This window comes from Hibiscus syriacus, unplaced genomic scaffold (genome assembly GCF_006381635.1).
Source record: "Hibiscus syriacus cultivar Baekdansim isolate YM2019G1 unplaced genomic scaffold, ASM638163v2 tig00112184_pilon, whole genome shotgun sequence".
Classification (NCBI taxonomy): Eukaryota; Viridiplantae; Streptophyta; class Magnoliopsida; order Malvales; family Malvaceae; genus Hibiscus; species Hibiscus syriacus.
Window position 1 is genome coordinate 4,492 of NW_024063265.1, and position 72,089 is coordinate 76,580.

Below are 72,089 nucleotides of genomic sequence, written 5' to 3' on the forward strand. Positions count from 1 at the left end.
CCTCCATATGGTCATTATTATCAAAGGTAAATCTTTCTTTGTTGACCTCATCCCTTTTTCCTCCCTTACCCTTCATTCTTTAATGCCCAAACTTCGGAGTTTCCTTTGGTCCCCTTTTATTTGCAGACTCATTTTTTCCTAAGCAGTAGTTTAGACAAAAGTTAATTTAATAATAAGATAGTGCAGACACATTCTTTGGCAAACACCTAAAGGTTGATTAATCCTTTTTATTCTTGTGGGTATCATGCTCTCTATAATTAAAACGGTTTGGCCATGTATAAGATTTTCTTTCGTTACTGATAAATGTCTTTCTGAAGGTGTAGTTTGAAAGGAAGTGAAATTAGGTTAGGTACCTTTCCTTTCTAGTTTTATTTTGTATAGGCCAGTCAAAGGAAAGTGTGTAAATATGTATAAACGGTGTTTCGAATTTTAGTCAAGGATTCTTAGTATATAAGCTTTGTATTTGGTTGCTTTCATTTTCATATAATGAATGATGATGGGTTTAGCTTTTGATGCACATCTTCTCTCATAATTAAACCTTTGATAGGTTTCTTATATGTGTTGAAACATGTTAGATTTTGCGTCTACTTATGAATAATGGGATTGGGTAGGTAGGGTCTTTGGCTCGGATTAATTTATAAAATGATAAACAATAGTTATGCCTAGAAGTTCAACAACCAAGCCCGTCTAGCTCAGTCGGTAGAGCGCAAGGCTCTTAACCTTGTGGTCGTGGGTTCGAGCCCCACGGTGGGCGTTCTTATTTTTTATCCTTTGTATAAAAGGCCTTGGTTTAATTCTTTTGTTCTTACTTTGACACCTAATCTTTCTGAATGATAAGCGGGCATTTGGTTGACTTTGTTAACCAGGTGGAATGAAAATAATCATCCATACGACAGGAACCAGATTATTATTTGGATAGTTTGTTTCCATGTTTTCTTAATTTTGTAGCCTTTATCAACAAATAGATCAACATTTGTCTTATGGTTGTTACCCTTTTCGTGCTCTGCATAGATATTTTTCATCACCGTACATACCCACAATTTCAAGTATCGTATGAACATAAACCTTAGAGCTTGTCTGACACAGTGATGGACTGAGCGGCTGTCGTACTGTTGAAAATTTCAAATTCATATATTTTAAATATTTTCGTTTTATTTTTTATTGATAATCTGTTTTCGGCCGCTAAAATTTTATAAGTTCGCCTAGTAACATAAAATTTTATGTTTGTAAAATCATTTAACTACAGCAGCTGATGAAATTGATATGGTGTTAGCTTTTAACGGCTTGTTTGCACAGAGTTGTACCAGTAGTAAACGTGATATAGGTTGATCAAATTGCACTTCTTGGATTTGTTCATTTGAATTTGAGATGAGTTAATTACAATAGATCTTCCCTTTAAAGCAGCTTTTATCGATTTTCATCGGTTCTCTATGCTTGCATGTAATTTCTGTCTTTTCTTCTGTGGTTAGGTTGCAGAAGTTAACACCATGGTGTCAGAAGTTAGAAATTTAAGCACAAACGAGCTTGCTTTACTCTATCGATGCAAACAAGTATTGCCAACAATTGCAGCCATGCGGGTAAATTTCTATTCTGGTGTGTTTTATTGGGGGTACATAAAACTCGTTTCAAAACTTATGGGTTATGTAATTACCAGGTGAAGGAATGTAGCCTTAGAACGCTCATTTTACAACTAAACCAGTTATCTCCCACCTTTGACAACAAAATTGTCTGATTTAAATTCAATACCAACCCAAATTATGATTCCAAAGGTAAGAAGAAAGGTTTCCATAGTTGATTGAATTTCACAAGCATGAAGATATGATATTATGGACTTTGTATTGAAACGTTAAAATGTAGTTTGAAAGGAACTATCCTTGGGTTAGGTACCTTCGGTTCTTATTTTGCATAGGCCAGTCAAAGAAAAGTGTGTACATATATATATATATATAAATGATGTTGGACAATGATTCTTGGTATATAAGCCTTTGTATTTGGTTGCTTTCATTTTTCATAAAATGAATGATGCACATCTCTCATAATTAAACCTTGGATATAGTAATGGTAACAGATGTAACAAACTTGATTGAATGAAGATTCCCAATTAGCTGGAAACCATGAAATAATATTTGAACTAAAACAAAATTAATTGAACGATAGCAATTGAGAGAGTTGGGGAATTCTTCAAATGCTATATACAGGGTAAAGAATATTGGTTCAACAAATCAAAAAGAGGGAATGAGTAGTGTAATTTCCTCGAAAAAATTTCCAGTATTTGTTTAGTTGACTTCCATTTTGTGTGGAATCCGTATCACGAGACGTGGCTTCTTCAAAGGGTGTGGGCTTTCCACTTCATCATCACCGTCGGAAGCAAAGAAGTTGGTCCTCGAGAATTCCGGCAGAGGCGGCAGGTTCAGGTCGAAGCCCCTCTGGCTGGTACTACTGCTGGAGCCTAGTTTCTTAGATGTGGTCCCGCTGTTAGCTTTGCCACCTTCATAGTGGAGTCGCTTATGGCCACCCAAGGCCTGCCCCGTAGGGAAGCTTCTGTGGCAGATGGAACACTGGTGGGATCTACCGCTGGATGTGGAAGAGGTGGTCGTTGACGTTGAGCGGTCATAGTTGGCGGCCATAAGATCACGGTGGCCGGCTTTGTGGCCACCCAAAGCCTGGTAGGAGGAAAGGCCTTGTTGCAAACACTGCAGTTGAAGCCAAGTTTTTCTTGGGGGGGTTGTACGGTGGAGTTGTCTGAAGCGCCGCGTGCGAGCATGAGGAGGCAGAGTGCGAGGTATTCGTCTTCCTGGTCAAAACGAGGTCGCTTAGAACGCTTACCCTTGGTGAAAGAGTGGAGGCAATGAACATGAGATTGAAAGGGAAGTGAAGTTGGAGAGTTAAGAGCTTGTAAAGCCATGGAAATTGGAAGAGTGAAGATGAAAAGGAAGATGAGCTGGAAATGAAGAATTGTGAGTTGAGGAGCGAGGGGGTATTTTAAACGAGTAGTTGAAGGAAAGTGGTTGAGTGAGTGAGTGAGATTGGAAGTAGCGCGTTGGTTTTCCTTCTTCTCAAATACGGTGGCTTCCAAGTCAACTACAAAAGCCGTCAAAATTCAAACGCGGTGGCAAATTGAGTTTGACCACTCCCCACAAACATACGCGACTAAGAAAAAGGAAACTCTCACTTCACTCGCTTCAACTTATCAAAATCTGTTAATAAGCTCTCCATCAAATTCCATCAAAATCGGTTAATATTTATAAAAATTGTATATTATTAATAATTAAAAAATATTACCTTCACCCAAGAATATTAAAAAGTATATGTATCCAATTATTTGTTTTACATTTTATCACATATTTGGGTTTAAACCTTACTTTGACCTTCACTCAAATTATAAAATTAAAAACCATGAATTATATTATTATTTTATAAATCATGGCACATGTCTTAAATTAGTATGAGATGATACAAGATAATTTATATTCAAAAACTCGGGACTTAAATTCAGGACTTCAAGGAATAAAGACAATTCTTTAACTAATAAGATCTCTTGGTTCGTGCGATAATAATTTTAATATTAAAATTTATATATTCTATCAATTTAATCATAATTCAATACAATTCAATAAATTTAAACCCAAAAATCTGCCAAAAATAACGGGTCCAATATCTAACCTGAAAATTCATATATTTTCACTATAAATATCCGATAATTTTAAATTAGATCGGCGGGTCATTCGAATCAGATATTTTTTAACACTCCTATTTCTACCCATTTGGTATCAACTTTGGCTTCCGTATAATTTTGAGGCTTAAAGGCTTGAGAAATAGAAAAAATATATAATTAAACAACATTAGGTAAATAGGAGTAAAAAATGGCCTTAGAAATAGGATTCTGATCTGAAAGAGAAGCGGATTGACAGGAAAGAACATAATGATTCAATTAATGTGAAGGCTTAGATACCCTAGATGAAGATCGAAGTGAAATATATGGGTTATTTGAAACTGGCTGCTGAACAATATGATCAGAATCGTGATCAGGGTGATGATACACTAGGCAGAGGAGGAGAAAGTTATACTGAAGCATTAGAAGAATTATGGGTGGGAGCCAATTGAGAATAGGGCTGTAAAAAGATGACCCCACCTGTAAACTGACTGAAACTGACTCGAGTTAAAACTGCTTTTAACCTACGTTGTAGCGATTCGAAACCGACTCGAGTCGGAATTGGTGTTTACCTGAATCTGAGTTGGACCTGGAAATTGTAGATCTGAACCCGACCTGAGAACGACCTGAACTCAAATTGAACCGAAAAAATAATATCCGAACCCGACCTGTATCCGACTAATATAAACCCGAACCCGATGTTGACCTGGTAAATTACTGATATTACCCGACCTGTTTTCAACATGACCTATGATGAACCTGGCTTGTTTTTAACATTACCTGTAAATAGGGCTGTAAACGAGATGAGACAGATCGCGAGCTATTCGAGATCGACTCGGTCAATGCTCGATAAATACTCGGATCAAATAGACTCGACTCGAATTCTTAACGAGCTGAAACGAGCTACTTGATACTCGACTCGAAAAGCTCGTGAGCAGCTCGAAAATATGATTAATAAAATATTGGCATTGAACAATTATGTAGTTTTAATTTGACCCAACAATCAACAATGGCAATTGAAAATATATTAATGCAAATCAAAAATCAATAATGATTGAAAATTGAAACGTGTCACATGGAAAGTGAAGATTAGTTCCCGCCCTTAAATTTTTTTTTGAAAATAAGTTCCCGCCTTTAAAGATTAATTCACACCCTTAATATAAATTATATATTATAATTAATATTTATATAATTAATATTAATATAAATATAGTCTATAAAATTAATATTAATATAACTATATTTTATAAATTATATAGTTAGTTTATAAACTATATACTATATTAATATAAATTACAGTTAAGATAATTAACATTAATATAAACTATAGTTTATAAATTATATAATATAGATTATAAAGTATAAACTATATAGTACACTAATATAAACTATTGTTTATAAACTATAGGTTACATATATAGTTTATATAACATATAAATAGATTGTATATACATACTATAGGTTATATATATATATATATATATAGTTATATATATATACATAGTTTATATATATATGTACTATAAGTTACATATATAGTTTACATGTATACATATACTATATGTTACATATATTAACTATTGTTTATAGACTATAGATTAATGTTACATATAATTTATATAAACTATTGTTTATATAAACTATATATGAATTATCAAATGTGTCTATATATATAGTTTAGGGTTTAAGGTTTAAGATTTATGGTTTAATATTTAGGGTTTATGGTTTCTATAAACTATATAATTTATTACTTTATATAGTTTATATATATATATCATATATAGTTTATATATACTATACATATTTTTTATATACATGTAGTATAAGTTACATATATAATTTAGGGTTTAGGGTTTAGTGTTTTAGGAATTATGGATTGATTTTGAGTTTTAAGGTTTAGGGTTTCTATAAAATATATATTTTATTACTTTATATAGTTTATGCATAATATTTCTATAAACTATATATATAATATAATATAGATTACTTATATTAGTTATACATACATATATATACTATATTAATATAAATTATATTTTATAAACTATATATTTTATATAGTTTAATATATATATATATATATATATACTATATTAATATAAATTATAGTTTATAAACTATATACTTTTATAGCTTATACATATATAGTTTATATAAACAAAATTTATGTATATATAGCTTATAATAATTATATAGTTTATAATATAAATATATTATATATAAACTTATATTATATTATATATATATATATATATATATATATAATATATTATAATGAGAAAATAACCTCAGTAACAAAAAATGCCTTATAATATACGATTTTAACCAACTTTTTTTGGATTTGCCAAAATGACCAACTAAATCGCAATGCGATCGATAATTCGTAATGCGATCTCCGGTATCGCAAATCAGTTTCCAGATTCGCAACGCGAACTTCGACTATCGCATTGCGATTTACATATTCGCATTGCGATATTCCAAGTTCGCGTTGCGATAGTCGAAGTTCGCGTTGCGATTTTCCAAATTCGTTGCGATAGTCCAAGTTCGCGTTGCGATTTATCACAAATTCGTTGCGATAGTCCAAGTTCGCATTGCATTTATTCCAAATTCGTTGCGATAGTCCAAAATCACAACGACTGGTGGTATTGCATTTGTTTCTTAAGAATTTCTCTAAAAGATAGTATTCGCGCGTACGTGTCGAAGACATGTATTACCACGACCACGACCATGAGACGAGGACGGCAGCGGCGCGCGAGAGTCCCCTTTGTTCTCTATCACTCAACAAGGAAGTGGGAAAGCCAAGCCTTAAATACCATTCCCAATAGTGTTTCCAATACTATGTGGAATTGAGCATTACCAACACTTGTTTCCAATACTATGTGATTATCAGGAAACAATTAACAATCATGCACCTTAAAACAACTGAATCAGCAACCAATTGTATTAGTATTATACGATTAAATATGTCATAATTAAAAGTCAATCTACAATCAATCGCGATTATTGCAATTTTAAGCAAAACATTCAAAAAAATTGCATTACTCGCGAGAATAAAAAAAATTGTTATCGTGCAATTACAATCAATTGAAAATAAATTAGAATTGCATGAAAACTAAACGAACCACAAATACTTTTCATACAAACTAAAATCATTAACTATAATTCACAAATAATATCACTATTTAAGGCTCAATCTCACATAGTATTGGGAACAAGTGTTGGTAATGCTCAATCCCACATAGTATTGGAAACACTATTGGGAATGGTATTTAAGGCTTAGCTTTCCCACTTCCTTGTTGAGTGATAGAGAACAAGGGGGACTCTCGCGTGTCGCCGCCGCTGCCGTCCGTCTCGTCTTATCTCGGGTCGGGGTCGTGGTCGTGGTAATACGTGTCTTCGACACGTCCGCGCGAATACTATCTTTTTAGAGAAAATTCTTAAGAAACAAATGCAATACAATCAGTCGTTGCGATTTTGGACTATCGCAACGAATTTGGAATAAATCGCAATGCGAACTTCGACTATCGCAATGAACTTGGAATAAATCGCAATGCGAACTTCGACTATCGCAACGAACTTGGAATAAATCGCAACGCGAACTTCGACTATCGCAACGAACTTGGACTATCGCAACGCGAACTTCGACTATCGCAACGAATTTGGAATAAATCGCAACGCAAACTTCGACTATCGCAACGAACTTGGAATAAATCGCAACGCGAACTTGGACTATCGCAACGAATTTGGAATAAATCGCAACGCGAACTTCGACTATCGCAACGAACTTGGACTATCGCAACGCGAACTTGGACTATCGCAACGAATTTGGAATAAATCGCAACGCGAACTTGGACTATCGCAACGAACTTGGACTATCGCATTGCGAACTTGGACTATCGCAATGAACTTGCACTATCGCATTGCGAACTTGGATTATCGCAACGAATTTGGAATAAATCGCAACGTGAACTTCGACTGTCGCAACGAACTTGGACTATCGCATTGCGATAGTCGATGTTTGCGTTGCGAATCTGGAAACTGATTTGCGATACGGAGATCGCGTTGCGAATTATCGATCGCATTTCGATTTAGTTGGTCATTTTGGCAAATCCAAAAAAAGTTGGTTAAAATCGTATATTATAAGGCATTTTTGGTCACTGAGGTTATTTTCTCTATTATAATTTTCTTCAATTTTTTTAAATGAATGCAATTTACTATATTTTTCATTATTTCTTCACATTTTGCATTTATTTCGATTTCATCCTTTTGTGTTTTTTAATTTACTTCAATTTTAATTCTTTTACTTTTATGTATATTCAATTTAGTCCTTAAATTTATATTTGCATTTTCATTTGGCCCATTGTTAGTTGTTATTTATATTTTTGTAAATGGCCAATAACTTTTTAAATGAGTATAATTTAGTCCTTTTTATATTAATTTAAACCTCATATTTTAAATTTATTTCGATTTAGTCCCTTACTTATGTGTGTTTAATTTATATTTTAAAATTTTATTTGTAATTTATATTTCTTCGATTTTGTCCTTCAATTTATATTTTTTACAAAATTGATCCAAGAATATTTTTTTTGTAATTTACTCAAAATCATATACAATTACAACTTGCAATTCAACAATCACGAAAGATGACAAAATAATTAATCCAAAAATAAAACAACCCGATTTGAATGAGATCCGACTGAAGTCCACCTGAACTTGAATTAACCTGGTCTTTATCTGCTTCGGACCTAAACTGTTTTGATATGAACTGACATCAATCCGAATTGAAAATGATCTGACATGAACCCGATCTGGATCTAGTGTCAAATTAATAAGAAAATGACCCGGATTGATTTGACATTTACCTGACCTGATCCAAGTCAAACCATCAAATTGACCTGACTTGACATGTACCCGATTTTACCCGATCTGCCAAGATCCGACTGAAACATGTCCGATTACCTGATTTTACGGCCTTAATTGAGAATCAAAGGTGAACAACAGTATAAAGATCATAAGTGGAGAGAGCACCCAAAATATATGAATATGGAACAAAAGTTTGAGAAGGAAAATCTGAATCATGGGTGAAAATGTTTATCATTTAATGAAAAATATTTTTAATTTATTTAATTTCTTTTTTTCCCGCTAAAGTAAAAAAATCAAAGCACTATCTCGTCCTAAGATAATCTAGTGTGCTGCTCCTGTAATATCGTCTCTACCATGGTTGGAGGTTGCTGAAATTCCTGGGCTCCCCTTGGGATCGTTCTTGCATGTTTGGCCAGGGCATCTGCCACCTTATTCTTCTCTCTTAAAACGTGTTCAAATATTACTTTCCAGTCCCGCTTTACCATGTCCTTTATCAGCAAGCATAAGGTGAGTTTAATTTTATTTCTTTTAATATTTATTATCTTTTACAAACCTTACTTTTGAAGTTTGTTTAAAATCATGTGAAATGTTTCTAAAAATATAAAATAGAAATCTTTATATTAAATTTTGTAAGTATCGTAAATAACTTATTAAAAAAATTATATGACTTAAAGAATCATTGTTATTTTTAAAAGTCATGAGTTTAACTACCAACGACTACAAAATGATTGGGCGTTCATTGTTAAATGATTAAGAGTATTTAAAATAGGTATTGCTTCAATATCACCTAGCTTAATAAAAAACTATATTAATTTATAACATTTAATTATTCAATTTAACAATCAACGATAGAACCCATTTCAATTTGTTTTTCTAATTGGACCGGTTTTGAGAGTATAATTGGATCTAGAAGATTATTATCCCATAGATCTAGTTCCCACTTCAACGGGGTGCATAAAACCTAGGCGAAATTGGCCCATTAGGGCAACCGGCTAAATTATTTAGCCCATTAAGGCACCCAAATATTTAATTTGGGATCTATAGCAAATGAACAGTCCTCATAGAACTTGTCACTTGTCACGCCGGATATAATTTTTTAATGGGCCGTGTTAAGTGGGCCTCACCCCGGAATTAAACAAATATTTCTTGAGCCAATTAAAAATATTTTTTAAATTTTTTAAATTTTTTAAATGAAATTAAAAAATAATTATATTTTATTTCAATGGAACTCGTCACAACGGATTAACAAGTTTCAACGGTTATAATTTTTAAATATTTGACAGTATATGTACTAACTTAGAGTATCAATACCATTTTAACATTCTGTTTTGCTAGTATCGGTACTGCCTCAGCAATATCGATATTAATTCATTATTTTGGGTTTCAGTATCGATATCATATATGGCATCGATATCATTTTAGCATTCTGTTTTGTACTGCCTCAGTAGTATTAGTACTACTTCATTATTTTGGGTTTCAGTATCGATATCATATATGGTATCATTACCATTATTGTCCCATCGTGCATAAAACTTGGTCCCACCCACATTAGCCTTCAAGCTGCGAAAATATATGTATGCACATTTTAGACTTAACTAAGAATAAATATTTATAATATCTAAATATATATTTTAAAAAAAATTAAAATAGATGTAATATTTTATTTGTTGGAGATATTCTTTCTTGATTGGCGACTAGGAAGACGTATAACATCTTTAATAGATTATCAACCCACATTTATATATGAAATTAATTAAAGTTGTATATTATAAATATATTCATGTAAGATGAACTTGTCTAGAAGTCATGTACGATGGCCATTAGATTATCTCATTATCCTATTATAAATAAGTGATTTTAAAAAGTTTAAGAAAAAGAGAGAACAACACAACAAATGTAAAAGATAGTATTTCTTTGAGTGACACTGTAAGAGATTTGAAAGAGAGAGAATCAACATTATTGTGAAAGTTTGTTAAGAAAATTTATAAAACATCTATATAGGATGAGATATTTTGTATTCCTATTTAATAATAAAAGACAATTTTACACTAAACTAGTGTCCCGTGATTTTTTTTAATTTGAATTTTTAGCATCACCAAAATTTCTTGAGTTTTTTCTTATTGCCAATATGTTTATTTTTCTTCGGTGCTCGTTTTTTTACTGTCACAAAGAGGGAATGGAGTTTTTCGCTGCAATTATGTTATTTTTCCAACACATTTCTAGATCGTCGGTGAAGAAAGTTATTTAATAAATATGTGCGACATATGACATCCGTTCTCTTCTTTTATTTTATTTTTGATTTTGATTTGTTTAGAGAAAAAAAATACAAAAAACGTATTTAAAATTTATTTTATTTTTGTATAACTAGACAATCCCAATGCTAGAACATTTTTATTTCGAGAACTCTTCTATTCATGACACAACAATTTTGATGTCTTTTCATTTATTTACAAAATAAAAAATCTTAAGTCCTAAAAAATTATCTAAAAACACTTTGATTGCGAACATACGTCAATATAGAAGTGAAATCACGATTTCAACTTTAAAAAATTAGTCTCAACATACTTCAATCGTGCTTGTAATATCAAACTGGGTAAAAGATTTACAGGATTTGAACTACTCCTCAATAAAAGATAATGATTAATTTAACAGACGACCTGAACATGATTATATAATAAAACGTTAAACCATGTTAATCGAAAATATTTAAATACCTAAAAAACAGACATAATTTATATACTGGAAACTGCTACGGGCAACCATCATTGGTGGATTGTGTTACAAGGTATCAACCAAACCCAACAAAACTGGAAATTGTTTATAAATCACCGACCCCATCCTCTGCCACTTCATAATTTTAGTTATTGGTTTCCTTTTACATTTTCCATAATAGCGAAACCAGAATTAAAAAAAAAAGAGAGAGATCATAACTAAATTATAATTTTTTAACTATTAATTACTTAATAAATATTATTTACTTTAACCCTTGAAGTGATGCTCGAGACTGCACGATTCCCATCTCCTACTTATCATCATCTATGCTTATTTTGGCAGATACCAATTCTCCCCAAAGAGATTAAACTCTAATCATATGCTGCCTTGCCCAATGATTCATATTCATACCACTTATTTGCTTTTGCTTGCCGAGCAAATTGATACATCAAACCAATGCTTACCTTTCTCAATAATCTTTAAATAAATGCCTTCCTGATTAGCTATCATCGCTGGTGTTAACAATACTAATAAGTTATTTATACGATATGAAATCGGATTTAAATTTATTAAATAATATTTTTGTGTGAGATACATGATTTATGCTTTAGTCATTTGATCTATTTTATATTTATATGTTTTGTAATATTCCATTTTAACTAACTTATAGATACATTTGTTAACAAAAGAAGGTGGAAGTGTAAGGATAGGAATTATTGAAAAATTATGATTCAACTGAGTTAAATATCGAGTTTAACCTAAAAAAAATTTTTAAAAAAAAATATTTGAGGAAAGGGGAAGCAAAGCAGGGGAAATTGGGCGCTAAGGGTGGTTTTATGATTAGATTAACAACAACCATTTCTTTAGCTTTGTCAACTACTGCTTTCCCACTTGTTTAAGTAGTTGCAAGTTGGTGAGCTTTTCATGCGCCTAAATGCACCATCTTTACAATTCTGTTAACTGATAAAGTAATCAACAATAGTAGAATGTGATGGAAAGATGGGTTCGGTGATAATTCTGTTAGGTTTTAGGATGTTGATATCGTTTGTAATGGAGAAGCGTGCATTATCCCTCTATTTTTTTTATTAAATGTGTATTTATAATGTCATGATAAGTGTTAGTCAGTAGTTGTCGTATTATTGGTATTGATTAGACGTTATAGAGAGTGATAGCTTAGACTAGGATATCACATGTGTCAACATGTGACTGTTGGTGATGTTATGAAGGTATGTTCGCAAGGATAATATGTGATTGATACGTGATTACTTGCAGGATGCTCTCCACTTATCTGAGAGTTCGCATAGACCTTATGTAGATGCTCGTTTTTGTCCGGGGCTAGATCGGAGCAAACCCGAAGAAGAGCAATTGAAGGCCCAACTCAAGCCCACGTGAATACTCCCTGAAAAACTAAAAGCAGTTATCGGGAGTTAACAAAAGATGGATTTTAGTTTTCTTAATAAATCAGAAAGAAACTATAAAGGAGGTGGGGGTCAGTTTTTAATAAGCAATTAACCACCAGAAATAGGGGGATCACGAAACAAAGCAAATACAAAGCGAAAATTTCAGAATCATTTTTTCAATATACCATTTTCGTGCTCTGTTATAAACGAAATAGAAATTAAAGCATGAAAAACACATCATCCTCAGCCATTCGAAACCAAGATTGAAAAAGGAAGATTTTAATCGTTGTTACATGAGTTCGAGGGATCCGTTATATGAGATCTGTCGTCTGGTGTTAAAAACGACATCCAATCACTTAAGGAGATCATAAGCTGCAAAAGGATTTCAGAAGAGATTAAAGGTTCGAAACCCTTCTTTTTTTCTTTTTTTTTTGGAAACCATAATAGTAGAGAGAGATCTATTTACCTGGTTTGTTTGGGTCTTCGCCGGAGATAGAAGGAGATGAGAGTAGAATTTAGCGTCAGGAGGAGAGCAATCTTAGTTTAGTTTCAAGAGGCTTAGGGTCTGTTTTTTTGGTTTACTAGATGGTCAGTTTAGGTCATTGAGTCGTGGGGTATGGTGTCTGGAGGGCTCCAGCAGCTGGCGTTGAATGGTGAAGGAGGGGGTCTCGATCGAACCAGAGAAGAGAGTAGAAGAGAAATGACTGAGGGGAGAGGGTTGGCTTAATGCAAATGAAATTAGGGTTTATTTTGGCCTTAAAAATTAAATATATGGGATGTTCAAAACGGTTGCGTTTCGTAAGTTAAGGAATTCATCGATTGATCTTTTAGGTTTCAAAAGCTCATATTCTAGTCCCTAAATTAATTTCTGAATTTGTTGTTTATAGCTCTTAAGTTGATGCGTGTTCCATTATAGTCCTAGATTTGGTTAATTTTAATTTTTACTTATTTATACATCGAACATGCAATTTCGGAAACTTTGTATTTTAACCCTATATATGCGTATGATTTATTCTCACCTGCGAGGCTCATAATGTTATTTTGTTACATTTTAATCCTCTATTTTTTTAATGGACAAATTACAATCTTGATGCTTGGAATATTATTTCTTTTGTGTCATGACTTAATGTTTGTACAGTTTGTTACTTTAGCATCAGATTTACATTCCCATTTTAATTTGGTCACATGTCTTTAAGTTCTTTTAATTTTTTTTTTTATCATTTTTACAATAGTATGTTGTTTACGTTATTTAGGTTTTAACCTTAAATTAGTTTTCTTTACGTTTTAGTTCATGCTTAAGTTTTTATGCTTATGTATGTATAGTTATTTAGGGTTCATTTCGATTGTATGCTTCATATGGTTGAATGATGATGATATGTATGCATGTACACATAGGTTGTTCATTAATTAGATAATCATTTTTTATATATATTAATTTTTATATAATTAATTTTGGCATGACATCCACTTTTTGCACAATTTGTATGATATCCTCACGTGCATAACTCGACCTATTACATAATCGGACTAAGGGTAATACCCTTTTAATTTAAAATTATCTTAAGTGGCATGTCTTAACTGATTAGAGGGCTGTTATGACCATTTTAAGTTAAAAGTATATCCCGAAAGTGAAACCAAAAATTGATTCGTCACCTAAAATTTGGGAACGAAAGAAAAGGAAATGTTCGTTTATTTAAATTTATCGAGAAAAGGTTGTTATAGCTTTTAAGATCTGGTCTCGATATTTGTAAATAATCGAACATTCTTTATCTTTCTAAAATGACTTGGTAATTTTAATTTAATTCATTTGAGTGCTTTTGAATGTTTTTAAATTTACATATTTCTTTTATGGGATCAAAAATCAAATTAAATTAGAATTTGTAAAGTTCATTGCAAAGACATTAATTAATCAACTATGTACCGTTTTAGGGCGTTGTGGGGTGCTAATCCTTCCATGCACGTAACCGACTCCCGAACTCAGATTTTGGTAACGTATACCTTAATTTGTTGTTTTAATTAAAATTAATTTTTATTTAAAATAACAAACATTTTTGGGTGCCCAATCACACCCTAATCAAAGATTGGTAGCGACTCTTTGAACCGTATTTTTTCAATCGTAAAGGAAATCCAAAATTTTTTCGAAACGAAAGGTTTTTAAATCGCATTTGTTTTTAAATTAAATCAATTGAAAGAGGTAAATTAAAAAATAATGTGGTTTTCAAAATCTCACCTTTAAAGAAAAATCGTTTCGACAACTTGGCGACTCCAGTAGGGATTATTGGACTTTTTTAGAGAGTCAGGTCGATAGTCAATTAATTAATTGTCTTTGCAATTGAAAATTATAAATTCGTTTTAATTTGGTTTTTGATCCCTTGTTTGGTTTTTAATAAGTTTTTGTTTGTACTTTGATTTTTTTGATTTAATTCGATTAACAATTAAATAATTATACTAATTTGTTTGTTAATGATTTCAGACTGATTGTGTGAATTTAGGGAAGTTGAGTGTTTTTATTGTGTGCTTTTTCGCTTTTCCTCACACACTGCACGGCTGAATTGTCATATCATGAGCTAAAACCCCGCTCCGTCCTATTTAAGTATGAGTGAGAGACTATGCCCTCGTGTGGTTTTCACCTCCGCATGGGATAGTGGATCGCTCCTGGAGCTCACGCCTTATGGTCCTCGTGATGGTAATCACCTCCGCATGGACATAAGGAGGTGTGTTCCCTCAAAATTGAACTCGATCCCCTAAAGCCTATGATGGGCCAGGATTAAGGGTTCGACAGCCCAAGGGGGCACCGACAAGGACAATTCGAGAATCTATTACTTTAGAATCGAACCCGGCATATAGTGAACATAGAGCCTGAACTTAGGTTGAACCAAACCCGAACCTTAAGAATCCCGTGAGGATAGTACACAAGGAAAAGTTTTTTTTGAGTAATTTATTTTTCGTTTTTTGAATAAATGCTTGCGAACTAGATATCATGTGGTTAGGTTTTTTTTCCGAACAAGCATGCGAACTAGATATCATGCAGTTAGGTTATTTTTCGAACAAGCATGCAAATTAGATATCATGCGGATAGGATTTCTTTTTGTGAATAACAAAGCATGGGGGTATATATCATGTTGGGTAGGATCTGATAAAGCATGATTGGGTAGCCAGCATGTGGGTACAATTCTTTAACAAATTATTATCCAGAATTAATTGCTTTATGATTACTAACTGATTTTTTGTTATCTTTGCTTTATTTCTTTTCTGTTTTGCATTGTAATGTCCATTACATGGTGTTGATTTGGGATCGATGTCCATATAGAAGGCCAGTAATATAGACGAATAGTTCAGAGAGAGGTTGAGGATAATGCAGATGTTTTAAGGTGGTTGGAACAGTCCCAACTGACCAACGGGGATAGTGTGATGCCTGGATATGTGTCGGAGTTATTTGGTTACACTCACATCAACGTACGTCAGAATGATCTGAGTGAACTAAAAGAGGTATGGGGAAGATTGGAAGCAGCCGATAAGGAGATGTTTTATTAATTGTATGGTGATATTCCTTATCTTCTGGATGTTCCTATTGACCGAAATCTGTTTAGAGCATTGGCATAGTTCTGGAATCCGGCTTATAGCTGTTTCACATTTGGTAGGGTGGATCTGACACCAACAATAGAGGAGTATCAAGCTTTGGTCCGTTGTTCGAGGTCCCAGATGGATAGAGTATATACCAAGCTGCTAGGCACTCCTTCATTTAAGAAGAAATTACTATTGATGACCGGAATGAGTGAAGATTAGGTAGTCAGAAACGTTAAGAAGAAGGGAGACAGTGAGTGCATCTCTTGGGCTGCTTTGAAAGAAGTAATTGCTCATCACCTTGATAACAGAAAGAAGCTTGACATGTTTGCTTTAGGGATTTATGGGCTCGTTATTTTTCCAAAGGTGCTAGGATATATAGAAGTATCAGTCGTTGACCTGGTTGAAAGATTAGACAAGCACGTAGATCCTGTTCCAGTCATTCTAGCTAAGACGTTCTAGTCTTTGAGTTCTTATAGGCGCGAGGGAGAATGACGCTTTATAGGATGTGCGCCTTTGCTGCTAGTGTGGATTCTGAGTCATTTCAAACATGTTGAAAGAGCACCAGGACGAGTGTTTCTAGAGGGGTTTTCACATTTGAAGGATTTTCTTTCTAAAGAATGGCCTGGGGGCTTCACCGAAGAAAAATGGATGGTCATTTTCAAGGATATCAGAGATGGTGATATTTTATGGCAAGCTTCGTAGAATGTCTCTTCGGCTATACTTTACCGATGTGAAGAGAGAGATTGGGTTCTTTTACCAGGTATATGGGGTTCTGTTGGGTATGTACCGCTACTAGTTTCCAGACAGTATGGGTCAAGGCAGTTCATTCCAGCCACATGAGACTTGGTAGGGTCGGATTTTGCATTCAAAGGATATCAGTATAAGGGTTAAGTTAAAGGGGTCGCTGAGGCCTGGAAGCAAACTCGTCGTGTGAAGTTGTTCACTTATGATCTCGAGTTATCTCAAGAGTACGAGGAGTGGAGAAGCGGTCGAGTAAATGATAACATCCCGATAGTGAATCCTGAAAATATTCAGCCGGTGGAAGAACAGTTGAGAGTGGTGCCATCTCTATTAGAGTTATCTAAGTGCGATTTCGAAGCAGAACGGAGACAATTGATAATGACTTTGCAGAAGGTGGAAGATGAAGTGTATCAAAAGGGATTGGAGATCGACATTCAGAAGAGTATAGTAGATCAAATTGAAAAAGTGGAGAAGCAACTTCAGCTAGACTTTGACAATCTTCGGTCAACTTATCAGCTAATGGTAAAAGCTCAGACAGGTTCTAGCTCGAGTAAGTCTGTCGAATTGAGGCAAGAGGTGGCGAGCCTCAAAAGAGTAGCCAGAGAGAGTCAATAAGAGCTCAAGCAAAGCAGACACCAAGTTAATATTTTATCAAAGGAAAAGGATTCTTTAGAGCAATAGTTACAAGAGAGTCAAGCCCATAACGAGAAGTTGAAGGAGAAGATTTCAAGTTTAGAGACTGTATTACGACAATACCAAAACAGGGAAGGTAGCTCGAGCCGTGGGGAAGTTAAGAGTCTGAAAAAACAAGTGAGTGAGCTTGAAGCCATGGTTCAAGATTTTCAGAGGCAAGCAAGTGAGCTATCGATAGTTCCTTATGAGGGGGATATACAGTGGCGTTTTCGATGGGAGCAAGCTCAAGCGAGAGTTAAGCAAAGAGAGGACCTTATTGCTTGTTATTTAGGACACACGCGGAAAATAGCTCAATATTTGGTCATTCTATCTGAGGAAGTTGCTGATGTGACTGAAGAACTGGATTCCGAGGTTGAAGAAAACCAGAAGATCGTGGAGTTGCTAGCACATGTACAACAAATAGGAGAGATGGTGCAAATTTATTTGTGATATGTTTCAACTTTGTAATTGAACGTCGTTCTAATATAAAGAATTGTTCTAAGGAGTCGTTCTAGGATCAACAACCTGTATTTTGCATATGCATTTTTTAATACATTTAATTTTTTGCATCGCATTTTATTCATTCATAATCATATATTTCATATTCATTAATAAATATCAGTGATAACAAAATGACTCTGTGACAGAGTAATACTGGAAAATCCCAAGCATACCTACAGAACCAGGAAGAAAGTTATGGAGGACAAACCTGCCCAAATTGAGAAGGCTCAATTGGAGTTACAAGATAATATCAAGAAAATGCAAGAAGACATGCTAAATGCGCAAAAAGAAATGTTTGCCAAGTTTGCGAGTATGTTGGAAGGAAGAAATCCAGAACATGGGAAAAGCCCTGTGCCAGGAGTTGTAATTGAGGACCCACTTTATCCTCCAGGGTTCACCCCAGAACAATCTCAGAACGTTCAAGTGACCCTTGTTCATGTCGGGAAGGTGCACATTAATCCAGTCGGTGCTTCTGCTAACGTACAGCCTGGATCTAGTTCGTATCAGGAAGAACATCAATATCATCAAGTTCCGGACCTTGATGAAGAAGCTAAGAAGGACCAAAACAATCCGCTGTAAGAGAAATTGAAATAGTTAGAAAGAGAAGTCAGAGCCATGAAGGAAGATACCAGTGTCTATGGATTCGACGCGAAGGAATTAAGTCTAGTTCCGGATTTTGTTTTGCCTCCAAAGTTCAAGGTTCCTGATTTTGAGAAGTTTGATGGTACCAGGTGTCCCTCTGCGCATATCACGATGTTCTGTAGGAAGATGATTGGATACATAGGAGACGATCAATTATTGATACATTGTTTTCAGGAAAGCTTAACTGGTTCGGCAATCCGGTGGTATAACCAGCTGAGTAGAGCTAATATTAAATCCTGGAAAGACTTGGCTAAGTCCTTTCTTGAGCAATACAAACATGTGAAAGATGTTAGGCCCAACAGGATGATGTTGCAAGGAATGTAAAAGAAGTCTAACGAGAGTTTTAGACAATATGCTCAAAGATTGAGAGATGTAACGATGCAAGTCCATCCACCATTGGAAGAGGAGGAAATAAATAAGCTTTTTGTTAATACCTTAAGGGCTCCTTTTTTCTCGCATCTTATCGGTAATCCTTATCGAAGTTTTGCTGATGTAGTTACGGCGGGAGAAATGATTGAAATGGTGGTTAAGAGTGGAAATCTCGATGGAGGAGAGTCTAGTAAGAGGCCACCAAAGAGGAAAAAGGAAAACGAAGTCAGTAATGTGAGGCAGTACGATTCTAATAACATCACTATTTCCCGTCCTCAAGGAGCAGGGTCATCAACACAAAATGACAATAGACAAGGGGCAAGGGACCAGAGGAAAGAGAGGCCTCAATTTGATCCAATTCCAATGACTTATAAGGAATTGTTTCAGATTTTGTATGACCGGCATGTAGTTTCACCGTATCACGCGACACCAATGCAACCTTCTTTTCCCAAATGGTATGATGCTAGTGCTCAGTGTGAGTACCATGCGGGGAATCCCGGGCATTCCATTGAGAATTGTACTGCGTTTATGAAGGTTGTCCAAGCTTTGAGAACGAGGAATGTCATCAACTTTGGTGACAGTGAACAGCCGAATATAGCTCAAAATACGTTGCCAAGCCATGTAGGGGCAGGAGTTAACGCGATTACTGAAGAGAGATAAAAGAAAATTGTAAGGAAGGTTAGTGATGTGGTATCACCCATGAGTTGGGTGTGGTGCAAGATGATTAAGGTAGGATTGTTGAAGCCCAGTTTGATGGGTGAACAGTTTAATAGTGGAGAGGTATGCCAGTATCATAATAGTGAATGACACAATATTCAACAATGTCCTGACTTCCTATCTTTGGTACAAGACATGATGGACAGTAAAGAAATTGAGTTCTTTAAAGAGATTGCTGAAGAAGAGGAAGAGGAAGTTTGCGCTTCAGAAGGATCATCTAAAGGGGTTTACAATACTAGTTGTCCCATAATCATTACTCCCAAGAATCGATTGCCTGAAAAGGTAGCTCCGAAAGTGGTTATTTCACCTCCATCTCCATTCCCATATCGGGATAATAAACAAGTGCCTTGGAGATATGATTGCCAGATGGGAGATGTAACAAAAGAGAATGAGGAAGTAGATAAGGTCTGACACTTTACCAGAAGGGGTAGGTGTTATTCTCTTCTCTTAATCCACCTAAAGAGTCTGAGAAGAAGGTTGCGGTTGATAAGGGGAAAAATGTTGATATTAAGATAAAAGAATATGAGTTTGTTATCAATGAACCAGTAACCGAGAGTGAAGCAATAGAATTTTTGAAGTTTCTAAAGCACAGTGAGTACAGTGTTGTGGAACAGTTACACAAGTTACCTGCCCGTATTTCTGTTTTATCATTACTTTTGAGTTCAGAGGCCCTTAGGAATGCTTTGTTAATGGTTTTGAACCAGACTTTTGTTCTGAAAGAGTTTCCCATTGAAAAGTTGGACCGGTTAGTTTCCAATATACAAGCTGATAATTTTTTATCTTTTTCTGAGGATGAGATCCCTTCTGGGATGATTGGTAGTCAGAAGGCTTTGCATATCACAGTTAAGTGTAAAGGGCATGTGTTGTCCCGGGTTTTGGTTGATAATGGCTCGGCTTTGAATGTAATGCCCTTAGTGACTCTGAAGAAACTTCCATTAGATAGTACACTTATGAGAACCTGCCAAAGTGTGGTTCGAGCTTTCGATGGGACTAAAAGAGAAGTGTTGGGCAAGATTGATGTTCCTTTAACTATTGGTCCAACAACTTATGAAGTTGAATTTCTCGTAATGGACATTATGCCTACGTACAACTATTTTTTAGGAAGGCCTTGGATTCATCAGGTCGGTGCAGTTCCGTCCACATTGCACCAGAGACTGAAATTTGTGATTGATGGAAGGTTGGTATGTATTCATGCTGAAGAGGACATTATTGCTTCTGTTTATACTACTGCTCCGTATATTGAAGTGGATGAGCAAGCGGTCGAGTGTTCTTTCAGATCGTTGGAGTTTGTCAATGCTACATTTATAGCTGAAGGCAGGAAGATACCAAAGCCTAGATTTTCAAATTGTACCAAAATGGGACTCAAGATGACCCTTGGAAGAGGACAAAAAGTTGGGAAAGGGTTAGGAAGTCAGTTACAAGGACTGGTGAATCCAATATGCCCTGTCACTAAAAGAGATCAGTTTGGTTTGGGGTATCAGCCAACTTCGAGGGATAAGCTGAGGGGAATTAAGAAAGGTCAGGAAATGAGAAAGGCCAGATTGGCTGGTGAAGACCTTAGTTGGGAACCCATGACCTTCCCGCTGTTGAGTAGTATTTTCATAACTGGGGGGCATATGTTTCAAGGGAACTCAAGGAATAATGAAGTGATGGTTGAGAATGCCTTGGGAGATTTAGGCATTAATGTTATAACTGATGGTGAGTTTGAGGAAATGAGAGCTATGGGCATTTATCCTGCACCGTCGGGCTTCGTATTGAACAATTGGATCGCGGAAGAACTGCATGTAGTTTACAAATCTTTTACAGAGTAATGCACTGGAACTTTCTCCCTGTTGTTCATACCCTGGGGCAATAGGTGATTTTATGTAAAGGGTTAAGCTGTTTGTTTTTTCTTGCTTTCAATAAAAGATGCATTCTGTTAGTTCCAAATGGCAAACATTCTCCCATGCATTTTTTCATTCATTCTTTGTTGTATATATGTATGTATGTTTTATTTCTATTTATTTATATGGGAAAAGATCCTCTCATATGTATATATGTATATATATTTTCTCTTTTATTATTTTTTCAGGAGCTCAGATATCAATAATATGAATGCTAATGACTCTGACCCGGATATTGATTTCGAGAAGCCCATATGTCAAGGGGAGATAGAATATTGTGATGATGATGAGGGATGTGAACTACCTTCTGAATTGCTGAAAATGGTGGAGAATGAAGATAAGCATATTATGTCTCATAAAGAGTCTACTGAGATTTTGAATTTAGGGACAGATGAGGATAAGAGAGAAGTAAAGATTGGTACCACTCTGTCAGTTGGAGGTCGACATGATTTGATAGAATTGCTTCAAGAATACAAAGATGTGTTTGCTTGGTCATACGAAGATATGCCGGGTTTAGATACAGAATTGGTTGTTCATAAACTACCAATAAAGCCTGAGTGTAAGTCGGTACAACAAAAATTGAGAAGAATGAGACCCGAGATGTTGCTCAAAATTAAAGAATAAGTGAAGAAACAATTTGATGCCGGGTTTCTTAAGGTGGCTAAATATCCTGAATGGGTGGCAAATATTGTCCCAGTACCGAAGAAGGATGGGAAAGTTCGAATGTGTGTCGACTACAGAGATCTCAACCGAGCTAGTCCAAAAGATAATTTTCCTTTGCCACATATAGACACTCTAGTGGATAATACTGCTGGAAATTCTTTGTTCTCTTTTATGGATGGTTTCTCTGGCTACAATCAAATCAAGATGAACCCTGAAGATATGGAAAAAATGACGTTGTTACCATGTGGGGAACGTTTTGTTATAAAGTAATGACGTTTGGATTGAAGAATGCAGGGGCAAAATATCAAAGGGCCATGGTGACATTATTTCAAGACATGATGCATAAAGAAATAGAAGTTTATGTCGATGATATGATTGTCAAAGCTAAGACAGAGGAAGAACATATTGGGAATTTGAGAAAACTCTTTAAAAGACTAAGAAGATGCTAGCTAAAACTCAACCCAAATAAATGTACTTTTGTGGTGACATCTGGGAAGCTGTTGGGTTTCGTAGTAAGCCAAAAAGGAATTGAAGTAGACCCATATAAAGTAAAAGCTATTCAAGACTTGCCAGCCCCACGAACACAAAAAGAAGTCAGAGGATTTTTTGGGAGATTGAATTATATAGCTCGATTTATTTCACAGCTGACAGAAAAGTGTGATCCCATATTCCGCCTTCTTCGCAAGAATAACTCATGGGAATGGAGTGAGGATTGTCAAAGAGCTTTTGAAGAAGTGAAAAGATATTTGTCGAGCACTCCAATCTTAGCGCCACCCATCTCAGGTAAACCATTGATTATGTATTTGTCGGTTTATGAAAATTCAATGGGGTGTGTGCTGGGGCAACGTGACCAATCTGAGAAGAAAGAAATGGCTATCTATTATCTCAACAAGAAGTTCACTGAATGTGAGACTAGATACTCACCCATTGAAAAGTTGTGTTGCACTTTAGTATGGGCTACCCGAAGGCTTAGGCAATATATGTTGTATCATACTACTTGGCTTATATCGAAGCTTGATCCCTTGAAATATCTAATGGGTGTGCCTGCATTATCTGGAAGATTAGCTCGTTGGCAGATCCTATTGTCCAAATTTGACATCCATTATGTAAACCAGACAACCATTAAAGGAAGTGCTATAGCGGAATTCATTGCAAGCAGGGCTTCGGAAGAATATGAGCCGTTGATCTTTGATTTCCCAGATGATGATTTAATGTCTATTTCAGTAGAACAAGCAGAGGCATCCATTAATAAATATTGGAAGTTGAACTTCGATGGTGCTTCAAATGCCATGGGACATGGAATCGGGGCAATTTTGGTCTCACTAGAGGGAGAACATTATCCTTTCACCAGTCGGCTTAATTTTGAGTGTACAAACAGTATGGTCGAGTATGAAGCTTGTGTTCTGGGTCTTAGAGCTGCTGTTAAACGCAAAGTAAAAATGCTCAAGGTGTGTGGAGATTCAGCTTTGGTAATTTACCAACTCAGGGGAGAATGGGAGACAAAATATCCTAAGCTTATAGAATACCGTAAGTTGGTTATGGAACTTGTTGAAGAATTTGAAGAATTAACTTTCAATTATCTCCCCAGATAAGAGAATCAAATGGCAGATGTCTTGGCCACACTGACAGCAGCATTTAAGATGAACGAGCATTCAAATATGATGCCCATTGAAATGAAAGCTTATGAGTATCTAACCCATTATTTTAATATTGAAGAGGAAGAAGATGGAAACCCATGGTATTATGATATCTTGCAATAAATAAGGTATCAGAGTTATCCAGAACATGCCACTGAGAATGATAAGAGAACCATTAGAAGAATGGTATCCGGGTATGTACTTGATGGTGAGATCCTGTATAAAAAAAGTCTAGATCAGGTCCTGTTAAGGTGTGTGGACACGAAAGAAGCCAAATTGATTCTTGAAGAAGTGCATGAGGGAATATGTGGTACCTATGCTAATAGGCATGCTATGGCTAGGCAGATTATGAGATTTGGGTATTATTGGTCAACTATGGAAACATACTGTATCAATTATGCCCGAAAATGTCACAAATGTCAGATTTATGGAGATAAGATACATACTCCTCCTCCTCCGTTGCATGTAATGACAGCGCCGTGGCCATTCTCAATGTGGGGCATGGATGTTATTAGACAAATTTTGCCCAAAGCTTCAAATGGTCATCGCTTCATCCTGGTAGCCATAGATTACTTCACCAAGTGGGTAGAAGCACCTTCTTGTGCAAATGTTACCCAGTCGACAATATGCAAATTCTTAAAGAAATAAATTATTTGTAGATATAGTTTGCCAGAGAGGATTATCTATTATAATGCGTTGAATTTAAACAATAAGATGATGGACTCAGTCTGTAAGCAGTTCAAAATAAAGCATCATAATTCCACCACTTATCGCCCAAAGATGAATGGAGCAGTAGAGGCGGCTAATAAGAACATCAAAAGGCTCATAGAGAAGATGACTGAGACCTATAAAGATTAGCATGAGAAGTTACCATTTTCTCTGTTTGCTTATCGAACTTCAGTACGAACTTCAACTGGGGCAACTCCATTTTCTTTGATTTATGGGATGGAAGCTGTCTTTGTAATACCCCAAAAAATTTAGACAATGACCAAAATGAAAATTTTGAAAGTTTGATGGTCAAAGTATAAAACTTGGGGAAAAGTTTAGGGAATTAAGTGATAAATTTCTTAAAATGATTTTTATTCCATAAATATATGGTTTACTCTTGAGATTGGAGTTTTATGGAAATCATATTGTTGGATTGGGAATTTAGTAAAGAAAGAGTTAAAGCCGGTAAGGAATCGGTAAATTTCGATCGAATTGGAATGTTACAAAAATTTGAAGGATGTTATAAAATGGTTGGAAATATTATTGTAATATTTTAGATCAGAGAAAGTTGGTTTGGAAATGTGCAATTTTTCAGGTTTAACCGAAACAGTGGAATTTAGTGACTAAAACACAAATTTTAAAAATTCAAGGGGAATTTCGGAATTAAAAGTCTACATAATTCATCTTTGACTTTGAAAGATGATAAGGATGCGGTGTATAGGTTTTATGGTAAATATGGAATTTCATTAATGGTAAAAATGGAATTTCCTATTGATTTGAATAAAATATTTCAGTATGCCATGTGTTGGATTATTTTATATTAGACTATCAATAATAGAAGAGTATTTTCATCTTCTTCCTCATCCAAGCTTTCCGTGGGTTTCTCCTAGGTAAGAGAAAATTTTCAACTCCATTTTTCAAGCAATTTACTTATGATTTTGTGTAAGTTGTATATAGAAAATGGTTGTATACGAAAAACTCTATCTTTTGGTACCAATATGTCATGGTAATCTTGTTGGTGTTCAAAGATCCTAAATTTAAGGGTTTGTGTTCATAAAAAGGGATCATGAAATTGATGATGTATTTTGATGTTTGTGAAGTAGTTGATTCATATTCAAGCATAAAAGATGATTAGAACATGTTTAATCTTTCTAGAACTTGTTCTTTAAATTTTGGTCATGGATTGTTTGAGTGAGAAAAATTATGGAAAAATTTGATATGGCTTGGAAATGTTGAAGGAAGTATTCTGCAAGCCTTAGAAAAATTGGGGATCATTTCGTAAGTTTTGAAAAGTTTGGGATAAATTCGTAAATTTTGGAAAATTGATGAAGAACCTAGGGATGAAGTTAAAAGAAACAGTTAGATTTTGGATTTGGCAGTAGGTTCGAAAATTCATCAGAAAATATATAAAAATAATTTGGAGGTTATTTTTATATATTATGTTCATATATGGATCTAATTTTGTTTAAAATAAACGGGGATCAATTTCAAGTTGTATACAAATATGTATGAATTTTTAACTGAGTAAAGGTCAGAAAAGTCGGACAGCAGAATTCTGTACAAAACAGATTCTGATGGTGAACTTTAAAAATTCACCATAAATTGTACAGAATGAATTAGAAGGATTTCTTTATATGGATAGATTCTTATTCGAGTCTCGTTTTTAACGGAAGAAACGGAATTGAATTCCGGTGTCTATATCAATACAGAATAATGATTCTTTAAGGGTAGTGCAAGTTGTCTGAATTCTGGAAATTTATGGGTTGCTGTGTAAGTGTTGTATAATTGATGTACCATGCTGGAAATTGTTGTTTGAGAATTGAAAAGAGTGTTAGATGTGAAATTGATTATTTTGGGAAGATTGAAATGATTGGTGATTTAAGTACAACAATTGCATAGTTGGGGTACTTAAATGTATTTATGCTTTTGTAAAAGCATTTGAATGGAAATAATTTCAATGTTGGAATTATTGGTATTAAGAATTTAAGTGGTAAAATGGTGAATACCATTTTGAGTAAATTGGAAAAGTTGGTTCCAATGTTATAAGAAATTTTTATGAGTTGAATATTTTGTTAGATGATGAATTTCAAATATAGTATGGAGATATGGTGGAATGCATTTATGTTAGTAAAATACTAACATATGGATTATTATGAATTGATGATTTATACAGATTGTGATTGATTTGTAATCGAAGCAAATCAAATATGAAAGGGCTTATGGTGGACAATAGTGAGGCTTATATATTTTGAAAGATATAAAGTGTCAAGGTGAGTGCAATACATGCATGAAATTATACATGGATGTTTTATACATCATAAGGAAGACTTGCGATAAGTCGACCTTGTTTATATCGGCATGATTTTATATCATTTTTATAAATTGACATTGATATGTCAGAGTATGAAACTAAAATGCATTGATCATGAAAAATGTGATATTTTACCATGAATGTTTTTGGGTATGAACTGCCCAATGTTAAATATTGATGATATACTTTGCCATGGATGGATCGAATAAAATAGACTATATGCCCAAAGTAAGTCATTGAGGGACAGGGTATAGTTGGCATGCCATAGAGTATAGCAGCTGCAGGTTTATATTAGCACTATAGTGTGTAAGGACACTAAGTGCAGGTTTATGTCCGGATTAGCACTATAGTGTAAGCTTAGTGTAGGTGGTGGGCACGACCTTATGTGTATTGTCCGGATTAGCACTATGGCGTAAGCTTAGTGCAGGTTTAGCACTACGGTGCAGGTATTTTACTCGTATACCCAGAGTCCTCAGGGTGTTATATTGGGCTATTGTCTACGGTTTATTGACTATGGATTATGTTTTATTGGTTAATAATGGTAACCATACAAATAAGCTTATGAGCTTACGGAATAATGGCAAGTATATTGAAAAAAATAAGCTTACGAGCTTATGGAATTTTAAATGGTAAGTATTTTGGTAAAAATAAGCTTATGAGCTTATGGGATAAAAGGTAAGAAATTTATATTATATTGATCATGGTAAAATATTGAAGATGCTATTAGCATGGTTTTATGGCATTGGATTTGAAATCTAAATTCATGCATGAATTGTATTGCACTATATATTGTTTTAATTGCCTCACTAAGTTTATACTTAGCGTGTGATGATTTTCACGCGTAGGTAAAAAGCAAAGAATAAGAATAAAGAGTTCAGAACAACATCAAGCATCGAGAGGTATATTTCAATATCAGTAAGACATCCTACGATGGATTTTGATTTAGATAGTGGCATGTAATTTGATAATGTTAAATTTATTTTGTTGAATAAATTTTGGAAATTGTTATAGTGATGAAAGGTTAATTTTTATGAGATTTATATATGAAATTTTCGAAAGTTACTGTAGCATGAACTGTAACCCCATTTTAAATCATTTTTTCCAGATTGTAAAAGGGGTACCGATTCCCCTGCTATAGGGAATCGATTCCCCCACTGTTCACTGTTCACTATTCGGGTACTATTCACTATTCATAATTAAAAATATTTTGAATTAAATTGGTTACAACGAAACGTAATTTTTATGATATGAAAATTTTATAATATCATTTACTATTTTAAGAAAATAAATTTTAAATCGCTTTCGAATCGTAAAATGGTTTTAGAAAATACGGGTGACATCCGTAATCTGTATAGGTATAATTATACGGGTTATGGGTGTTACATTTATTGGCATCAGAGCTACAGGTTTAGCCGATTCTAGGACTAAACCGAGGTTGTTTTGAGTTAAAAAGTGTATACATGCCACTAGGATGTCAAAAGTTACTGATAATTGTATATATACTATGATGATGCTTATTAAGAGTAAAGTTACTCTTTAATAATGTATGATGATTCTGACTATGTTCAGATATGGAAATTAAAGACAAAGGTAATAAAGTCGAAATGGTTGAAAAGAATGTCGAGATTGAAATTGACAAAAAAAAGGGAACATATATGACTTATATAAAACACCTTAGAAGAGTGGATGTTATAAAGGATTTTTCTCCATTTGGTGGAAGAAATGCTTCAGTTTCAACGAAGTTTTTAAATGAAAGAATCGATTAAAAAGTTTGAATGACTTACAAGAAAAGTCGAATCGGATGAGGATCCAGAGGAGATTTCTGAATCTAGTGATGATTCTGAGGTTCTCCAGGTAAGCTTAAATAAGTGAGAAATATTTAAGCTAGGCAATAAATTGTTAAAAGCATTGTTGATTTGAGCAAGAGGAAATACATAAGCGGTAATATGATTTCCGCTAAACGTTTAAAGAAAGTTCAATTATTAGTAAATCAAATGGTTATGAGTTGGTTTGAAAATGGATATCAAGTCCATAAAATTGGATAGAGTTACATTGTGAAGGTAAATATGTGAAAATGGATTGTTCAACTTTCCATGCTACAATGAATTATTGTTTAGATTGAGATGGATTCTCAAGAACTTTAAAAGTGTCAAGTTCGTAATGATAAGAGAAGGAGTAAATTTGTTTACTAGTGTGATTTTAGCATTAACTGCTATGAAGTTATAGCTACAAATTTATCAAGTTTCCTTATTGAATGATGTGAACATTGAAATTTTCATTGAGATGGAAAATGTTTCAATTGTTCGAGAATAATTTTTATGGATCTGGATAGGTTATACAAGTTTCCTTAAGACAAAATAAGGAATTCAAAAGTAGAGATATTCAATTCTACTTGATATCGAGTGATATTATTGTGGAAGACTTATGGGTCATGGTCATGGTCATGGTCATGGTCATGGTCATGGTCATGGTCATGGTCATGATACAAGTGTTAGTCGGACAAATAGTAAATGTTCGATAAAGATTCATGAGCTTATGTTATTGATGAATCTGATGGGATTATCATTAACGAGTTTTAGATCATTTTGATCATGAGTTGGTTGTCTCTGCAATAAGATTGGGTTATTGGTCGCAAAAAGCGATTAATTTAGAAAAATGCAAAGAAATTAAAAACTTTAATGATTGATTAAAAAGTGAAATCATCAATAAGTGATATCAGCAATGGTTACGATTAAGATGATATAAAAAGGATGCATAGCTTTTCTAGCTAAGGTAATAGATACTCAAGTATCTGAAGTAAGATTATATGCTATTTCCATAACTTGGGGATTTCCATAAGTCTTTTTAGATTTATTATTATGGGTTACCTCCAGATTGAGAGGTGGAATTCAATATTAAGGGTTATTAAGGCATTGATATTGTATCTATGGATTCATATCGAATGATTGCGATTGAGTTAAAAGAATAAATAAACAAATACAAGAGCTGATAAATGGAGGATGCATTAGACTGAATATTTTATACCTTGGGTAAACAGGTATTGGTTATAAAAAAATGGATATATGCAATTATGCATAGATTATTGAAAAGATTATTGATAGTTAAACAAAGTAACTATCAGAAACAAATATCCTATTTTGATGATTGATGACTTGTTTTATCAGCTTAAAAGGAAACCTCCAAAGAAGGTTCAAAGGTTTGAAGTTTTTGGGATTTTTTGGTTATTATCGAAGGTTTGTGAAAAACTTTTTGATGGTTGCTTCTCCTTTGATCAAGCTTTGGAGAAAGGGTGTTTCATTTGCTTGGACTAAGAAATGTCAAGAGAGTTTTAAAGCTTTAAAGAATATTTTATCGGAAGCACCAGTGTTGGTACAAACGGAATCGAACAAAGAGTATGTGGTGTATAGTGATGCATCTCATAATGGTTTAGGTTGTGTACTTATGCAAGAAGGTACGGTGATAGCCTATGCTTCTTAATAATTAAAGGCACATGAGAGCAATTATCCTACTCATGATCTTGAGTTAGCACCGGTTGTTTTTGCTCTAAAGATTTGGCGTCATTACTTGTATGGTGAGAGATGCCACATCTACATGGATCATAAGATTTTGAAATATTGGTTGACTCAAAAAGAGCTCAATTTGAGACAACGAATCTGGATATAATTTTTAAAGGTCTATGCTTTGATCATTGATTTTCATCCAGGTAAAGTAAATGTTGTAGCAGATGCACTTAAATAGAAAACTTTTGCAGCTTTGCGAGCTATGGATGTGCGGCTAGGGTTGAAAGAAAAGGGCGCACTATAAAAAAATCGATGTTTTAGATCGAATGATAGAGCTACAAAAGAAAGATGTCAGTTATGAAAAGAACATTACTGAGTTTGTTGCTACATGTTTGACATGTCAACAAATAAAAGCTGAGCATAAAGTGCTTTCATAATTGTTGCAACTGATTCCTATTCCAGAGTGGAAATAGTAAAGAGTCACTATGGATTTTGTTACAGGGTTATCTCTGACATAAAAAAAGGGATTCCATTTGGGTGATAGTGACCGGTTAATTAAATCGGCACATTTTATTTCGATGCAAATGGACTATGCATTGGATAATTATACAGTGTTATATATTAAAGAGATAGTTCATCTACATGGAATATTAATGTCAATTATATCATATAGGGATCCAAGGTTCACTGTAAGATTTTGGAAATATTTGCATAAAGCTTTGGGTACTTGATTGAATTTCAGTACGAATTTCATCCACAGACGGATGGTAAATTAAAAGAAAAAAGAAAAAAAAGTTCTATTCAGATATTAAAAGATATGCTGAGAGCATATGTGATTGATTCCAAGGAATCATGGGAAAGGAAAAGTATTTAATTTTAGTAGAAATTTTCTACAATGACAATTATCAATTGAGTAACAAGATGGCTCCGTATGAAACTTTATATGGGAGAAAATACCGAACACCAATGGGTTCAAGTTAAAAGATCGAAATCTTGTTCGCTCAGATTTATTGAATTAAGTTGAAGATAAAGTAAAGATAATCTCAAGATGATATTTAATCGGCAAAAGTCTTATGCAGGCTTGAAGCGAAAATAAATTGAATTTCATGAATGTGATAACGTTTTTCTTAAGGTATCGCCTTGGAAAAAAATTGCGTTTTGGGAGCAAAAGAAAAATTAAGTCTAAGATTCATTGGATCTTATGGGATATAAAAAAAATCAGATTTCAAGAAGTTGGCAAGACCGAAGAGGTTTTCGCATAAGGCAAGGGAACGTCTTACCAGTTAGTACAACCTTAAATTAAGGTTATAAATTCTCAAGGGAAAAAGGAAGTTATGGTTTTCATAGAAAGTTTTAAAATTCGAGGACGAATTTTCTTAAGGAGAGGAGAATTGTAATACCCCAGAAAATTTAGACAATGACCAAAATGAAAATTTTGAAAGTTTGATGGTCAAAGTATAAAACTTGGGGAAAAGTTTAGGGAATTAAGTGATAAATTTCTTAAAACGATTTTTATTCCATAAATATATGGTTTACTCTTGAGATTGGAGTTTTATGGAAATCATATTGTTGGATTGGGAATTTAGTAAAGAAAGAGTTAAAGCCGGTAAGGAATCGGTAAATTCCGATCGAATTGGAATGTTACAAAAATTTGAAGGATGTTATAAAATGGTTGGAAATATTATTGTAATATTTTAGATCAGAGAAAGTTGGTTTGGAAATATGCAGTTTTTTAGGTTTAACCGAAACAGTGGAATTTAGTGACTAAAACGCAAATTTTGAAAATTCAAGGGGAATTTCGGAATTAAAAGTCAACATAATTCATCTTTGACTTTGAAAGATGATAAGGATGAGGTGTATAGGTTTTATGGTAAATATGGAATTTCATTAATGATAAAAATGGAATTTCCTATTGATTTGAATAAAATATTTCATTATGCCAAGTGTTGGATTATTTTATATTAGAATATCAATAATAGAGGAGTATTTTCATCTTCTTCCTCATCCAAGCTTGCCGTGGGTTTCTCCTAGGTAAGAGAAAATTTTCAACTCCATTTTCAAGCAATTTACTTATGATTTTGTGTAAGTTGTATATAGAAAATGGTTGTATACGAAAAACTCTATCTTTTGGTACCAATATGTCATGGTAATCTTGTTGGTGTTCAAAGATCCTAAATTTAAGGGTTTGTGTTCATAAAAAGGAATCATGAAATTGATGATGGATTTTGATGTTTGAGAAGTAGTTGATTCATATTCAAGCATAAAAGATGATTAGAACATGTTTAATCTTTCTAGAACTTGTTCTTTAAATTTTGGTCATGGATTGTTTGAGTGAGAAAAATTATGGAAAAATTTGATATGGCTTGGAAATGTTGAAGGAAGTATTCTGCAAGCCTTAGAAAAATTGGGGATCATTTTGTAAGTTTTTAAAAGTTTGGGATAAATTCGTAAATTTTGGAAAATTGATGAAGAACCTAGGGATGAAGTTAAAAGAAACAGTTAGATTTTGGATTTGACAGTAGGTTCGAAAATTCATCAGAAAATATATAAAAATAATTTGGAGGTTATTTTTATATATTATGTTCATATATGGATCTAATTTTGTTTAAAATAAACGGGGATCAATTTCAAGTTGTATACAAATATGTATGAATTTTTAACTGAGTAAAGGTCAGAAAAGTCGGACAGCAGAATTCTGTACAAAACAGATTCTGTTGGTGAACTTTGAAAATTCACCATAAATTGTACAGAATGAATTAGAAGGATTTCTTTATATGGATAGATTCTTATTCGAGTCTAGTTTTTAACGGAAGAAACGGAATTGAATTCCAGTGTCTGTATCAATACAGAATAATGATTCTTTAAGGGTAGTGCAAGTTGTCTGAATTCTGGAAATTTATGGGTTGTTGTGTAAGTGTTGTATAATTGATGTAACATGCTGGAAATTGTTGTTTGAGAATTGAAAAGAGTGTTAGATATGAAATTGATTATTTTGGGAAGATTGAAATGATTGGTGATTTAAGTACAACAATTGCATAGTTGGGGTACTTAAATGTATTTATGCTTTTGTAAAAGCATTTGAATGGAAATAATTTCAATGTTGGAATTATTGGTATTAAGAATTTAAGTGGTAAAATGGTGAATACCATTTTGAGTAAATTGGAAAAGTTGGTTCCAATGTTATAAGAAATTTTTATGAGTTGAATATTTTGTTAGATGATGAATTTCAAATATAGTATGGAGATATAGTGGAATGCATTTATGTTAGTAAAATACTAACATATGGATTATTATGAATTGATGATTTATACAGATTGTGATTGATTTGTAATCGAAGCAAATCAAATATGAAAGGGCTTATGGTGGACAATAGTGAGGCTTATATATTTTGAAAGATATAAAGTGTCAAGGTGAGTGCAATACATGCATGAAATTATACATGGATGTTTTATACATCATAAGGAAGACTTGCGATAAGTCGACCTTGTTTATATCGGCATGATTTTATATCATTTTTACAAATTGACATTGATATGTCAGAGTATGAAACTAAAATGCATTGATCATGAAAAATGTGATATTTTACCATGAATGTTTTCAGGTATGAACTGTCCAATGTTAAATATTGATGATATACTTTGCCATGGATGGATCGAATAAAATAGACTATATGCCCAAAGTAAGTCATTGAGGGACAGGGTATAGTTGGCATGCCATAGAGTATAGCAGCTGCAAGTTTATATTAGCACTATAGTGTGTAAGGACACTAAGTGCAGGTTTATGTCTGGATTAGCACTATAGCGTAAGCTTAGTGTAGGTGGTGGGCACGACCTTATGTGTATTGTCCGGATTAGCACTATGGCGTAAGCTTAGTGCAGGTTTAGCACTACGGTGCAGGTATTTTACTCGTATACCCAGGGTCCTCAAGGTGTTATATTGGGCTATTGTCTACGGTTTATTGACTATGGATTATGTTTTATTGGTTAATAATGATAACCATGCAAATAAGCTTATGAGCTTACGGAATAATGGCAAGTATATTGAAAAAAATAAGCTTACGAGCTTATGGAATTTTAAATGGTAAGTATTTTGGTAAAAATAAGCTTATGAGCTTATGGGATAAAAGGTAAGAAATTTATATTATATTGATCATGGTAAAATATTGAAGATGCTATTAGCATGGTTTTATGGCATTGGATTTGAAATCTAAATTCATGCATGAATTGTATTGCACTATATATTGTTTTAATTGCCTCACTAAGTTTATACTTAGCATGTGATGATTTTCACGCGTAGGTAAAAAGCAAAGAATAAGAATAAAGAGTTCAGAACAACATCAAGCATCGAGAGGTATATTTCAATATCAGTAAGACATCCTACGATGGATTTTGATTTAGATAGTGGCATGTAATTTGATAATGTTAAATTTATTTTGTTGAATAAATTTTGGAAATTGTTATAGTGATGAAAGGTTAATTTTTATGAGATTTATATATGAAATTTTCGAAAGTTATTGTAGCATGAATAGTAACCTCGTTTTAAATCATTTTTCCAGATTGTAAAAGGGGTACCGATTCCCCTGCTACAGGGAATCGATTCCCCCACTGTTCACTGTTCACTATTCGGGTATTATTCACTATGCATAATTAAAAATATTTTGAATTAAATTGGTTACAACGAAACGTAATTTTTATGATATGATAATTTTATAATATCATTTACTATTTTAAGAAAATAAATTTTAAATCGCTTTCGAATCGTAAAATGGTTTTAGAAAATACGGGTGACATCCGTAATCTGTATAGGTATAATTATACGGGTTATGGGTGTTACAGTCTTACCTATTGAGGTGGAGATTCCCTCACTTCGGATTTTGTCAGAGGTGAAGCTCAATGAGGCAGAATGGGTACATACTAGGTATGACCAATTGAATCTGATTGAGGAAAAGAGATTGAAAGTTATTTGTCATGGTCAGATGTACCAAAAACATATGATACGGGCACATGGTAAGAAAGTTCGCCTTCGAGAATTCCATGAGGGAGATTTGGTGTTTAAAAGGATTTTACCTGTTCAAAAGGATTTCCGAGGAAATGGACGCCCAATTGGGAAGGACTTTATGTTGTCAAGAAAGCGTTTTCTGGGGGAGCTCTAGTCTTAACCGAAATGGACGGATCGAAATTACCCTATCCAGTAAATTCTGACGCTGTTAAGAGATATTTCGCTTGAAGAAAATTGATGAAAAAATGAAAATGGAAAAAGAAAAAAAGAGAAAATAAAAAATGATGAAGAAAATGAAAAAGAGAAAAAGAGAAAAAGGGAAAGGAAAAAAAAGAAAAAGAAAAAGAAAAATGGGAAAATGGAAGAAAAAATGAAAAAGAAAAACAAAAAGAGAAAAATGAAAAATGAAAAATGAAAATAAAAGGGGGGTTCAAGATGAAAACCCGAAAAGGGCGTCTTGGAACCAAATGAGGTCTCAAGTTGAAAACCCGCAAAGGGCGACTTGAGTTTTGTTTAAATTCAGAATTCATGCTTGGTGGAGGTTCTGAATTGATTTTGGAAGTGGAAAGAGCTCCTGATATGGATAGTAACAATGACAGATGGTGATCAGGGTTGAGACTAAAGATTAATGAGTCTCGATTGAAACAATCAAGAGAGAAATTGAATGCACATGAGATTCAATACCGGTTTAAGGCATCCAATGATGGAGATTTGGGAGTTTAGAAGTAGCTTCACACTCTTAAGCATCATCACAATTTTGGAGATCCTTTCGACAGAAGCTACACTCGAGTCATTCTAATGGCGTTCCAGTTCAAAAGCATTTGCATTATTGATATTTGAAGATGCCTATTCTTTTGTTCTTTTACTTTTATTTTCAGTTAAAAGTTTGTCATGTAGTTACCTAAAAATTCTCTGCATTATATAAATAAAGAGATGTCTTTTCTTGTTAATTTCTCTTTTACAAGCATCTTATTTTGAAAAGTTAAAACATATAGCTTAACTTGAAGTACATGAGATCATTTTGTATTATTGTGCAAAAGGTTTTGGAAAATGCAGGTATTCTGAAGCTGATGATGGTTTTAACATGTAAGCTTGTGTGGTTACGAGAAACTAAAACCTTGGAATTCATAGAAAATTTCAGCCATTAAAAGATGACCCAAAGAGATTTTCGTTTAGCAAGAAGTTGTTCATGGGTACTGGCGGATTTCAAGAAGGAAATGAGCCAAGGTCTTGTTAAACCGAAAGATATAGAATTGAGATTGTTAACTAGGGTGAACTGGTCAAATGTTCTGTGCCCATGATGAAACTGAGTTCCATTGAGATCAAAAGGAGATAGAGTTCCTTCGAAGAAGAAAAGACATTAAATTGCATAACTGCATACATTTTAGGCATGAATAGGATCATGGCATTCATAATTGCATGATGACTTAAGCATTTACAGGTTTCCTAAAGATAGTTGAAGATTGAAGATATTGAAGCATTGAGATGAAGATAACTAGTTTTGAGATCTTGAAAAGAATGATGTTTAGACGAAAACTAAGCCAAAGTAGATTCACGTATTCAATGGTTTCCAGACAAGTTTTTGCGATGGAGATGGATTTTCAGAAATTTTATCAAATTCTAAATTTTTTAGTATAATATTTTCAAACATACATTAATGATTGGTAATGTTTAATTTCCAGGTTGGACCTTCGAAACAATTCAAACTTAAGCCTTCACGGAAGAGTAGTGAAGCAAATCATCTATAAGCCTTCACGGAAGAGTAGTGAAGCAAACTCGTTTGTTGAAAATTGAGTCCTATACTCTCTGAAGGAATAGAGAACGGACCTGTTTTATGAAGATTGTTCGAGTTCTATACTCTCTGAAGAAATAGAGAGCGGACCCGTTTGTTGAAGATTGTTCGAGTTCTATACTCTCTGAAGGAATGGAGAGCGGACCCGTTTTATGAAGATTGTTCGAGTTCTATACTCTCTGAAGGAATAGAGAGCGAACCCATTTTATGAAGATTGTTCGAGTTCTGTACTCCCTTAACAGATAGGGAACGAACCCGTTTATTGAAAATTGTTCGAGTCATATACTCCTTGAATGAATAGGGAGCAGATACATTTGCCGAAGATTGTTCAAGTCTTATACTCCTTAAAAGAATATGGAGCAGACCCGTTATTTGAAGATTTTTCAAGTCTCGCTTATCATGAAGTAGCAGAGAAGCGGATTAATCTTTTGAAGTTCTAATGGTCGGACAAACTTGATCATCTATTGATCTTTGCTCTATTCTCGTTCTACGACAATGAGAAAAGAGGGGCAGCTATAGATGCTCGTTTTTGTCCGGGGCTAGATCGGAGCAAACCCAAAGCAGAGCAATTGAAGGCCCAACTCAAGCCCACGTGAATACTCCCTGGAAAACTAAAAGCAGTTATCGGGAGTTAACAAAAGATGGATTTAGTTTTCTTAATATATCAGAAAGAAACTGTAAAGGAGGTGGGGGTCAGTTTTTAATAAGCAATTAACCACCAGAAACAGGGGGATCACGAAACAAAGCAAATACAAAGCGAAAATTTCAGAAGCATTTTTTCAATATACCATTTTCGTGCTCTGTTATAAACGAAATAGAAATTAAAGCATGAAAAACACATCATCCTCAGCCATTTGAAACCAAGATTGAAAAAGGAAGATTTTAATCGTTGTTACCTAAGTTCGAGGGATCCGTTATATGAGATCTGTCGTCTGGTGTTAAAACGGCATCCAATCACTTAAGGAGATCACAAGCTGCAAAAGGATTTCAGAAGAGATTAAAGGTTCGAAACCCTTCTTTTTTTTCTTTTTTTTGGGAACCATAATAGTAGAGAGAGATCTATTTACCTGGTTTGTTTGGGTCTTTGCCGGAGATAGAAGGAGATGAGAGTAGAATTTAGCGTTAGGAGGGGAGCAATCTTAGTTTAGTTTCGAGAGGCTTAGGGTCTGTTTTTTTTTTGTTTACTAGATGGTTAGTTTAGGTCATTGAGTTGTGGGGTATGGTGTCCGGAGGGCTCCAGCAGGTGGCGTTGAATGGTGAAGGAGGGGGTCTCGATCGAACCAGAGAAGAGAGTAGAAGAGAAACGGCTGAGGGGAGAGGGTTGGCTTAATGCAAATGAAATTAGGGTTTATTTTGGCCTTAAAAATTAAATATATGGGATGTTCAAAACGGCGACGTTTCGTAAGTTAAGGAATTAATCGATTGATCCTTTAGGTTTCAAAAGCTCATATTTTGGTCCCTAAATTAATTTCTAAATTTGTTGTTTATAGCTCTTAAGTTGATGCGTGTTCCGTTATAGTCCTAGATTTGGTTAATTTTAATTTTTACTTATTTATACATCGAACATGCAATTTCGGAAACTTTGTATTTTAACCCTATGTATGCGTATGATTTATTCTCACCTACGAGGCTCATAATGTTATTTTGTTACATTTTAATCCTCTGTTTTTTTAATGGACAAATTACAATCTTGGTGCTTGGAATATTATTTCTTTTGTGTCATGACTCAATGTTTGTACAGTTTGTTACTTTAGCATCAGATTTACATTCCCATTTTAATTTGGTCACATGTCTTTAAGTTCTTTTACTTTTTTTTTTATCATTTTTACAATAGTATGTTGTTTACGTTATTACGTTATTTAGGTTTTAACCTTAAATTAGTTTTCTTTACGTTTTAGTTCATGCTTAAGTTTTTATGCCTATGTATGTATAGTTATTTAGGGTTCGTTTCGAATGTATGCTTAATATGGTTGAATGATGATGATATGTATGCATGTACACTTAGGTTGTTCATTAATTAGATAATCATTATATATATATATATATATAATTTTTGTATAATTAATTTTGGCATGACATCCACTTTTTGCACAATTTGTATGATACCCTCACGTGCATAACTCGACCTATTACGTAATCGGACTAAGGGTAATACCCTTTTAATTTAAAATTGTCTTAAGTGGCCTGTCTTAACTGATTAGAGGGCCGTTATGACCATTTTAAGTTAAAAGTGTATCCCGAAAGTGAAACCAAAAATTGATTCGTCACCTAAAATTTGGGAACGAAAGAAAATGAAATGTTCGTTTATTTAAATTTATCAAGAAAAGGTTGTTGTAGCTTTTAAGATCTGGTCTCGATATTTGTAAATAATCGAATATTCTTTATCTTTCTAAAACGACTTGGTAATTTTAATTTAATTCATTTGAGTGCTTTTGAATGTTTTTAAATTTACATCTTTGTTTTATGGGATCAAAAAATCAAATTAAATTAGAATTTGTAAAGTTCATTGCAAAGACATTAATTAATCGACTATGTATCGTTTTAGGGCGTTGTGGGGGTGCTAATCCTTCCCTGCACGTAACCGACTCTCGAACTCGGATTTTGGTAACACAGACCTTAATTTGTTGTTTTAATTAAAATTAATTTTTATTTAAAATAACAAACATTTTTGGGTGCCCAATCACACCCTAATCAAAGATTGGTGACGACTCTTTGAACCGTATTTTTTCGATCGTAAAGGAAATCCAAAATTTTTTCGAAACGAAAGGTTTTTAAATCGCATTTGTTTTTTAATTAAATCAATTGAAAGAGGTAAATTAAAAAATAATGTGATTTTCAAAATCTCACCTTTAAGGAAAAATCGTTTCGACACCTTACATTCGCATCTTTAAAGTTTCGAACGTAATATGTTCGCATATCTTCTCGCAGAACTGGAATTTTGATAAGCTCATATCAAATTTAATATTTCTAAATTTTTCGTATAAGTTTTATTATCTATATTTAAAGGTTGAGTTATCTTAAAAATTTGAAGAATGATATTAGATTTGATTTTTTTTTTGATATAATGATTTAAAAATAATTTAAACAAAAAATTAGACTCGTTTAATATATAAATTGGACTCAAATACTAACATTCAAGACTGACTCAACTCAATTTCTAAATTTATCTATTTTTACTAAAAGTGATTACAAAGTATTATATATATTAAATAGTTTTAACCATATGATAATGAACATTCAATCACCCTTGAAGTCGCTCGTGCTCGAACATGTAACATCTAAGAACAACAAAAATTCCTTTAACCACTGAAGTAAATTGGTTCGTACTGATTTCTAAATTTAAAATATGTTGAATTATCATCATATATTATAACTAACATGTATATCCAAATGCGCTCGAAATAATTATGTCTAATATTTTTATTTTACAATTGGGTTCAAAATATTTTCTCAAGCTATAAATTAATAGCTTGAGATGCTATAATATTTAATATAATATATAATTAATCATAATTTATATTTATTAATCTTATAAATTAATATAAAATCATATTTATTAACATCAGTATAAATTTAGGTTTTTATATAGTCAAAAGTTTAATTATTTAAATTATTTATATTTTGTGATTTTATATTTGATTAATTAATTATAACATGTAGTTAAAGTATATTACTTTTTATTTGCAATAATTTAATTCAAGTCAGTTTGGGCTTGAGTAAGCATGAAGTGTTAATCTAATATGTAAGTTTGATTTGATTTATAGACATTAATTTATCTAGATATATATATCTTAACAATGTCATTTTTAAGATCTAAGTTAGAACTCTTATTAAAATACAATTTATAAGATTAAGATTTAGTAAGAAAAGGTTATTTGAAGTAAAAGCGTGGGAAACGAAAAGGAATAATATAGGTTTGTATCAGTAGATTAATGATTGGCCATTAATGTTATGTTCATGTGTAATTATGGGAAATTGTAGTTAATGAGAGATTATTATTTGATATTTGAACGAGAGAAGAAGAAGATTATCATAAGAAAAAAAGGTTGGTCGGTTACGGTCAATTCATCTCCTTGTTTAATTGCGATTGGAGTATTTATAGTGATTTTTAGTACGTGTTAACCTTAATTTATAGGATCATCATGACTTTTTATAGTTCAACAGATTAAGTAGATCTGATAATTAGATTTTAATTTTTTTTTCTAACGCATCACGTGGTGTTATCGAGTGACTTACTTATTAGAGGTCTTATCCATACTTTATAACTAATCATAAATTTATATTTAAGGAATACAAACTAATCAAACGTCCCGACGAATGGAGAAATTTTCTTCGAACATATAACACATATTATCATTCAAGGAAAGCCATGTTTATGAACAAAATTTAGGGTTAATATGTCTAATAATTATTTAAAGTTAAAATAGTAAACTGTTTGGTGGGGGATTGAGGTGGAGTTGGAAGAACTCAAAGAAGGTCTTCTTGTTTGCACCCCAAAGTATGCCTTTACCCATTGAGTAAAAACAACTTTAATTTTTTTTGTTTTTAAATATACTTAACAAGCTTGCTTTATGAGATCTACCAGATTAATTATTCGGAATGCCTCGATCGCACTTCCGTCAGCCTTTTTCTTTTCTTTTTCTAAATTTTGTTTATTTATTTATTCGCATCACTAGTTAACTATCTAACTACTGATTTAGAAATTCTTATATTTAATACATTACTTTTACTAAATTCAACATTACTTCCGTCTACTGATTTTTCAACTAATGATGATTTTACTAGTTAACTATCGTAAGGTTAACGTCACTCGTAAGGTTAACATTACTTCCATATAATCATATCCTAAAATCAGAGGCATTAGGACTAATGGAACCACGGTCCCTCTAAAATTTAAAAAATATAAATTAGACTCTTAAAATTTTAAAAAATTCAATTTCTCTCTCATAATATTTTTAAAAATTCAGATTAAATTTAAAATTTTTGAATATTTTTAATTAAACTCTCCAATATTTTTTAAAAATTCCCATCAAATCTCTCAAAACCTCAAAAATTTTAGTTTGGCCCCAAACTTTATTTTTGTAAAAAATGTAAACTTAACTCTTTAATTTTTTTTAAAATTTTAATGTAATCTTTAAATCTTTTGAAAGTTTAAATCCCTAAATTTTATGACCAAGTTCCACGATTAAAATAAAAACAACAAAAGTAGCTTACACGTGTAAGGAGTTCTCCAATTCACTTGCACAACACACCTTGTCCCTCCTCCACGCGAATAAAACCCCGTCTCCCCCCTCACACTTTAAAATCACTAATTAAAATCTCCATACTCCTTATGCTATCCTAAGCCAAACATTTCTCGTTTTTCCGCTCCCTCTTTGGACGCCAACGCTACTTTTCCCGCCCTTCCTTTTTCTTTTTCTCTCTGCAAATTCCAACTTTATAAAGAAAAAAAATATTTTCAATTCCAATGTTTTTAAAACATAAATCCTAAACTGTCTGAGTTCTGATTTTTCATTTTAAAAAAAAAATAAATATATAATTGGAAGTAAATTTTTGGAGGAATTGGGAGGAGAGTGAGATTAAAGAATCAGACTGTGGAATTGAATTTTCTGAGAAGCCGGCAATGGTTGCTGCTGCCGTTTCCGCAGCGGTAAAACCCAAACAGCTCGGAGGAGGGCTTCCGCTAAACCAAAACGCGCCGCGGCCTCCGCTGTTGACCTCCGACCCCGACAATGCCATCACTCCTTGTCGTAAAAAATCCGGAAAGTTCACCTCTCGTTATATGTCAACGTCCTCATCAAATTCTTCCTCGCCTCCCACCAAAATCTGTCCTCTGACGTTATTTTCGACGAGGACTTCTCATTCGAAGGCCATGACCACGACAAAACGCACGACTCCATTGGCTAGCAAGCGGTCGCAAGCAGTGGAGAGGAGACATGCGGTGACGCCGCTGCCTAGTAATTCTTTGGATTTGAAAACTAGTAACGGTGACAACAGTAACAAATGTGATTTATCCGTTTCGTCTCATGGTGAGCCGTTTTCCTATAAGTGTAGGAAAGCTAAACCAGCTCCATCACCAAGCGCGGCAACGAAAGGGACGCCGGAGAGGTGGAAGACAACGGTAGCAACGACTCCACGGAAAGGAACAGAGCAAGCGGAGCGGTGGCCGGCAAAGTTAAGGCTATCAAATTCGGTTACTAGTGGAAGCGTTGATTGCACCGACGAGAGGAAGAGTTTTAACCGTTCTGTTAACGGCAATGTAGTTAGGGCACTGCAGCTCTCCATGACTGATAATAGAGAAATAACAGCCGTTACTCCCGTTAAATCTAAGCCTCAATATGATCTCGCGGCTTCTGATACCGGAAGTGTTTCTTCTGGTAGTACTCCAGGAGCTCCAGAAAGTTCTTCCGTAGACGGTGATGTTAAGCGTGGGCCTCGGGGAATAATGGTTTCGGCTCGGTCCTGGCAAGATACTGCTAATCGTTTATGCCGGTCCGATCCTGGTTATCCGGTTCCTAAGAAAAATACAGCACGTTCTAAGCAAATTGTACGAGACAAGTACGGAACTGACAGTCCTTTGTCGTCTCCAAAAGGTGTATCGAACAGCAGAGGCCAGTTATGGTCAATTCATTGGCCAGTTCGGCCTGCATCACCGAGTAAGCTTGGGTTGGGTGATAATTTGGTAAATAGGCCATCGATTTTGAGCTTAGTTGGTGATGCTATTAAGATTGGAGAGAACAAAGTTTCGGATGCTCATTTATTGAGGTTACTCCATAACCATTTGTTGCAGTGGCGTTTTGTTAATGCTAGAGCAGATGCGACTCTGTCTTCCAAAAGGTCTAACACAGAGGTATTGACTTCGAATTTCTCTCTTGTTGTATTCAACTAAGTAGCTCGCTTTGTCCTATTGCTACCTTGTTGTTTGTATGCTTCAAGTTTGCATGCTGTACTGTTTCAACATTCATAGGTATTCCCTCTTAGTGTAATTTGGCAGCACAACTCGTAGCTGTTAATGTTGCATTCCATCACCTTTTGAGGATTATGGTTAAGATTTACTTTTATTATTATATAGTATCATGGTTTCATGTTATGTTAAATTGTGAGAAAGTTGCCTGGCTTGTCACAATTTATCTTGCCCATACTGCCTGGAATTTGAAAATTTTCATTAAAAAACTCTAGAACCTGGCCAACAAAACTGAGTTGAATTATGTGCTGTGGGAAAAAAAGTGTTTTCTTGTTAGAACTGAAACTATTCAGGCCACTTCTGCTAGAGCGCTTGGCATTCTGGCTTTTTGGTTATAATTACTTTTGTGGTGTAGAAATTCTGTAGCGTGCAAGCAGCAGGGTTGTTTTGTGGCTTAAAACGAGTTTGATCGTGTTAAAATATGATGAAGAATCCTTTGTCATCATGTTCGTATAACAGAAAAGTCATCAATAATACATGTACATCTATCTCTTTTTAACCATCTCTTGTTTCTCGGTTTACTAACAATTCAAGTTTTTCGATTATCTTCCTTGATTTTTTTTTTTGAAAATGATTATCTTCCTTGAAATTAGTAAAAATGAGGATGAATTCTTTAAACATGTTCCTATTACAGAAAAGCCTCCATAATGCTTGGACTACTACCTCAAAACTGCTAGAATCTGTTAGAGCCAAAAGAAATGAATTACAATTGCTGAGGCAAAATTTGAAGCTGATTTCCATCCTCAAGGGGCAAGTAAGAACGATAGCTCCCTACTAGATGTGTTTACTGTTGGCTTGATTTTTTTCTTTGTTTGTTTTAAGATTTCTGATTATTTTGTTGATCTTAACTCAATTGTTACTAGTTTTTCATTGTCTGCCATATCTTATTTGGATTGCATGTTTCAGTTCAAGAAATTGTGTGCTTTTTTATTTATAGCATATTATTTTCATTGATAAGTGCAGATGATCTTTTTGGATGAATGGGCTGTCCTGGACCATGATTATTGCAGTTATTTGTCTGGGGCTATCGAAGCTCTGACGGCAAGCACACTCCGCCTTCCAGTAGTTTGTGGGGCAAGAGTAAGTTCCTTATTCTGAAATTTGATCATTTCCTTTAAGCTTTAGCATCTCCGCTGTCAATGCTTTACTTTATGTGGGTCTTAAAAAGAAGGGGGAGAAAAACTTGCTTGTCGTCTTATTTGTACAGGCTGATATCCCAAAATTGAAGGAAGCAATATTTTCAGCAGTTAATGTAATGCAGGCAATAGCATCCTCCATATGGTCATTATTATCAAAGGTAAATCTTTCTTTTGTTGACCTCATCCCTTTTTCCTCCCCTTACCCTTCATTCTTTAATGCCCAAACTTCGGAGTTTCCTTTGGTCCCCTTTTATTTGCAGACTCATTTTTTCCTAAGCAGTAGTTTAGACAAAAGTTAATTTAATAATAAGATAGTGCAGACACATTCTTTGGCAAACACCTAAAGGTTGATTAATCCTTTTTATTCTTGTGGGTATCATGCTCTCTATAATTAAAACGGTTTGGCCATGTATAAGATTTTCTTTCGTTACTGATAAATGTCTTTCTGAAGGTGTAGTTTGAAAGGAAGTGAAATTAGGTTAGGTACCTTTCCTTTCTAGTTTTATTTTGTATAGGCCAGTCAAAGGAAAGTGTGTAAATATGTATAAACGGTGTTTCGAATTTTAGTCAAGGATTCTTAGTATATAAGCTTTGTATTTGGTTGCTTTCATTTTCATATAATGAATGATGATGGGTTTAGCTTTTGATGCACATCTTCTCTCATAATTAAACCTTTGATAGGTTTCTTATATGTGTTGAAACATGTTAGATTTTGCGTCTACTTATGAATAATGGGGATTGGGTAGGTAGGGTCTTTGGCTCGGATTAATTTATAAAATGATAAACAATAGTTATGCCTAGAAGTTCAACAACCAAGCCCGTCTAGCTCAGTCGGTAGAGCGCAAGGCTCTTAACCTTGTGGTCGTGGGTTCGAGCCCCACGGTGGGCGTTCTTATTTTTTTATCCTTTGTATAAAAGGCCTTGGTTTAATTCTTTTGTTCTTACTTTGACACCTAATCTTTCTGAATGATAAGCGGGCATTTGGTTGACTTTGTTAACCAGGTGGAATGAAAATAATCATCCATACGACAGGAACCAGATTATTATTTGGATAGTTTGTTTCCATGTTTTCTTAATTTTGTAGCCTTTATCAACAAATAGATCAACATTTGTCTTATGGTTGTTACCCTTTTCGTGCTCTGCATAGAATATTTTTCATCACCGTACATACCCACAATTTCAAGTATCGTATGAACATAAACCTTAGAGCTTGTCTGACACAGTGATGGACTGAGCGGCTGTCGTACTGTTGAAAATTTCAAATTCATATATATTTTAAATATTTTCGTTTTATTTTTTATTGATAATCTGTTTTCGGCCGCTAAAATTTTATAAGTTCGCCTAGTAACATAAAATTTTATGTTTGTAAAATCATTTAACTACAGCAGCTGATGAAATTGATATGGTGTTAGCTTTTAACGGCTTGTTTGCACAGAGTTGTACCAGTAGTAAACGTGATATAGGTTGATCAAATTGCACTTCTTGGATTTGTTCATTTGAATTTGAGATGAGTTAATTACAATAGATCTTCCCTTTAAAGCAGCTTTTATCGATTTTCATCGGTTCTCTATGCTTGCATGTAATTTCTGTCTTTTCTTCTGTGGTTAGGTTGCAGAAGTTAACACCATGGTGTCAGAAGTTAGAAATTTAAGCACAAACGAGCTTGCTTTACTCTATCGATGCAAACAAGTATTGCCAACAATTGCAGCCATGCGGGTAAATTTCTATTCTGGTGTGTTTTATTGGGGGTACATAAAACTCGTTTCAAAACTTATGGGTTATGTAATTACCAGGTGAAGGAATGTAGCCTTAGAACGCTCATTTTACAACTAAACCAGTTATCTCCCACCTTTGACAACAAAATTGTCTGATTTAAATTCAATACCAACCCAAATTATGATTCCAAAGGTAAGAAGAAAGGTTTCCATAGTTGATTGAATTTCACAAGCATGAAGATATGATATTATGGACTTTGTATTGAAACGTTAAAATGTAGTTTGAAAGGAACTATCCTTGGGTTAGGTACCTTCGGTTCTTATTTTGCATAGGCCAGTCAAAGAAAAGTGTGTACATATATATATATATATATATAAATGATGTTGGACAATGATTCTTGGTATATATAAGCCTTTGTATTTGGTTGCTTTCATTTTTCATAAAATGAATGATGCACATCTCTCATAATTAAACCTTGGATATAGTAATGGTAACAGATGTAACAAACTTGATTGAATGAAGATTCCCAATTAGCTGGAAACCATGAAATAATATTTGAACTAAAACAAAATTAATTGAACGATAGCAATTGAGAGAGTTGGGGAATTCTTCAAATGCTATATACAGGGTAAAGAATATTGGTTCAACAAATCAAAAAGAGGGAATGAGTAGTGTAATTTCCTCGAAAAAATTTCCAGTATTTGTTTAGTTGACTTCCATTTTGTGTGGAATCCGTATCACGAGACGTGGCTTCTTCAAAGGGTGTGGGCTTTCCACTTCATCATCACCGTCGGAAGCAAAGAAGTTGGTCCTCGAGAATTCCGGCAGAGGCGGCAGGTTCAGGTCGAAGCCCCTCTGGCTGGTACTACTGCTGGAGCCTAGTTTCTTAGATGTGGTCCCGCTGTTAGCTTTGCCACCTTCATAGTGGAGTCGCTTATGGCCACCCAAGGCCTGCCCCGTAGGGAAGCTTCTGTGGCAGATGGAACACTGGTGGGATCTACCGCTGGATGTGGAAGAGGTGGTCGTTGACGTTGAGCGGTCATAGTTGGCGGCCATAAGATCACGGTGGCCGGCTTTGTGGCCACCCAAAGCCTGGTAGGAGGGAAAGGCCTTGTTGCAAACACTGCAGTTGAAGCCAAGTTTTTCTTGGGGGGGTTGTACGGTGGAGTTGTCTGAAGCGCCGCGTGCGAGCATGAGGAGGCAGAGTGCGAGGTATTCGTCTTCCTGGTCAAAACGAGGTCGCTTAGAACGCTTACCCTTGGTGAAAGAGTGGAGGCAATGAACATGAGATTGAAAGGGAAGTGAAGTTGGAGAGTTAAGAGCTTGTAAAGCCATGGAAATTGGAAGAGTGAAGATGAAAAGGAAGATGAGCTGGAAATGAAGAATTGTGAGTTGAGGAGCGAGGGGGTATTTTAAACGAGTAGTTGAAGGAAAGTGGTTGAGTGAGTGAGTGAGATTGGAAGTAGCGCGTTGGTTTTCCTTCTTCTCAAATACGGTGGCTTCCAAGTCAACTACAAAAGCCGTCAAAATTCAAACGCGGTGGCAAATTGAGTTTGACCACTCCCCACAAACATACGCGACTAAGAAAAAGGAAACTCTCACTTCACTCGCTTCAACTTATCAAAATCTGTTAATAAGCTCTCCATCAAATTCCATCAAAATCGGTTAATATTTATAAAAATTGTATATTATTAATAATTAAAAAATATTACCTTCACCCAAGAATATTAAAAAGTATATGTATCCAATTATTTGTTTTACATTTTATCACATATTTGGGTTTAAACCTTACTTTGACCTTCACTCAAATTATAAAATTAAAAACCATGAATTATATTATTATTTTATAAATCATGGCACATGTCTTAAATTAGTATGAGATGATACAAGATAATTTATATTCAAAAACTCGGGACTTAAATTCAGGACTTCAAGGAATAAAGACAATTCTTTAACTAATAAGATCTCTTGGTTCGTGCGATAATAATTTTAATATTAAAATTTATATATTCTATCAATTTAATCATAATTCAATACAATTCAATAAATTTAAACCCAAAAATCTGCCAAAAATAACGGGTCCAATATCTAACCTGAAAATTCATATATTTTCACTATAAATATCCGATAATTTTAAATTAGATCGGCGGGTCATTCGAATCAGATATTTTTTAACACTCCTATTTCTACCCATTTGGTATCAACTTTGGCTTCCGTATAATTTTGAGGCTTAAAGGCTTGAGAAATAGAAAAAATATATAATTAAACAACATTAGGTAAATAGGAGTAAAAAATGGCCTTAGAAATAGGATTCTGATCTGAAAGAGAAGCGGATTGACAGGAAAGAACATAATGATTCAATTAATGTGAAGGCTTAGATACCCTAGATGAAGATCGAAGTGAAATATATGATGGGTTATTTGAAACTGGCTGCTGAACAATATGATCAGAATCGTGATCAGGGTGATGATACACTAGGCAGAGGAGGAGAAAGTTATACTGAAGCATTAGAAGAATTATGGGTGGGAGCCAATTGAGAATAGGGCTGTAAAAAGATGACCCCACCTGTAAAACTGACTGAAACTGACTCGAGTTAAAACTGCTTTTAACCTACGTTGTAGCGATTCGAAACCGACTCGAGTCGGAATTGGTGTTTACCTGAATCTGAGTTGGACCTGGAAATTGTAGATCTGAACCCGACCTGAGAACGACCTGAACTCAAATTGAACCGAAAAAATAATATCCGAACCCGACCTGTATCCGACTAATATAAACCCGAACCCGATGTTGACCTGGTAAATTACTGATATTACCCGACCTGTTTTCAACATGACCTATGATGAACCTGGCTTGTTTTTAACATTACCTGTAAATAGGGCTGTAAACGAGATGAGACAGATCGCGAGCTATTCGAGATCGACTCGGTCAATGCTCGATAAATACTCGGATCAAATAGACTCGACTCGAATTCTTAACGAGCTGAAACGAGCTACTTGATACTCGACTCGAAAAGCTCGTGAGCAGCTCGAAAATATGATTAATAAAAATATTGGCATTGAACAATTATGTAGTTTTAATTTGACCCAACAATCAACAATGGCAATTGAAAATATATTAATGCAAATCAAAAATCAATAATGATTGAAAATTGAAACATGTCACATGGAAAGTGAAGATTAGTTCCCGCCCTTAAATTTTTTTTTGAAAATAAGTTCCCGCCTTTAAAGATTAATTCACACCCTTAATATAAATTATATATTATAATTAATATTTATATAATTAATATTAATATAAAATATAGTCTATAAAATTAATATTAATATAAACTATATTTTATAAATTATATAGTTAGTTTATAAACTATATACTATATTAATATAAATTACAGTTAAGATAATTAACATTAATATAAACTATAGTTTATAAATTATATAATATAGATTATAAAGTATAAACTATATAGTACACTAATATAAACTATTGTTTATAAACTATAGGTTACATATATAGTTTATATAACATATAAATAGATTGTATATATACATATACTATAGGTTATATATATATATATATATATAGTTTATATATACTATACATAGTTTATATATATATGTACTATAAGTTACATATATAGTTTACATGTATACATATACTATATGTTACATATATTAACTATTGTTTATAGACTATAGATTAATGTTACATATATAATTTATATAAACTATTGTTTATATAAACTATATATGAATTATCAAATGTGTCTATATATATATAGTTTAGGGTTTAAGGTTTAAGATTTATGGTTTAATATTTAGGGTTTATGGTTTCTATAAACTATATAATTTATTACTTTATATAGTTTATATATATATATACATATATAGTTTATATATACTATACATATTTTTTATATACATGTAGTATAAGTTACATATATAATTTAGGGTTTAGGGTTTAGTGTTTTAGGAATTATGGATTGATTTTGAGTTTTAAGGTTTAGGGTTTCTATAAAATATATATTTTATTACTTTATATAGTTTATGCATAATATTTCTATAAACTATATATATATAATATAATATAGATTACTTATATTAGTTATACATACATATATATACTATATTAATATAAATTATATTTTATAAACTATATATTTTATATAGTTTAATATATATATATATATATATATATATTAATATAAATTATAGTTTATAAACTATATACTTTTATAGCTTATACATATATAGTTTATATAAACAAAATTTATGTATATATATAGCTTATAATAATTATATAGTTTATAATATAAATATAATTTATATATAAACTTATATTATATATATATATATATATATATATATATATATATATATTATAATGAGAAAATAACCTCAGTAACAAAAAATGCCTTATAATATACGATTTTAACCAACTTTTTTTGGATTTGCCAAAATGACCAACTAAATCGCAATGCGATCGATAATTCGTAATGCGATCTCCGGTATCGCAAATCAGTTTCCAGATTCGCAACGCGAACTTCGACTATCGCATTGCGATTTACATATTCGCATTGCGATATTCCAAGTTCGCGTTGCGATAGTCGAAGTTCGCGTTGCGATTTTCCAAATTCGTTGCGATAGTCCAAGTTCGCGTTGCGATTTATCACAAATTCGTTGCGATAGTCCAAGTTCGCATTGCAATTTATTCCAAATTCGTTGCGATAGTCCAAAATCACAACGACTGGTGGTATTGCATTTGTTTCTTAAGAATTTTCTCTAAAAAGATAGTATTCGCGCGTACGTGTCGAAGACATGTATTACCACGACCACGACCATGAGACGAGACGGACGGCAGCGGCGCGCGAGAGTCCCCTTTGTTCTCTATCACTCAACAAGGAAGTGGGAAAGCCAAGCCTTAAATACCATTCCCAATAGTGTTTCCAATACTATGTGGAATTGAGCATTACCAACACTTGTTTCCAATACTATGTGATTATTCAGGAAACAATTAACAATCATGCACCTTAAAACAACTGAATCAGCAACCAATTGTATTAGTATTATACGATTAAATATGTCATAATTAAAAGTCAATCTACAATCAATCGCGATTATTGCAATTTTAAGCAAAACATTCAAAAAAATTGCATTACTCGCGAGAATAAAAAAAATTGTTATCGTGCAATTACAATCAATTGAAAATAAATTAGAATTGCATGAAAACTAAACGAACCACAAATACTTTTCATACAAATACTAAAATCATTAACTATAATTCACAAATAATATCACTATTTAAGGCTCAATCTCACATAGTATTGGGAACAAGTGTTGGTAATGCTCAATCCCACATAGTATTGGAAACACTATTGGGAATGGTATTTAAGGCTTAGCTTTCCCACTTCCTTGTTGAGTGATAGAGAACAAGGGGGACTCTCGCGTGTCGCCGCCGCTGCCGTCCGTCTCGTCTTATCTCGGGTCGGGGTCGTGGTCGTGGTAATACGTGTCTTCGACACGTCCGCGCGAATACTATCTTTTTAGAGAAAATTCTTAAGAAACAAATGCAATACAATCAGTCGTTGCGATTTTGGACTATCGCAACGAATTTGGAATAAATCGCAATGCGAACTTCGACTATCGCAATGAACTTGGAATAAATCGCAATGCGAACTTCGACTATCGCAACGAACTTGGAATAAATCGCAACGCGAACTTCGACTATCGCAACGAACTTGGACTATCGCAACGCGAACTTCGACTATCGCAACGAATTTGGAATAAATCGCAACGCAAACTTCGACTATCGCAACGAACTTGGAATAAATCGCAACGCGAACTTGGACTATCGCAACGAATTTGGAATAAATCGCAACGCGAACTTCGACTATCGCAACGAACTTGGACTATCGCAACGCGAACTTGGACTATCGCAACGAATTTGGAATAAATCGCAACGCGAACTTGGACTATCGCAACGAACTTGGACTATCGCATTGCGAACTTGGACTATCGCAATGAACTTGCACTATCGCATTGCGAACTTGGATTATCGCAACGAATTTGGAATAAATCGCAACGTGAACTTCGACTGTCGCAACGAACTTGGACTATCGCATTGCGATAGTCGATGTTTGCGTTGCGAATCTGGAAACTGATTTGCGATACCGGAGATCGCGTTGCGAATTATCGATCGCATTTCGATTTAGTTGGTCATTTTGGCAAATCCAAAAAAAGTTGGTTAAAATCGTATATTATAAGGCATTTTTGGTCACTGAGGTTATTTTCTCTATTATAATTTTCTTCAATTTTTTTAAATGAATGCAATTTACTATATTTTTCATTATTTCTTCACATTTTGCATTTATTTCGATTTCATCCTTTTGTGTTTTTTAATTTACTTCAATTTTAATTCTTTTACTTTTATGTATATTCAATTTAGTCCTTAAATTTATATTTGCATTTTCATTTGGCCCATTGTTAGTTGTTATTTATATTTTTGTAAATGGCCAATAACTTTTTAAATGAGTATAATTTAGTCCTTTTTTATATTAATTTAAACCTCATATTTTAAATTTATTTCGATTTAGTCCCTTACTTATGTGTGTTGTTTAATTTATATTTTAAAATTTTATTTGTAATTTATATTTCTTCGATTTTGTCCTTCAATTTATATTTTTTACAAAATTGATCCAAGAATATTTTTTTTGTAATTTACTCAAAATCATATACAATTACAACTTGCAATTCAACAATCACGAAAGATGACAAAATAATTAATCCAAAAATAAAAACAACCCGATTTGAATGAGATCCGACTGAAGTCCACCTGAACTTGAATTAACCTGGTCTTTATCTGCTTCGGACCTAAACTGTTTTGATATGAACTGACATCAATCCGAATTGAAAATGATCTGACATGAACCCGATCTGGATCTAGTGTCAAATTAATAAGAAAATGACCCGGATTGATTTGACATTTACCTGACCTGATCCAAGTCAAACCATCAAATTGACCTGACTTGACATGTACCCGATTTTACCCGATCTGCCAAGATCCGACTGAAACATGTCCGATTACCTGATTTTACGGCCTTAATTGAGAATCAAAGGTGAACAACAGTATAAAGATCATAAGTGGAGAGAGCACCCAAAATATATGAATATGGAACAAAAGTTTGAGAAGGAAAATCTGAATCATGGGTGAAAATGTTTATCATTTAATGAAAAATATTTTTAATTTATTTAATTTCTTTTTTTCCCGCTAAAGTAAAAAAATCAAAGCACTATCTCGTCCTAAGATAATCTAGTGTGCTGCTCCTGTAATATCGTCTCTACCATGGTTGGAGGTTGCTGAAATTCCTGGGCTCCCCTTGGGATCGTTCTTGCATGTTGGCCAGGGCATCTGCCACCTTATTCTTCTCTCTTAAAACGTGTTCAAATATTACTTTCCAGTCCCGCTTTACCATGTCCTTTATCAGCAAGCATAAGGTGAGTTTAATTTTATTTCTTTTAATATTTTATTATCTTTTACAAACCTTACTTTTGAAGTTTGTTTAAAATCATGTGAAATGTTTCTAAAAATATAAAATAGAAATCTTTATATTAAATTTTGTAAGTATCGTAAATAACTTATTAAAAAAATTATATGACTTAAAGAATCATTGTTATTTTTAAAAGTCATGAGTTTAACTACCAACGACTACAAAATGATTGGGCGTTCATTGTTAAATGATTAAGAGTATTTAAAATAGGTATTGCTTCAATATCACCTAGCTTAATAAAAAACTATATTAATTTTATAACATTTAATTATTCAATTTAACAATCAACGATAGAACCCATTTCAATTTGTTTTTCTAATTGGACCGGTTTTGAGAGTATAATTGGATCTAGAAGATTATTATCCCATAGATCTAGTTCCCACTTCAACGGGGTGCATAAAACCTAGGCGAAATTGGCCCATTAGGGCAACCGGCTAAATTATTTAGCCCATTAAGGCACCCAAATATTTAATTTGGGATCTATAGCAAATGAACAGTCCTCATAGAACTTGTCACTTGTCACGCCGGATATAATTTTTTAATGGGCCGTGTTAAGTGGGCCTCACACCCGGAATTAAACAAATATTTCTTGAGCCAATTAAAAATATTTTTTTAAATTTTTTTAAATTTTTTTAAATGAAATTAAAAAAATAATTATATTTTATTTCAATGGAACTCGTCACAACGGATTAACAAGTTTCAACGGTTATAATTTTTAAATATTTGACAGTATATGTACTAACTTAGAGTATCAATACCATTTTAACATTCTGTTTTGCTAGTATCGGTACTGCCTCAGCAATATCGATATTAATTCATTATTTTGGGTTTCAGTATCGATATCATATATGGCATCGATATCATTTTAGCATTCTGTTTTGTACTGCCTCAGTAGTATTAGTACTACTTCATTATTTTGGGTTTCAGTATCGATATCATATATGGTATCATTACCATTATTGTCCCATCGTGCATAAAACTTGGTCCCACCCACATTAGCCTTCAAGCTGCGAAAATATTATGTATGCACATTTTAGACTTAACTAAGAATAAATATTTATAATATCTAAATATATATTTTAAAAAAAATTAAAATAGATGTAATATTTTATTTGTTGGAGATATTCTTTCTTGATTGGCGACTAGGAAGACGTATAACATCTTTAATAGATTATCAACCCACATTTATATATGAAATTAATTAAAGTTGTATATTATAAATATATTCATGTAAGATGAACTTGTCTAGAAGTCATGTACGATGGCCATTAGATTATCTCATTATCCTATTATAAATAAGTGATTTTAAAAAGTTTAAGAAAAAAGAGAGAACAACACAACAAATGTAAAAGATAGTATTTCTTTGAGTGACACTGTAAGAGATTTGAAAGAGAGAGAATCAACATTATTGTGAAAGTTTGTTAAGAAAATTTATAAAACATCTATATAGGATGAGATATTTTGTATTCCTATTTAATAATAAAAGACAATTTTACACTAAACTAGTGTCCCGTGATTTTTTTTAATTTGAATTTTTAGCATCACCAAAATTTCTTGAGTTTTTTCTTATTGCCAATATGTTTATTTTTCTTCGGTGCTCGTTTTTTTACTGTCACAAAGAGGGAATGGAGTTTTTCGCTGCAATTATGTTATTTTTCCAACACATTTCTAGATCGTCGGTGAAGAAAGTTATTTAATAAATATGTGCGACATATGACATCCGTTCTCTTCTTTTATTTTATTTTTGATTTTGATTTGTTTAGAGAAAAAAAAATACAAAAAACGTATTTAAAATTTATTTTATTTTTGTATAACTAGACAATCCCAATGCTAGAACATTTTTATTTCGAGAACTCTTCTATTCATGACACAACAATTTTGATGTCTTTTCATTTATTTACAAAATAAAAAATCTTAAGTCCTAAAAAATTATCTAAAAACACTTTGATTGCGAACATACGTCAATATAGAAGTGAAATCACGATTTCAACTTTAAAAAATTAGTCTCAACATACTTCAATCGTGCTTGTAATATCAAACTGGGTAAAAGATTTACAGGATTTGAACTACTCCTCAATAAAAGATAATGATTAATTTAACAGACGACCTGAACATGATTATATAATAAAACGTTAAACCATGTTAATCGAAAATATTTAAATACCTAAAAAACAGACATAATTTATATACTGGAAACTGCTACGGGCAACCATCATTGGTGGATTGTGTTACAAGGTATCAACCAAACCCAACAAAACTGGAAATTGTTTATAAATCACCGACCCCATCCTCTGCCACTTCATAATTTTAGTTATTGGTTTCCTTTTACATTTTCCATAATAGCGAAACCAGAATTAAAAAAAAAAGAGAGAGATCATAACTAAATTATAATTTTTTAACTATTAATTACTTAATAAATATTATTTACTTTAACCCTTGAAGTGATGCTCGAGACTGCACGATTCCCATCTCCTACTTATCATCATCTATGCTTATTTTGGCAGATACCAATTCTCCCCAAAGAGATTAAACTCTAATCATATGCTGCCTTGCCCAATGATTCATATTCATACCACTTATTTGCTTTTGCTTGCCGAGCAAATTGATACATCAAACCAATGCTTACCTTTCTCAATAATCTTTAAATAAATGCCTTCCTGATTAGCTATCATCGCTGGTGTTAACAATACTAATAAGTTATTTATACGATATGAAATCGGATTTAAATTTATTAAATAATATTTTTGTGTGAGATACATGATTTATGCTTTAGTCATTTGATCTATTTTATATTTATATGTTTTGTAATATTCCATTTTAACTAACTTATAGATACATTTGTTAACAAAAGAAGGTGGAAGTGTAAGGATAGGAATTATTGAAAAATTATGATTCAACTGAGTTAAATATCGAGTTTAACCTAAAAAAATTTTTAAAAAAAAATATTTGAGGAAAGGGGAAGCAAAGCAGGGGAAATTGGGCGCTAAGGGTGGTTTTATGATTAGATTAACAACAACCATTTCTTTAGCTTTGTCAACTACTGCTTTCCCACTTGTTTAAGTAGTTGCAAGTTGGTGAGCTTTTCATGCGCCTAAATGCACCATCTTTACAATTCTGTTAACTGATAAAGTAATCAACAATAGTAGAATGTGATGGAAAGATGGGTTCGGTGATAATTCTGTTAGGTTTTAGGATGTTGATATCGTTTGTAATGGAGAAGCGTGCATTATCCCTCTATTTTTTTTATTAAATGTGTATTTATAATGTCATGATAAGTGTTAGTCAGTAGTTGTCGTATTATTGGTATTGATTAGACGTTATAGAGAGTGATAGCTTAGACTAGGATATCACATGTGTCAACATGTGACTGTTGGTGATGTTATGAAGGTATGTTCGCAAGGATAATATGTGATTGATACGTGATTACTTGCAGGATGCTCTCCACTTATCTGAGAGTTCGCATAGACCTTATGTAGATGCTCGTTTTTGTCCGGGGCTAGATCGGAGCAAACCCGAAGAAGAGCAATTGAAGGCCCAACTCAAGCCCACGTGAATACTCCCTGAAAAACTAAAAGCAGTTATCGGGAGTTAACAAAAGATGGATTTTAGTTTTCTTAATAAATCAGAAAGAAACTATAAAGGAGGTGGGGGTCAGTTTTTAATAAGCAATTAACCACCAGAAATAGGGGGATCACGAAACAAAGCAAATACAAAGCGAAAATTTCAGAATCATTTTTTCAATATACCATTTTCGTGCTCTGTTATAAACGAAATAGAAATTAAAGCATGAAAAACACATCATCCTCAGCCATTCGAAACCAAGATTGAAAAAGGAAGATTTTAATCGTTGTTACATGAGTTCGAGGGATCCGTTATATGAGATCTGTCGTCTGGTGTTAAAAACGACATCCAATCACTTAAGGAGATCATAAGCTGCAAAAGGATTTCAGAAGAGATTAAAGGTTCGAAACCCTTCTTTTTTTTTTTTTTTGGAAACCATAATAGTAGAGAGAGATCTATTTACCTGGTTTGTTTGGGTCTTCGCCGGAGATAGAAGGAGATGAGAGTAGAATTTAGCGTCAGGAGGAGAGCAATCTTAGTTTAGTTTCAAGAGGCTTAGGGTCTGTTTTTTTGGTTTACTAGATGGTCAGTTTAGGTCATTGAGTCGTGGGGTATGGTGTCTGGAGGGCTCCAGCAGCTGGCGTTGAATGGTGAAGGAGGGGGTCTCGATCGAACCAGAGAAGAGAGTAGAAGAGAAATGACTGAGGGGAGAGGGTTGGCTTAATGCAAATGAAATTAGGGTTTATTTTGGCCTTAAAAATTAAATATATGGGATGTTCAAAACGGTTGCGTTTCGTAAGTTAAGGAATTCATCGATTGATCTTTTAGGTTTCAAAAGCTCATATTCTAGTCCCTAAATTAATTTCTGAATTTGTTGTTTATAGCTCTTAAGTTGATGCGTGTTCCATTATAGTCCTAGATTTGGTTAATTTTAATTTTTACTTATTTATACATCGAACATGCAATTTCGGAAACTTTGTATTTTAACCCTATATATGCGTATGATTTATTCTCACCTGCGAGGCTCATAATGTTATTTTGTTACATTTTAATCCTCTATTTTTTTAATGGACAAATTACAATCTTGATGCTTGGAATATTATTTCTTTTGTGTCATGACTTAATGTTTGTACAGTTTGTTACTTTAGCATCAGATTTACATTCCCATTTTAATTTGGTCACATGTCTTTAAGTTCTTTTAATTTTTTTTTTTATCATTTTTACAATAGTATGTTGTTTACGTTATTTAGGTTTTAACCTTAAATTAGTTTTCTTTACGTTTTAGTTCATGCTTAAGTTTTTATGCTTATGTATGTATAGTTATTTAGGGTTCATTTCGATTGTATGCTTCATATGGTTGAATGATGATGATATGTATGCATGTACACATAGGTTGTTCATTAATTAGATAATCATTTTTATATATATTAATTTTTATATAATTAATTTTGGCATGACATCCACTTTTTGCACAATTTGTATGATATCCTCACGTGCATAACTCGACCTATTACATAATCGGACTAAGGGTAATACCCTTTTAATTTAAAATTATCTTAAGTGGCATGTCTTAACTGATTAGAGGGCTGTTATGACCATTTTAAGTTAAAAGTATATCCCGAAAGTGAAACCAAAAATTGATTCGTCACCTAAAATTTGGGAACGAAAGAAAAGGAAATGTTCGTTTATTTAAATTTATCGAGAAAAGGTTGTTATAGCTTTTAAGATCTGGTCTCGATATTTGTAAATAATCGAACATTCTTTATCTTTCTAAAATGACTTGGTAATTTTAATTTAATTCATTTGAGTGCTTTTGAATGTTTTTAAATTTACATATTTCTTTTATGGGATCAAAAATCAAATTAAATTAGAATTTGTAAAGTTCATTGCAAAGACATTAATTAATCAACTATGTACCGTTTTAGGGCGTTGTGGGGTGCTAATCCTTCCATGCACGTAACCGACTCCCGAACTCAGATTTTGGTAACGTATACCTTAATTTGTTGTTTTAATTAAAATTAATTTTTATTTAAAATAACAAACATTTTTGGGTGCCCAATCACACCCTAATCAAAGATTGGTAGCGACTCTTTGAACCGTATTTTTTCAATCGTAAAGGAAATCCAAAATTTTTTCGAAACGAAAGGTTTTTAAATCGCATTTGTTTTTAAATTAAATCAATTGAAAGAGGTAAATTAAAAAATAATGTGGTTTTCAAAATCTCACCTTTAAAGAAAAATCGTTTCGACAACTTGGCGACTCCAGTAGGGATTATTGGACTTTTTTAGAGAGTCAGGTCGATAGTCAATTAATTAATTGTCTTTGCAATTGAAAATTATAAATTCGTTTTAATTTGGTTTTTTGATCCCTTGTTTGGTTTTTAATAAGTTTTGTTTGTACTTTGATTTTTTTGATTTAATTCGATTAACAATTAAATAATTATACTAATTTGTTTGTTAATGATTTCAGACTGATTGTGTGAATTTAGGGAAGTTGAGTGTTTTTATTGTGTGCTTTTTCGCTTTTCCTCACACACTGCACGGCTGAATTGTCATATCATGAGCTAAAACCCCGCTCCGTCCTATTTAAGTATGAGTGAGAGACTATGCCCTCGTGTGGTTTTCACCTCCGCATGGGATAGTGGATCGCTCCTGGAGCTCACGCCTTATGGTCCTCGTGATGGTAATCACCTCCGCATGGACATAAGGAGGTGTGTTCCCTCAAAATTGAACTCGATCCCCTAAAGCCTATGATGGGCCAGGATTAAGGGTTCGACAGCCCAAGGGGGCACCGACAAGGACAATTCGAGAATCTATTACTTTAGAATCGAACCCGGCATATAGTGAACATAGAGCCTGAACTTAGGTTGAACCAAACCCGAACCTTAAGAATCCCGTGAGGATAGTACACAAGGAAAAGTTTTTTTTGAGTAATTTATTTTTCGTTTTTTGAATAAATGCTTGCGAACTAGATATCATGTGGTTAGGTTTTTTTCCGAACAAGCATGTGAACTAGATATCATGCAGTTAGGTTATTTTTCGAACAAGCATGCAAATTAGATATCATGCGGATAGGATTTCTTTTTGTGAATAACAAAGCATGGGGGTATATATCATGTTGGGTAGGATCTGATAAAGCATGATTGGGTAGCCAGCATGTGGGTACAATTCTTTAACAAATTATTATCCAGAATTAATTGCTTTATGATTACTAACTGATTTTTTGTTATCTTTGCTTTATTTCTTTTCTGTTTTGCATTGTAATGTCCATTACATGGTGTTGATTTGGGATCGATGTCCATATAGAAGGCCAGTAATATAGACGAATAGTTCAGAGAGAGGTTGAGGATAATGCAGATGTTTTAAGGTGGTTGGAACAGTCCCAACTGACCAACGGGGATAGTGTGATGCCTGGATATGTGTCGGAGTTATTTGGTTACACTCACATCAACGTACGTCAGAATGATCTGAGTGAACTAAAAGAGGTATGGGGAAGATTGGAAGCAGCCGATAAGGAGATGTTTTATTAATTGTATGGTGATATTCCTTATCTTCTGGATGTTCCTATTGACCGAAATCTGTTTAGAGCATTGGCATAGTTCTGGAATCCGGCTTATAGCTGTTTCACATTTGGTAGGGTGGATCTGACACCAACAATAGAGGAGTATCAAGCTTTGGTCCGTTGTTCGAGGTCCCAGATGGATAGAGTATATACCAAGCTGCTAGGCACTCCTTCATTTAAGAAGAAATTACTATTGATGACCGGAATGAGTGAAGATTAGGTAGTCAGAAACGTTAAGAAGAAGGGAGACAGTGAGTGCATCTCTTGGGCTGCTTTGAAAGAAGTAATTGCTCATCACCTTGATAACAGAAAGAAGCTTGACATGTTTGCTTTAGGGATTTATGGGCTCGTTATTTTTCCAAAGGTGCTAGGATATATAGAAGTATCAGTCGTTGACCTGGTTGAAAGATTAGACAAGCACGTAGATCCTGTTCCAGTCATTCTAGCTAAGACGTTCTAGTCTTTGAGTTCTTATAGGCGCGAGGGAGAATGACGCTTTATAGGATGTGCGCCTTTGCTGCTAGTGTGGATTCTGAGTCATTTCAAACATGTTGAAAGAGCACCAGGACGAGTGTTTCTAGAGGGGTTTTCACATTTGAAGGATTTTCTTTCTAAAGAATGGCCTGGGGGCTTCACCGAAGAAAAATGGATGGTCATTTTCAAGGATATCAGAGATGGTGATATTTTATGGCAAGCTTCGTAGAATGTCTCTTCGGCTATACTTTACCGATGTGAAGAGAGAGATTGGGTTCTTTTACCAGGTATATGGGGTTCTGTTGGGTATGTACCGCTACTAGTTTCCAGACAGTATGGGTCAAGGCAGTTCATTCCAGCCACATGAGACTTGGTAGGGTCGGATTTTGCATTCAAAGGATATCAGTATAAGGGTTAAGTTAAAGGGGTCGCTGAGGCCTGGAAGCAAACTCGTCGTGTGAAGTTGTTCACTTATGATCTCGAGTTATCTCAAGAGTACGAGGAGTGGAGAAGCGGTCGAGTAAATGATAACATCCCGATAGTGAATCCTGAAAATATTCAGCCGGTGGAAGAACAGTTGAGAGTGGTGCCATCTCTATTAGAGTTATCTAAGTGCGATTTCGAAGCAGAACGGAGACAATTGATAATGACTTTGCAGAAGGTGGAAGATGAAGTGTATCAAAAGGGATTGGAGATCGACATTCAGAAGAGTATAGTAGATCAAATTGAAAAAGTGGAGAAGCAACTTCAGCTAGACTTTGACAATCTTCGGTCAACTTATCAGCTAATGGTAAAAGCTCAGACAGGTTCTAGCTCGAGTAAGTCTGTCGAATTGAGGCAAGAGGTGGCGAGCCTCAAAAGAGTAGCCAGAGAGAGTCAATAAGAGCTCAAGCAAAGCAGACACCAAGTTAATATTTTATCAAAGGAAAAGGATTCTTTAGAGCAATAGTTACAAGAGAGTCAAGCCCATAACGAGAAGTTGAAGGAGAAGATTTCAAGTTTAGAGACTGTATTACGACAATACCAAAACAGGGAAGGTAGCTCGAGCCGTGGGGAAGTTAAGAGTCTGAAAAAACAAGTGAGTGAGCTTGAAGCCATGGTTCAAGATTTTCAGAGGCAAGCAAGTGAGCTATCGATAGTTCCTTATGAGGGGGATATACAGTGGCGTTTTCGATGGGAGCAAGCTCAAGCGAGAGTTAAGCAAAGAGAGGACCTTATTGCTTGTTATTTAGGACACACGCGGAAAATAGCTCAATATTTGGTCATTCTATCTGAGGAAGTTGCTGATGTGACTGAAGAACTGGATTCCGAGGTTGAAGAAAACCAGAAGATCGTGGAGTTGCTAGCACATGTACAACAAATAGGAGAGATGGTGCAAATTTATTTGTGATATGTTTCAACTTTGTAATTGAACGTCGTTCTAATATAAAGAATTGTTCTAAGGAGTCGTTCTAGGATCAACAACCTGTATTTTGCATATGCATTTTTTAATACATTTAATTTTTTGCATCGCATTTTATTCATTCATAATCATATATTTCATATTCATTAATAAATATCAGTGATAACAAAATGACTCTGTGACAGAGTAATACTGGAAAATCCCAAGCATACCTACAGAACCAGGAAGAAAGTTATGGAGGACAAACCTGCCCAAATTGAGAAGGCTCAATTGGAGTTACAAGATAATATCAAGAAAATGCAAGAAGACATGCTAAATGCGCAAAAAGAAATGTTTGCCAAGTTTGCGAGTATGTTGGAAGGAAGAAATCCAGAACATGGGAAAAGCCCTGTGCCAGGAGTTGTAATTGAGGACCCACTTTATCCTCCAGGGTTCACCCCAGAACAATCTCAGAACGTTCAAGTGACCCTTGTTCATGTCGGGAAGGTGCACATTAATCCAGTCGGTGCTTCTGCTAACGTACAGCCTGGATCTAGTTCGTATCAGGAAGAACATCAATATCATCAAGTTCCGGACCTTGATGAAGAAGCTAAGAAGGACCAAAACAATCCGCTGTAAGAGAAATTGAAATAGTTAGAAAGAGAAGTCAGAGCCATGAAGGAAGATACCAGTGTCTATGGATTCGACGCGAAGGAATTAAGTCTAGTTCCGGATTTTGTTTTGCCTCCAAAGTTCAAGGTTCCTGATTTTGAGAAGTTTGATGGTACCAGGTGTCCCTCTGCGCATATCACGATGTTCTGTAGGAAGATGATTGGATACATAGGAGACGATCAATTATTGATACATTGTTTTCAGGAAAGCTTAACTGGTTCGGCAATCCGGTGGTATAACCAGCTGAGTAGAGCTAATATTAAATCCTGGAAAGACTTGGCTAAGTCCTTTCTTGAGCAATACAAACATGTGAAAGATGTTAGGCCCAACAGGATGATGTTGCAAGGAATGTAAAAGAAGTCTAACGAGAGTTTTAGACAATATGCTCAAAGATTGAGAGATGTAACGATGCAAGTCCATCCACCATTGGAAGAGGAGGAAATAAATAAGCTTTTTGTTAATACCTTAAGGGCTCCTTTTTCTCGCATCTTATCGGTAATCCTTATCGAAGTTTTGCTGATGTAGTTACGGCGGGAGAAATGATTGAAATGGTGGTTAAGAGTGGAAATCTCGATGGAGGAGAGTCTAGTAAGAGGCCACCAAAGAGGAAAAAGGAAAACGAAGTCAGTAATGTGAGGCAGTACGATTCTAATAACATCACTATTTCCCGTCCTCAAGGAGCAGGGTCATCAACACAAAATGACAATAGACAAGGGGCAAGGGACCAGAGGAAAGAGAGGCCTCAATTTGATCCAATTCCAATGACTTATAAGGAATTGTTTCAGATTTTGTATGACCGGCATGTAGTTTCACCGTATCACGCGACACCAATGCAACCTTCTTTTCCCAAATGGTATGATGCTAGTGCTCAGTGTGAGTACCATGCGGGGAATCCCGGGCATTCCATTGAGAATTGTACTGCGTTTATGAAGGTTGTCCAAGCTTTGAGAACGAGGAATGTCATCAACTTTGGTGACAGTGAACAGCCGAATATAGCTCAAAATACGTTGCCAAGCCATGTAGGGGCAGGAGTTAACGCGATTACTGAAGAGAGATAAAAGAAATTGTAAGGAAGGTTAGTGATGTGGTATCACCCATGAGTTGGGTGTGGTGCAAGATGATTAAGGTAGGATTGTTGAAGCCCAGTTTGATGGGTGAACAGTTTAATAGTGGAGAGGTATGCCAGTATCATAATAGTGAATGACACAATATTCAACAATGTCCTGACTTCCTATCTTTGGTACAAGACATGATGGACAGTAAAGAAATTGAGTTCTTTAAAGAGATTGCTGAAGAAGAGGAAGAGGAAGTTTGCGCTTCAGAAGGATCATCTAAAGGGGTTTACAATACTAGTTGTCCCATAATCATTACTCCCAAGAATCGATTGCCTGAAAAGGTAGCTCCGAAAGTGGTTATTTCACCTCCATCTCCATTCCCATATCGGGATAATAAACAAGTGCCTTGGAGATATGATTGCCAGATGGGAGATGTAACAAAAGAGAATGAGGAAGTAGATAAGGTCTGACACTTTACCAGAAGGGGTAGGTGTTATTCTCTTCTCTTAATCCACCTAAAGAGTCTGAGAAGAAGGTTGCGGTTGATAAGGGGAAAAATGTTGATATTAAGATAAAAGAATATGAGTTTGTTATCAATGAACCAGTAACCGAGAGTGAAGCAATAGAATTTTTGAAGTTTCTAAAGCACAGTGAGTACAGTGTTGTGGAACAGTTACACAAGTTACCTGCCCGTATTTCTGTTTTATCATTACTTTTGAGTTCAGAGGCCCTTAGGAATGCTTTGTTAATGGTTTTGAACCAGACTTTTGTTCTGAAAGAGTTTCCCATTGAAAAGTTGGACCGGTTAGTTTCCAATATACAAGCTGATAATTTTTTATCTTTTTCTGAGGATGAGATCCCTTCTGGGATGATTGGTAGTCAGAAGGCTTTGCATATCACAGTTAAGTGTAAAGGGCATGTGTTGTCCCGGGTTTTGGTTGATAATGGCTCGGCTTTGAATGTAATGCCCTTAGTGACTCTGAAGAAACTTCCATTAGATAGTACACTTATGAGAACCTGCCAAAGTGTGGTTCGAGCTTTCGATGGGACTAAAAGAGAAGTGTTGGGCAAGATTGATGTTCCTTTAACTATTGGTCCAACAACTTATGAAGTTGAATTTCTCGTAATGGACATTATGCCTACGTACAACTATTTTTTAGGAAGGCCTTGGATTCATCAGGTCGGTGCAGTTCCGTCCACATTGCACCAGAGACTGAAATTTGTGATTGATGGAAGGTTGGTATGTATTCATGCTGAAGAGGACATTATTGCTTCTGTTTATACTACTGCTCCGTATATTGAAGTGGATGAGCAAGCGGTCGAGTGTTCTTTCAGATCGTTGGAGTTTGTCAATGCTACATTTATAGCTGAAGGCAGGAAGATACCAAAGCCTAGATTTTCAAATTGTACCAAAATGGGACTCAAGATGACCCTTGGAAGAGGACAAAAAGTTGGGAAAGGGTTAGGAAGTCAGTTACAAGGACTGGTGAATCCAATATGCCCTGTCACTAAAAGAGATCAGTTTGGTTTGGGGTATCAGCCAACTTCGAGGGATAAGCTGAGGGGAATTAAGAAAGGTCAGGAAATGAGAAAGGCCAGATTGGCTGGTGAAGACCTTAGTTGGGAACCCATGACCTTCCCGCTGTTGAGTAGTATTTTCATAACTGGGGGGCATATGTTTCAAGGGAACTCAAGGAATAATGAAGTGATGGTTGAGAATGCCTTGGGAGATTTAGGCATTAATGTTATAACTGATGGTGAGTTTGAGGAAATGAGAGCTATGGGCATTTATCCTGCACCGTCGGGCTTCGTATTGAACAATTGGATCGCGGAAGAACTGCATGTAGTTTACAAATCTTTTACAGAGTAATGCACTGGAACTTTCTCCCTGTTGTTCATACCCTGGGGCAATAGGTGATTTTATGTAAAGGGTTAAGCTGTTTGTTTTTTCTTGCTTTCAATAAAAGATGCATTCTGTTAGTTCCAAATGGCAAACATTCTCCCATGCATTTTTTCATTCATTCTTTGTTGTATATATGTATGTATGTATTTATTTCTATTTATTTATATGGGAAAAGATCCTCTCATATGTATATATGTATATATATTTTCTCTTTTATTATTTTTTCAGGAGCTCAGATATCAATAATATGAATGCTAATGACTCTGACCCGGATATTGATTTCGAGAAGCCCATATGTCAAGGGGAGATAGAATATTGTGATGATGATGAGGGATGTGAACTACCTTCTGAATTGCTGAAAATGGTGGAGAATGAAGATAAGCATATTATGTCTCATAAAGAGTCTACTGAGATTTTGAATTTAGGGACAGATGAGGATAAGAGAGAAGTAAAGATTGGTACCACTCTGTCAGTTGGAGGTCGACATGATTTGATAGAATTGCTTCAAGAATACAAAGATGTGTTTGCTTGGTCATACGAAGATATGCCGGGTTTAGATACAGAATTGGTTGTTCATAAACTACCAATAAAGCCTGAGTGTAAGTCGGTACAACAAAAATTGAGAAGAATGAGACCCGAGATGTTGCTCAAAATTAAAGAATAAGTGAAGAAACAATTTGATGCCGGGTTTCTTAAGGTGGCTAAATATCCTGAATGGGTGGCAAATATTGTCCCAGTACCGAAGAAGGATGGGAAAGTTCGAATGTGTGTCGACTACAGAGATCTCAACCGAGCTAGTCCAAAAGATAATTTTCCTTTGCCACATATAGACACTCTAGTGGATAATACTGCTGGAAATTCTTTGTTCTCTTTATGGATGGTTTCTCTGGCTACAATCAAATCAAGATGAACCCTGAAGATATGGAAAAAATGACGTTCGTTACCATGTGGGGAACGTTTTGTTATAAAGTAATGACGTTTGGATTGAAGAATGCAGGGGCAAAATATCAAAGGGCCATGGTGACATTATTTCAAGACATGATGCATAAAGAAATAGAAGTTTATGTCGATGATATGATTGTCAAAGCTAAGACAGAGGAATAACATATTGGGAATTTGAGAAAACTCTTTAAAAGACTAAGAAGATGCTAGCTAAAACTCAACCCAAATAAATGTACTTTTGTGGTGACATCTGGGAAGCTGTTGGGTTTCGTAGTAAGCCAAAAAGGAATTGAAGTAGACCCATATAAAGTAAAAGCTATTCAAGACTTGCCAGCCCCACGAACACAAAAAGAAGTCAGAGGATTTTTTGGGAGATTGAATTATATAGCTCGATTTATTTCACAGCTGACAGAAAAGTGTGATCCCATATTCCGCCTTCTTCGCAAGAATAACTCATGGGAATGGAGTGAGGATTGTCAAAGAGCTTTTGAAGAAGTGAAAAGATATTTGTCGAGCACTCCAATCTTAGCGCCACCCATCTCAGGTAAACCATTGATTATGTATTTGTCGGTTTATGAAAATTCAATGGGGTGTGTGCTGGGGCAACGTGACCAATCTGAGAAGAAAGAAAGGCTATCTATTATCTCAACAAGAAGTTCACTGAATGTGAGACTAGATACTCACCCATTGAAAAGTTGTGTTGCACTTTAGTATGGGCTACCCGAAGGCTTAGGCAATATATGTTGTATCATACTACTTGGCTTATATCGAAGCTTGATCCCTTGAAATATCTAATGGGTGTGCCTGCATTATCTGGAAGATTAGCTCGTTGGCAGATCCTATTGTCCAAATTTGACATCCATTATGTAAACCAGACAACCATTAAAGGAAGTGCTATAGCGGAATTCATTGCAAGCAGGGCTTCGGAAGAATATGAGCCGTTGATCTTTGATTTCCCAGATGATGATTTAATGTCTATTTCAGTAGAACAAGCAGAGGCATCCATTAATAAATATTGGAAGTTGAACTTCGATGGTGCTTCAAATGCCATGGGACATGGAATCGGGGCAATTTTGGTCTCACTAGAGGGAGAACATTATCCTTTCACCAGTCGGCTTAATTTTGAGTGTACAAACAGTATGGTCGAGTATGAAGCTTGTGTTCTGGGTCTTAGAGCTGCTGTTAAACGCAAAGTAAAAATGCTCAAGGTGTGTGGAGATTCAGCTTTGGTAATTTACCAACTCAGGGGAGAATGGGAGACAAAATATCCTAAGCTTATAGAATACCGTAAGTTGGTTATGGAACTTGTTGAAGAATTTGAAGAATTAACTTTCAATTATCTCCCCAGATAAGAGAATCAAATGGCAGATGTCTTGGCCACACTGACAGCAGCATTTAAGATGAACGAGCATTCAAATATGATGCCCATTGAAATGAAAGCTTATGAGTATCTAACCCATTATTTTAATATTGAAGAGGAAGAAGATGGAAACCCATGGTATTATGATATCTTGCAATAAATAAGGTATCAGAGTTATCCAGAACATGCCACTGAGAATGATAAGAGAACCATTAGAAGAATGGTATCCGGGTATGTACTTGATGGTGAGATCCTGTATAAAAAAAGTCTAGATCAGGTCCTGTTAAGGTGTGTGGACACGAAAGAAGCCAAATTGATTCTTGAAGAAGTGCATGAGGGAATATGTGGTACCTATGCTAATAGGCATGCTATGGCTAGGCAGATTATGAGATTTGGGTATTATTGGTCAACTATGGAAACATACTGTATCAATTATGCCCGAAAATGTCACAAATGTCAGATTTATGGAGATAAGATACATACTCCTCCTCCTCCGTTGCATGTAATGACAGCGCCGTGGCCATTCTCAATGTGGGGCATGGATGTTATTAGACAAATTTTGCCCAAAGCTTCAAATGGTCATCGCTTCATCCTGGTAGCCATAGATTACTTCACCAAGTGGGTAGAAGCACCTTCTTGTGCAAATGTTACCCAGTCGACAATATGCAAATTCTTAAAGAAATAAATTATTTGTAGATATAGTTTGCCAGAGAGGATTATCTATTATAATGCGTTGAATTTAAACAATAAGATGATGGACTCAGTCTGTAAGCAGTTCAAAATAAAGCATCATAATTCCACCACTTATCGCCCAAAGATGAATGGAGCAGTAGAGGCGGCTAATAAGAACATCAAAAGGCTCATAGAGAAGATGACTGAGACCTATAAAGATTAGCATGAGAAGTTACCATTTTCTCTGTTTGCTTATCGAACTTCAGTACGAACTTCAACTGGGGCAACTCCATTTTCTTTGATTTATGGGATGGAAGCTGTCTTTGTAATACCCCAAAAAATTTAGACAATGACCAAAATGAAAATTTTGAAAGTTTGATGGTCAAAGTATAAAACTTGGGGAAAAGTTTAGGGAATTAAGTGATAAATTTCTTAAAATGATTTTTATTCCATAAATATATGGTTTACTCTTGAGATTGGAGTTTTATGGAAATCATATTGTTGGATTGGGAATTTAGTAAAGAAAGAGTTAAAGCCGGTAAGGAATCGGTAAATTTCGATCGAATTGGAATGTTACAAAAATTTGAAGGATGTTATAAAATGGTTGGAAATATTATTGTAATATTTTAGATCAGAGAAAGTTGGTTTGGAAATGTGCAATTTTTCAGGTTTAACCGAAACAGTGGAATTTAGTGACTAAAACACAAATTTTAAAAATTCAAGGGGAATTTCGGAATTAAAAGTCTACATAATTCATCTTTGACTTTGAAAGATGATAAGGATGCGGTGTATAGGTTTTATGGTAAATATGGAATTTCATTAATGGTAAAAATGGAATTTCCTATTGATTTGAATAAAATATTTCAGTATGCCATGTGTTGGATTATTTTATATTAGACTATCAATAATAGAAGAGTATTTTCATCTTCTTCCTCATCCAAGCTTTCCGTGGGTTTCTCCTAGGTAAGAGAAAATTTTCAACTCCATTTTTCAAGCAATTTACTTATGATTTTGTGTAAGTTGTATATAGAAAATGGTTGTATACGAAAAACTCTATCTTTTGGTACCAATATGTCATGGTAATCTTGTTGGTGTTCAAAGATCCTAAATTTAAGGGTTTGTGTTCATAAAAAGGGATCATGAAATTGATGATGTATTTTGATGTTTGTGAAGTAGTTGATTCATATTCAAGCATAAAAGATGATTAGAACATGTTTAATCTTTCTAGAACTTGTTCTTTAAATTTTGGTCATGGATTGTTTGAGTGAGAAAAATTATGGAAAAATTTGATATGGCTTGGAAATGTTGAAGGAAGTATTCTGCAAGCCTTAGAAAAATTGGGGATCATTTCGTAAGTTTTGAAAAGTTTGGGATAAATTCGTAAATTTTGGAAAATTGATGAAGAACCTAGGGATGAAGTTAAAAGAAACAGTTAGATTTTGGATTTGGCAGTAGGTTCGAAAATTCATCAGAAAATATATAAAAATAATTTGGAGGTTATTTTTATATATTATGTTCATATATGGATCTAATTTTGTTTAAAATAAACGGGGATCAATTTCAAGTTGTATACAAATATGTATGAATTTTTAACTGAGTAAAGGTCAGAAAAGTCGGACAGCAGAATTCTGTACAAAACAGATTCTGATGGTGAACTTTAAAAATTCACCATAAATTGTACAGAATGAATTAGAAGGATTTCTTTATATGGATAGATTCTTATTCGAGTCTCGTTTTAACGGAAGAAACGGAATTGAATTCCGGTGTCTATATCAATACAGAATAATGATTCTTTAAGGGTAGTGCAAGTTGTCTGAATTC

The 72,089-nt window shown here is 34.2% G+C and overlaps 2 protein-coding genes, 2 non-coding genes and 2 pseudogenes across 4 annotated transcripts; 4 read left to right on the top strand and 2 right to left on the bottom strand.

The window, feature by feature from the left end:
* The window catches only part of LOC120175286, a 4,518-nt pseudogene extending 2,595 nt beyond the window's left edge, over positions 1–1,923 (top strand).
* TRNAK-CUU lies at positions 682–754 on the top strand. The gene has a single exon. It is a non-coding gene; the product is annotated as a tRNA-Lys (tRNA).
* A 338-nt stretch (positions 1,924–2,261) lies between the features above and the next one.
* LOC120175292 lies at positions 2,262–2,955 on the bottom strand (annotated as a pseudogene).
* Positions 2,956–42,871: 39,916 nt separating this feature from the next.
* LOC120175288 (QWRF motif-containing protein 2-like) lies at positions 42,872–47,493 on the top strand. Its single transcript, XM_039181951.1, has 6 exons — positions 42,872–44,178; positions 44,927–45,046; positions 45,256–45,372; positions 45,500–45,589; positions 47,040–47,147; positions 47,225–47,493. Exons 1-6 carry the CDS (start codon positions 42,952–42,954, stop codon positions 47,300–47,302), a joined length of 1,740 nt encoding a protein of 579 aa, XP_039037882.1. The 5' UTR covers positions 42,872–42,951; the 3' UTR covers positions 47,303–47,493.
* On the top strand, positions 46,248–46,320 carry TRNAK-CUU. The gene has a single exon. It is a non-coding gene; the product is annotated as a tRNA-Lys (tRNA).
* A 265-nt stretch (positions 47,494–47,758) lies between the features above and the next one.
* LOC120175290 (zinc finger protein ZAT10-like) lies at positions 47,759–48,529 on the bottom strand. The gene has a single exon (XM_039181952.1). The coding sequence runs from the start codon at positions 48,480–48,482 to the stop codon at positions 47,853–47,855; it is 630 nt and encodes a 209-aa protein (XP_039037883.1). The 5' UTR covers positions 48,483–48,529; the 3' UTR covers positions 47,759–47,852.
* Between the last annotated feature and the right edge of the window lie 23,560 nt (positions 48,530–72,089).

What these genes read in the sequence shown, in the direction of transcription:
- LOC120175290 (XM_039181952.1), bottom strand. Translation starts at nt 48,482, where the DNA reads ATGGCTTTACAAGCTCTTAACTCTCCAACTTCACTTCCCTTTCAATCT.
- LOC120175288 (XM_039181951.1), top strand. Translation starts at nt 42,952, where the DNA reads ATGGTTGCTGCTGCCGTTTCCGCAGCGGTAAAACCCAAACAGCTCGGA. An exon ending in TTTCCATCCTCAAGGGGCAA is followed by an intron (nt 45,047 to 45,255) that starts GTAAGAACGATA and finishes TGATAAGTGCAG; the next exon opens with ATGATCTTTTTGGATGAATG. An exon ending in TATGGTCATTATTATCAAAG is followed by an intron (nt 45,590 to 47,039) that starts GTAAATCTTTCT and finishes TTCTGTGGTTAG; the next exon opens with GTTGCAGAAGTTAACACCAT.